This window comes from Salmo salar, chromosome ssa09, assembly GCF_905237065.1.
Source record: "Salmo salar chromosome ssa09, Ssal_v3.1, whole genome shotgun sequence".
In the NCBI taxonomy this organism is placed as follows: Eukaryota; Metazoa; Chordata; class Actinopteri; order Salmoniformes; family Salmonidae; genus Salmo; species Salmo salar.
This window is the reverse complement of record NC_059450.1, coordinates 69,371,934-69,444,022: the sequence shown is the minus strand read 5'-3', so window position 1 is coordinate 69,444,022 and position 72,089 is coordinate 69,371,934. Positions and strand designations below refer to the sequence as shown.

At 40.6% G+C, this 72,089-nt stretch overlaps 1 long non-coding RNA gene and 21 other non-coding genes across 22 annotated transcripts; 21 read left to right on the top strand and 1 right to left on the bottom strand.

Moving 5' to 3' along the window:
• Window positions 1–1,265: 1,265 nt before the first annotated feature.
• Window positions 1,266–1,338, top strand: trnaa-agc (transfer RNA alanine (anticodon AGC)). Its single transcript has one exon. It is a non-coding gene; the product is annotated as a tRNA-Ala (tRNA).
• A 10,271-nt stretch (window positions 1,339–11,609) lies between these two features.
• On the top strand, window positions 11,610–11,682 carry trnaa-agc (transfer RNA alanine (anticodon AGC)). The gene has a single exon. It is a non-coding gene; the product is annotated as a tRNA-Ala (tRNA).
• Window positions 11,683–13,671: 1,989 nt separating this feature from the next.
• Window positions 13,672–13,744, top strand: trnaa-agc (transfer RNA alanine (anticodon AGC)). The gene has a single exon. It is a non-coding gene; the product is annotated as a tRNA-Ala (tRNA).
• A 1,988-nt stretch (window positions 13,745–15,732) lies between these two features.
• Window positions 15,733–15,805, top strand: trnaa-agc (transfer RNA alanine (anticodon AGC)). Its single transcript has one exon. It is a non-coding gene; the product is annotated as a tRNA-Ala (tRNA).
• A 1,989-nt stretch (window positions 15,806–17,794) lies between these two features.
• Window positions 17,795–17,867, top strand: trnaa-agc (transfer RNA alanine (anticodon AGC)). The gene has a single exon. It is a non-coding gene; the product is annotated as a tRNA-Ala (tRNA).
• A 1,990-nt stretch (window positions 17,868–19,857) lies between these two features.
• trnaa-agc (transfer RNA alanine (anticodon AGC)) lies at window positions 19,858–19,930 on the top strand. Its single transcript has one exon. It is a non-coding gene; the product is annotated as a tRNA-Ala (tRNA).
• Window positions 19,931–21,921: 1,991 nt separating this feature from the next.
• trnaa-agc (transfer RNA alanine (anticodon AGC)) lies at window positions 21,922–21,994 on the top strand. Its single transcript has one exon. It is a non-coding gene; the product is annotated as a tRNA-Ala (tRNA).
• Window positions 21,995–23,984: 1,990 nt separating this feature from the next.
• On the top strand, window positions 23,985–24,057 carry trnaa-agc (transfer RNA alanine (anticodon AGC)). The gene has a single exon. It is a non-coding gene; the product is annotated as a tRNA-Ala (tRNA).
• Window positions 24,058–26,045: 1,988 nt separating this feature from the next.
• Window positions 26,046–26,118, top strand: trnaa-agc (transfer RNA alanine (anticodon AGC)). The gene has a single exon. It is a non-coding gene; the product is annotated as a tRNA-Ala (tRNA).
• Window positions 26,119–28,108: 1,990 nt separating this feature from the next.
• trnaa-agc (transfer RNA alanine (anticodon AGC)) lies at window positions 28,109–28,181 on the top strand. The gene has a single exon. It is a non-coding gene; the product is annotated as a tRNA-Ala (tRNA).
• Window positions 28,182–32,231: 4,050 nt separating this feature from the next.
• trnaa-agc (transfer RNA alanine (anticodon AGC)) lies at window positions 32,232–32,304 on the top strand. Its single transcript has one exon. It is a non-coding gene; the product is annotated as a tRNA-Ala (tRNA).
• Window positions 32,305–34,290: 1,986 nt separating this feature from the next.
• Window positions 34,291–34,363, top strand: trnaa-agc (transfer RNA alanine (anticodon AGC)). The gene has a single exon. It is a non-coding gene; the product is annotated as a tRNA-Ala (tRNA).
• Window positions 34,364–38,416: 4,053 nt separating this feature from the next.
• trnaa-agc (transfer RNA alanine (anticodon AGC)) lies at window positions 38,417–38,489 on the top strand. Its single transcript has one exon. It is a non-coding gene; the product is annotated as a tRNA-Ala (tRNA).
• A 1,987-nt stretch (window positions 38,490–40,476) lies between these two features.
• trnaa-agc (transfer RNA alanine (anticodon AGC)) lies at window positions 40,477–40,549 on the top strand. Its single transcript has one exon. It is a non-coding gene; the product is annotated as a tRNA-Ala (tRNA).
• A 1,990-nt stretch (window positions 40,550–42,539) lies between these two features.
• On the top strand, window positions 42,540–42,612 carry trnaa-agc (transfer RNA alanine (anticodon AGC)). Its single transcript has one exon. It is a non-coding gene; the product is annotated as a tRNA-Ala (tRNA).
• A 4,053-nt stretch (window positions 42,613–46,665) lies between these two features.
• trnaa-agc (transfer RNA alanine (anticodon AGC)) lies at window positions 46,666–46,739 on the top strand. Its single transcript has one exon. It is a non-coding gene; the product is annotated as a tRNA-Ala (tRNA).
• A 1,991-nt stretch (window positions 46,740–48,730) lies between these two features.
• On the top strand, window positions 48,731–48,803 carry trnaa-agc (transfer RNA alanine (anticodon AGC)). Its single transcript has one exon. It is a non-coding gene; the product is annotated as a tRNA-Ala (tRNA).
• Window positions 48,804–52,856: 4,053 nt separating this feature from the next.
• trnaa-agc (transfer RNA alanine (anticodon AGC)) lies at window positions 52,857–52,929 on the top strand. The gene has a single exon. It is a non-coding gene; the product is annotated as a tRNA-Ala (tRNA).
• A 1,989-nt stretch (window positions 52,930–54,918) lies between these two features.
• Window positions 54,919–54,991, top strand: trnaa-agc (transfer RNA alanine (anticodon AGC)). The gene has a single exon. It is a non-coding gene; the product is annotated as a tRNA-Ala (tRNA).
• Window positions 54,992–56,980: 1,989 nt separating this feature from the next.
• Window positions 56,981–57,053, top strand: trnaa-agc (transfer RNA alanine (anticodon AGC)). Its single transcript has one exon. It is a non-coding gene; the product is annotated as a tRNA-Ala (tRNA).
• A 1,989-nt stretch (window positions 57,054–59,042) lies between these two features.
• trnaa-agc (transfer RNA alanine (anticodon AGC)) lies at window positions 59,043–59,115 on the top strand. Its single transcript has one exon. It is a non-coding gene; the product is annotated as a tRNA-Ala (tRNA).
• A 983-nt stretch (window positions 59,116–60,098) lies between these two features.
• Window positions 60,099–62,017, bottom strand: LOC106596973 (uncharacterized). Its single transcript, XR_001326808.2, has 2 exons — window positions 60,790–62,017; window positions 60,099–60,522 (listed from the first exon to the last, which is right to left on the bottom strand). It is a non-coding gene; the product is annotated as an uncharacterized lncRNA (long non-coding RNA).
• Window positions 62,018–72,089: the final 10,072 nt, after the last annotated feature.

The window sequence follows — 72,089 nt, the reverse complement described above, 5'->3', positions numbered from 1 at the left end:
TATTATGCAAGATAGATGTCAATTCTTCATGGTTACAGTAGCTAGCTAACAATTCGTTGTGGCTATCAGCTAGCCAGTCAGCCCCTATTGACTAATTATGGGCTTGCGATATAAGGTACGTAAGGCAGGTAAACATGCCGAACAATACCAAATTACTCATGAACCATTAAGAGAGATCACAATTTTAGTGCTTTATTAAAAGGTAAAACAAAAATAACAGGAGTTATACATATATTTCTATCTCTATATTGAAAATAATTGGTATGTAGCACAAATCTCTAGCACATACAAGTGCGAGCAAAATATCTGAAGTGAACTGCCTTACTGCCTCAACTCCTCTAACTACAGACTCCATCACTCTCCATCTTATTATTATCATCTGAAGCTGTGGAAGCCATCGGCCAAGTATGTACCAGATCACCTTGAATTTATTTTCGTTTCTAAAGCTACTTTGAGATTCTGTGTGTAATGAAAAGTGCTATATAGAATAAATCATTATTATTATTAGTTATCCTACAGGGGAGGAGGAGCCCTTGTCATAATGGCTTTGCGATATGATGGACAGCCTTCTTTTCGCTACTAAACAGGTCCTAATATCTTAGTCTCTGTGCCAGTTCATTCTCTCTTTTGCCTTTGTTGTGGCAAGCAGAAACACACTGGAATTTAGGAAATCCCACCAAACCACCTAATTATTACTTAAATTAAAGGGACAAATTCTGTGGTCGCTTGGGGTAATGCAACAATCCCCTTTCGTTATCACATGTAGGCACATGTGTAGTTTATGAGACAGATCTTTGATTTAGTAGCTGTTCATTTGTTAGTAAATGTTGGGAGCTGTGCCTCTATTTATTCTACTGGAAGGCTGTCCTCTCCTCTGCTTACAGTAGAAAGGCCTTGGACCGACCCACTGAGACGCAGTGAGCATAAGAACGACAAAAGACAGGAAAACAGTGACCATGTTCGGGCGACCAACATGCATTTATTTCCCCACGATCATCTGATCCTGACGTTATTCCACAGACAGCCAGCAGGGGGAACTCCAGACTCACAAGTTTTTCTGCTAACCCCAAACTCACTAACCATACAATACAACTATTTCCACCACTAGGCTTACTGCAGTCACTGCTTCAACCGTTACTGAACGACCATGAAAAATACTTTTAGACAGCTGAAGCAAGCATACTTTATAAAAAAGTATCCTTTCTTGTTGACGAGGGATTTGGCAGTGCGGTCATTGAGATTTCATACTTCTTACTGGATGCACAGGGGGATTAGCTCAAATGGTAGAGCGCTCGCTTAGCATGCGAGAGGTAGCGGGATCGATGCCCGCATCCTCCAATTATTTAGTTTGGTTCAATCAGCACACATTGTTGTTGTAGCTCTGGACTGATTTAACTAATCGAAGGATTAGTTAACAAATTGAATCAAGTGTGCTTGTCTGGCTCTAAAATGTAAATGTCTATTGTTGGGGGTTCCCGAGGACTACAGTTGGGAAACACGAGTGGAAGGTAGAGCATGGTGACGAGTTGAAATATGAATTCAGAACAGACCTATCGGTAGACGATGCTATCATGGCTTTTAATAACATATTAGGCTAAGTAGTGTTTTATACTATGTACTTTCAATTGTTTTGAGTTGATGACATATTTCTCATGCAGTGTTTTAATAGGATTATTTAGGGACAGTTCAAAAGTTACTGGGTGACTGGGGGCTCGTAACTCTCAAACTCTAGGGGTGTTTCTCCAAACATACTACGATGCTCCACACTCATGCTCCGATTGTATTCTCCACTACATTCTTTTGAGTACGTTCTTTGTGAGGTCAAGAGTGAGGAGAATGCATAAAACAATACATTTAAGAAGCACTCGCACTCCCCCTACTGTATTACCTCACGCTTCACCGCCCCATTCGCTGAACCTCCTTCCAGCCAGGACAATGTCAACAATCGACGAAACAAGATATACACAAAGCAAACGTTTGACTTCATAATTATCAGCTAAATATGTGAATCGTAATAATTTAGCTAGCCAGATAGTTAAACAGGAAAAAATGACCTAAAACTAATATTATGCAAGATAGATGTCAATTCTTCATGGTTACAGTAGCTAGCTAACAATTCGTTGTGGCTATCAGCTAGCCAGTCAGCCCTATTGACTAATTATGGGCTTGCGATATAAGGTACGTAGGCAGGTAAACATGCCGAACAATACCAAATGACTCATGAACCATTAAGAGAGATCACAATTTTAGTGCTTTATTAAAAGGTAAAACAAAAATAACAGGAGTTATACATATATTTCTATCTCTATATTGAAAATAATTGGTATGTAGCACAAATCTCTAGCACATACAAGTGCGAGCAAAATATCTGAAGTGAACTGCCTTACTGCCTCAACTCCTCTAACTACAGACTCCATCACTCTCCATCTTATTATTATCATCTGAAGCTGTGGAAGCCATCGGCCAAGTATGTACCAGATCACCTTGAATTTATTTTCGTTTCTAAAGCTACTTTGAGATTCTGTGTGTAATGAAAAGTGCTATATAGAATAAATCATTATTATTATTAGTTATCCTACAGGGGAGGAGGAGCCCTTGTCATAATGGCTTTGCGATATGATGGACAGCCTTCTTTTCGCTACTAAACAGGTCCTAATATCTTAGTCTCTGTGCCAGTTCATTCTCTCTTTTGCCTTTGTTGTGGCAAGCAGAAACACACTGGAATTTAGGAAATCCCACCAAACCACCTAATTATTACTTCAATTAAAGGGACAAATTCTGTGGTCGCTTGGGGTAATGCAACAATCCCCTTTCGTTATCACATGTAGGCACATGTGTAGTTTATGAGACAGATCTTTGATTTAGTAGCTGTTCATTTGTTAGTAAATGTTGGGAGCTGTGCCTCTATTTATTCTACTGGAAGGCTGTCCTCTCCTCTGCTTACAGTAGAAAGGCCTTGGACCGACCCACTGAGACGCAGTGAGCATAAGAACGACAAAAGACAGGAAAACAGTGACCATGTTCGGGCGACCAACATGCATTTATTTCCCCACGATCATCTGATCCTGACGTTATTCCACAGACAGCCAGCAGGGGGAACTCCAGACTCACAAGTTTTTCTGCTAACCCCAAACTCACTAACCATACAATACAACTATTTCCACCACTAGGCTTACTGCAGTCACTGCTTCAACCGTTACTGAACGACCATGAAAAATACTTTTAGACAGCTGAAGCAAGCATACTTTATAAAAAAGTATCCTTTCTTGTTGACGAGGGATTTGGCAGTGCGGTCATTGAGATTTCATACTTCTTACTGGATGCACAGGGGGATTAGCTCAAATGGTAGAGCGCTCGCTTAGCATGCGAGAGGTAGCGGGATCGATGCCCCCATCCTCCAATTATTTAGTTTGGCTCAATCAGCACACATTGTTGTTGTAGCTCTGGACTGATTTAACTAATCGAAGGATTAGTTAACAAATTGAATCAAGTGTGCTTGTCTGGCTCTAAAATGTAAATGTCTATTGTTGGGGGTTCCCGAGGACTACAGTTGGGAAACACGAGTGGAAGGTAGAGCATGGTGACGAGTTGAAATATGAATTCAGAACAGACCTATCGGTAGACGATGCTATCATGGCTTTTAATAACATATTAGGCTAAGTAGTGTTTTATACTATGTACTTTCAATTGTTTTGAGTTGATGACATATTTCTCATGCAGTGTTTTAATAGGATTATTTAGGGACAGTTCAAAAGTTACTGGGTGACTGGGGGCTCGTAACTCTCAAACTCTAGGGGTGTTTCTCCAAACATACTACGATGCTCCACACTCATGCTCCGATTGTATTCTCCACTACATTCTTTTGAGTACGTTCTTTGTGAGGTCAAGAGTGAGGAGAATGCATAAAACAATACATTTAAGAAGCACTCGCACTCCCCCTACTGTATTACCTCACGCTTCACCGCCCCATTCGCTGAACCTCCTTCCAGCCAGGACAATGTCAACAATCGACGAAACAAGATATACACAAAGCAAACGTTTGACTTCATAATTATCAGCTAAATATGTGAATCGTAATAATTTAGCTAGCCAGATAGTTAAACAGGAAAAAATGACCTAAAACTAATATTATGCAAGATAGATGTCAATTCTTCATGGTTACAGTAGCTAGCTAACAATTCGTTGTGGCTATCAGCTAGCCAGTCAGCCCTATTGACTAATTATGGGCTTGCGATATAAGGTACGTAGGCAGGTAAACATGCCGAACAATACCAAATGACTCATGAACCATTAAGAGAGATCACAATTTTAGTGCTTTATTAAAAGGTAAAACAAAAATAACAGGAGTTATACATATATTTCTATCTCTATATTGAAAATAATTGGTATGTAGCACAAATCTCTAGCACATACAAGTGCGAGCAAAATATCTGAAGTGAACTGCCTTACTGCCTCAACTCCTCTAACTACAGACTCCATCACTCTCCATCTTATTATTATCATCTGAAGCTGTGGAAGCCATCGGCCAAGTATGTACCAGATCACCTTGAATTTATTTTCGTTTCTAAAGCTACTTTGAGATTCTGTGTGTAATGAAAAGTGCTATATAGAATAAATCATTATTATTATTAGTTATCCTACAGGGGAGGAGGAGCCCTTGTCATAATGGCTTTGCGATATGATGGACAGCCTTCTTTTCGCTACTAAACAGGTCCTAATATCTTAGTCTCTGTGCCAGTTCATTCTCTCTTTTGCCTTTGTTGTGGCAAGCAGAAACACACTGGAATTTAGGAAATCCCACCAAACCACCTAATTATTACTTCAATTAAAGGGACAAATTCTGTGGTCGCTTGGGGTAATGCAACAATCCCCTTTCGTTATCACATGTAGGCACATGTGTAGTTTATGAGACAGATCTTTGATTTAGTAGCTGTTCATTTGTTAGTAAATGTTGGGAGCTGTGCCTCTATTTATTCTACTGGAAGGCTGTCCTCTCCTCTGCTTACAGTAGAAAGGCCTTGGACCGACCCACTGAGACGCAGTGAGCATAAGAACGACAAAAGACAGGAAAACAGTGACCATGTTCGGGCGACCAACATGCATTTATTTCCCCACGATCATCTGATCCTGACGTTATTCCACAGACAGCCAGCAGGGGGAACTCCAGACTCACAAGTTTTTCTGCTAACCCCAAACTCACTAACCATACAATACAACTATTTCCACCACTAGGCTTACTGCAGTCACTGCTTCAACCGTTACTGAACGACCATGAAAAATACTTTTAGACAGCTGAAGCAAGCATACTTTATAAAAAAGTATCCTTTCTTGTTGACGAGGGATTTGGCAGTGCGGTCATTGAGATTTCATACTTCTTACTGGATGCACAGGGGGATTAGCTCAAATGGTAGAGCGCTCGCTTAGCATGCGAGAGGTAGCGGGATCGATGCCCCCATCCTCCAATTATTTAGTTTGGCTCAATCAGCACACATTGTTGTTGTAGCTCTGGACTGATTTAACTAATCGAAGGATTAGTTAACAAATTGAATCAAGTGTGCTTGTCTGGCTCTAAAATGTAAATGTCTATTGTTGGGGGTTCCCGAGGACTACAGTTGGGAAACACGAGTGGAAGGTAGAGCATGGTGACGAGTTGAAATATGAATTCAGAACAGACCTATCGGTAGACGATGCTATCATGGCTTTTAATAACATATTAGGCTAAGTAGTGTTTTATACTATGTACTTTCAATTGTTTTGAGTTGATGACATATTTCTCATGCAGTGTTTTAATAGGATTATTTAGGGACAGTTCAAAAGTTACTGGGTGACTGGGGGCTCGTAACTCTCAAACTCTAGGGGTGTTTCTCCAAACATACTACGATGCTCCACACTCATGCTCCGATTGTATTCTCCACTACATTCTTTTGAGTACGTTCTTTGTGAGGTCAAGAGTGAGGAGAATGCATAAAACAATACATTTAAGAAGCACTCGCACTCCCCCTACTGTATTACCTCACGCTTCACCGCCCCATTCGCTGAACCTCCTTCCAGCCAGGACAATGTCAACAATCGACGAAACAAGATATACACAAAGCAAACGTTTGACTTCATAATTATCAGCTAAATATGTGAATCGTAATAATTTAGCTAGCCAGATAGTTAAACAGGAAAAAATGACCTAAAACTAATATTATGCAAGATAGATGTCAATTCTTCATGGTTACAGTAGCTAGCTAACAATTCGTTGTGGCTATCAGCTAGCCAGTCAGCCCTATTGACTAATTATGGGCTTGCGATATAAGGTACGTAGGCAGGTAAACATGCCGAACAATACCAAATGACTCATGAACCATTAAGAGAGATTTGCTTTCTGGCTTTATTCATTTTAAAATTTGTGTCACAATTTTAGTGCTTTATTAAAAGGTAAAACAAAAATAACAGGAGTTATACATATATTTCTATCTCTATATTGAAAATAATTGGTATGTAGCACAAATCTCTAGCACATACAAGTGCGAGCAAAATATCTGAAGTGAACTGCCTTACTGCCTCAACTCCTCTAACTACAGACTCCATCACTCTCCATCTTATTATTATCATCTGAAGCTGTGGAAGCCATCGGCCAAGTATGTACCAGATCACCTTGAATTTATTTTCGTTTCTAAAGCTACTTTGAGATTCTGTGTGTAATGAAAAGTGCTATATAGAATAAATCATTATTATTATTAGTTATCCTACAGGGGAGGAGGAGCCCTTGTCATAATGGCTTTGCGATATGATGGACAGCCTTCTTTTCGCTACTAAACAGGTCCTAATATCTTAGTCTCTGTGCCAGTTCATTCTCTCTTTTGCCTTTGTTGTGGCAAGCAGAAACACACTGGAATTTAGGAAATCCCACCAAACCACCTAATTATTACTTCAATTAAAGGGACAAATTCTGTGGTCGCTTGGGGTAATGCAACAATCCCCTTTCGTTATCACATGTAGGCACATGTGTAGTTTATGAGACAGATCTTTGATTTAGTAGCTGTTCATTTGTTAGTAAATGTTGGGAGCTGTGCCTCTATTTATTCTACTGGAAGGCTGTCCTCTCCTCTGCTTACAGTAGAAAGGCCTTGGACCGACCCACTGAGACGCAGTGAGCATAAGAACGACAAAAGACAGGAAAACAGTGACCATGTTCGGGCGACCAACATGCATTTATTTCCCCACGATCATCTGATCCTGACGTTATTCCACAGACAGCCAGCAGGGGGAACTCCAGACTCACAAGTTTTTCTGCTAACCCCAAACTCACTAACCATACAATACAACTATTTCCACCACTAGGCTTACTGCAGTCACTGCTTCAGCCGTTACTGAACGACCATGAAAAATACTTTTAGACAGCTGAAGCAAGCATACTTTATAAAAAAGTATCCTTTCTTGTTGACGAGGGATTTGGCAGTGCGGTCATTGAGATTTCATACTTCTTACTGGATGCACAGGGGGATTAGCTCAAATTGTAGAGCGCTCGCTTAGCATGCGAGAGGTAGCGGGATCGATGCCCGCATCCTCCAATTATTTAGTTTGGTTCAATCAGCACACATTGTTGTTGTAGCTCTGGACTGATTTAACTAATCGAAGGATTAGTTAACATATTGAATCAAGTGTGCTTGTCTGGCTCTAAAATGTAAATGTCTATTGTTGGGGGTTCCCGAGGACTACAGTTGGGAAACACGAGTGGAAGGTAGAGCATGGTGACGAGTTGAAATATGAATTCAGAACAGACCTATCGGTAGACGATGCTATCATGGCTTTTAATAACATATTAGGCTAAGTAGTGTTTTATACTATGTACTTTCAATTGTTTTGAGTTGATGACATATTTCTCATGCAGTGTTTTAATAGGATTATTTAGGGACAGTTCAAAAGTTACTGGGTGACTGGGGGCTCGTAACTCTCAAACTCTAGGGGTGTTTCTCCAAACATACTACGATGCTCCACACTCATGCTCCGATTGTATTCTCCACTACATTCTTTTGAGTACGTTCTTGTGAGGTCAAGAGTGAGGAGAATGCATAAAACAATACATTTAAGAAGCACTCGCACTCCCCTACTGTATTACCTCACGCTTCACCGCCCCATTCGCTGAACCTCCTTCCAGCCAGGACAATGTCAACAATAGACGAAACAAGATATACACAAAGCAAACGTTTGACTTCATAATTATCAGCTAAATATGTGAATCGTAATAATTTAGCTAGCCAGATAGTTAAACAGGAAAAAATGACCTAAAACTAATATTATGCAAGATAGATGTCAATTCTTCATGGTTACAGTAGCTAGCTAACAATTCGTTGTGGCTATCAGCTAGCCAGTCAGCCCCTATTGACTAATTATGGGCTTGCGATATAAGGTACGTAAGGCCGGTAAACATGCCGAACAATACCAAATGACTCATGAACCATTAAGAGAGATCACAATTTTAGTGCTTTATTAAAAGGTAAAACAAAAATAACAGGAGTTATACATATATTTCTATCTCTATATTGAAAATAATTGGTATGTAGCACAAATCTCTAGCACATACAAGTGCGAGCAAAATATCTGAAGTGAACTGCCTTACTGCCTCAACTCCTCTAACTACAGACCCCATCACTCTCCATCTTATTATTATCATCTGAAGCTGTGGAAGCCATCGGCCAAGTATGTACCAGATCACCTTGAATTTATTTTCGTTTCTAAAGCTACTTTGAGATTCTGTGTGTAATGAAAAGTGCTATATAGAATAAATCATTATTATTATTAGTTATCCTACAGGGGAGGAGGAGCCCTTGTCATAATGGCTTTGCGATATGATGGACAGCATTCTTTTCGCTACTAAACAGGTCCTAATATCTTAGTCTCTGTGCCAGTTCATTCTCTCTTTTGCCTTTGTTGTGGCAAGCAGAAACACACTGGAATTTAGGAAATCCCACCAAACCACCTAATTATTACTTCAATTAAAGGGACAAATTCTGTGGTCGCTTGGGGTAATGCAACAATCCCCTTTCGTTATCACATGTAGGCACATGTGTAGTTTATGAGACAGATCTTTGATTTAGTAGCTGTTCATTTGTTAGTAAATGTTGGGAGCTGTGCCTCTATTTATTCTACTGGAAGGCTGTCCTCTCCTCTGCTTACAGTAGAAAGGCCTTGGACCGACCCACTGAGACGCAGTGAGCATAAGAACGACAAAAGACAGGAAAACAGTGACCATGTTCGGGCGACCAACATGCATTTATTTCCCCACGATCATCTGATCCTGACGTTATTCCACAGACAGCCAGCAGGGGGAACTCCAGACTCACAAGTTTTTCTGCTAACCCCAAACTCACTAACCATACAATACAACTATTTCCACCACTAGGCTTACTGCAGTCACTGCTTCAACCGTTACTGAACGACCATGAAAAATACTTTTAGACAGCTGAAGCAAGCATACTTTATAAAAAAGTATCCTTTCTTGTTGACGAGGGATTTGGCAGTGCGGTCATTGAGATTTCATACTTCTTACTGGATGCACAGGGGGATTAGCTCAAATGGTAGAGCGCTCGCTTAGCATGCGAGAGGTAGCGGGATCGATGCCCCCATCCTCCAATTATTTAGTTTGGTTCAATCAGCACACATTGTTGTTGTAGCTCTGGACTGATTTAACTAATCGAAGGATTAGTTAACAAATTGAATCAAGTGTGCTTGTCTGGCTCTAAAATGTAAATGTCTATTGTTGGGGGTTCCCGAGGACTACAGTTGGGAAACACGAGTGGAAGGTAGAGCATGGTGACGAGTTGAAATATGAATTCAGAACAGACCTATCGGTAGACGATGCTATCATGGCTTTTAATAACATATTAGGCTAAGTAGTGTTTTATACTATGTACTTTCAATTGTTTTGAGTTGATGACATATTTCTCATGCAGTGTTTTAATAGGATTATTTAGGGACAGTTCAAAAGTTACTGGGTGACTGGGGGCTCGTAACTCTCAAACTCTAGGGGTGTTTCTCCAAACATACTACGATGCTCCACACTCATGCTCCGATTGTATTCTCCACTACATTCTTTTGAGTACGTTCTTGTGAGGTCAAGAGTGAGGAGAATGCATAAAACAATACATTTAAGAAGCACTCGCACTCCCCCTACTGTATTACCTCACGCTTCACCGCCCCATTCGCTGAACCTCCTTCCAGCCAGGACAATGTCAACAATAGACGAAACAAGATATACACAAAGCAAACGTTTGACTTCATAATTATCAGCTAAATATGTGAATCGTAATAATTTAGCTAGCCAGATAGTTAAACAGGAAAAAATGACCTAAAACTAATATTATGCAAGATAGATGTCAATTCTTCATGGTTACAGTAGCTAGCTAACAATTCGTTGTGGCTATCAGCTAGCCAGTCAGCCCCTATTGACTAATTATGGGCTTGCGATATAAGGTACGTAGGCAGGTAAACATGCCGAACAATACCAAATGACTCATGAACCATTAAGAGAGATCACAATTTTAGTGCTTTATTAAAAGGTAAAACAAAAATAACAGGAGTTATACATATATTTCTATCTCTATATTGAAAATAATTGGTATGTAGCACAAATCTCTAGCACATACAAGTGCGAGCAAAATATCTGAAGTGAACTGCCTTACTGCCTCAACTCCTCTAACTACAGACTCCATCACTCTCCATCTTATTATTATCATCTGAAGCTGTGGAAGCCATCGGCCAAGTATGTACCAGATCACCTTGAATTTATTTTCGTTTTTAAAGCTACTTTGAGATTCTGTGTGTAATGAAAAGTGCTATATAGAATAAATCATCATTATTATTAGTTATCCTACAGGGGAGGAGGAGCCCTTGTCATAATGGCTTTGCGATATGATGGACAGCCTTCTTTTCGCTACTAAACAGGTCCTAATATCTTAGTCTCTGTGCCAGTTCATTCTCTCTTTTGCCTTTGTTGTGGCAAGCAGAAACACACTGGAATTTAGGAAATCCCACCAAACCACCTAATTATTACTTAAATTAAAGGGACAAATTCTGTGGTCGCTTGGGGTAATGCAACAATCCCCTTTCGTTATCACATGTAGGCACATGTGTAGTTTAGGAGACAGATCTTTGATTTAGTAGCTGTTCATTTGTTAGTAAATGTTGGGAGCTGTGCCTCTATTTATTCTACTGGAAGGCTGTCCTCTCCTCTGCTTACAGTAGAAAGGCCTTGGACCGACCCACTGAGACGCAGTGAGCATAAGAACGACAAAAGACAGGAAAACAGTGACCATGTTCGGGCGACCAACATGCATTTATTTCCCCACGATCATCTGATCCTGACGTTATTCCACAGACAGCCAGCAGGGGGAACTCCAGACTCACAAGTTTTTCTGCTAACCCCAAACTCACTAACCATACAATACAACTATTTCCACCACTAGGCTTACTGCAGTCACTGCTTCAACCGTTACTGAACGACCATGAAAAATACTTTTAGACAGCTGAAGCAAGCATACTTTATAAAAAGTATCCTTTCTTGTTGACGAGGGATTTGGCAGTGCGGTCATTGAGATTTCATACTTCTTACTGGATGCACAGGGGGATTAGCTCAAATGGTAGAGCGCTCGCTTAGCATGCGAGAGGTAGCGGGATCGATGCCCGCATCCTCCAATTATTTAGTTTGGTTCAATCAGCACACATTGTTGTTGTAGCTCTGGACTGATTTAACTAATCGAAGGATTAGTTAACAAATTGAATCAAGTGTGCTTGTCTGGCTCTAAAATGTAAATGTCTATTGTTGGGGGTTCCCGAGGACTACAGTTGGGAAACACGAGTGGAAGGTAGAGCATGGTGACGAGTTGAAATATGAATTCAGAACAGACCTACCGGTAGACGATGCTATCATGGCTTTTAATAACATATTAGGCTAAGTAGTGTTTTATACTATGTACGTTCAATTGTTTTGAGTTGATGACATATTTCTCATGCAGTGTTTTAATAGGATTATTTAGGGACAGTTCAAAAGTTACTGGGTGACTGGGGGCTCGTAACTCTCAAACTCTAGGGGTGTTTCTCCAAACATACTACGATGCTCCACACTCATGCTCCGATTGTATTCTCCACTACATTCTTATGAGTACGTTCTTGTGAGGTCAAGAGTGAGGAGAATGCATAAAACAATACATTTAAGAAGCACTCGCACTCCCCCTACTGTATTACCTCACGCTTCACCGCCCCATTCGCTGAACCTCCTTCCAGCCAGGACAATGTCAACAATAGACGAAACAAGATATACACAAAGCAAACGTTTGACTTCATAATTATCAGCTAAATATGTGAATCGTAATAATTTAGCTAGCCAGATAGTTAAACAGGAAAAAATGACCTAAAACTAATATTATGCAAGATAGATGTCAATTCTTCATGGTTACAGTAGCTAGCTAACAATTCGTTGTGGCTATCAGCTAGCCAGTCAGCCCCTATTGACTAATTATGGGCTTGCGATATAAGGTACGTAAGGCCGGTAAACATGCCGAACAATACCAAATGACTCATGAACCATTAAGAGAGATCACAATTTTAGTGCTTTATTAAAAGGTAAAACAAAAATAACAGGAGTTATACATATATTTCTATCTCTATATTGAAAATAATTGGTATGTAGCACAAATCTCTAGCACATACAAGTGCGAGCAAAATATCTGAAGTGAACTGCCTTACTGCCTCAACTCCTCTAACTACAGACTCCATCACTCTCCATCTTATTATTATCATCTGAAGCTGTGGAAGCCATCGGCCAAGTATGTACCAGATCACCTTGAATTTATTTTCGTTTCTAAAGCTACTTTGAGATTCTGTGTGTAATGAAAAGTGCTATATAGAATAAATCATTATTATTATTAGTTATCCTACAGGGGAGGAGGAGCCCTTGTCATAATGGCTTTGCGATATGATGGACAGCCTTCTTTTCGCTACTAAACAGGTCCTAATATCTTAGTCTCTGTGCCAGTTCATTCTCTCTTTTGCCTTTGTTGTGGCAAGCAGAAACACACTGGAATTTAGGAAATCCCACCAAACCACCTAATTATTACTTAAATTAAAGGGACAAATTCTGTGGTCGCTTGGGGTAATGCAACAATCCCCTTTCGTTATCACATGTAGGCACATGTGTAGTTTATGAGACAGATCTTTGATTTAGTAGCTGTTCATTTGTTAGTAAATGTTGGGAGCTGTGCCTCTATTTATTCTACTGGAAGGCTGTCCTCTCCTCTGCTTACAGTAGAAAGGCCTTGGACCGACCCACTGAGACGCAGTGAGCATAAGAACGACAAAAGACAGGAAAACAGTGACCATGTTCGGGCGACCAACATGCATTTATTTCCCCACGATCATCTGATCCTGACGTTATTCCACAGACAGCCAGCAGGGGGAACTCCAGACTCACAAGTTTTTCTGCTAACCCCAAACTCACTAACCATACAATACAACTATTTCCACCACTAGGCTTACTGCAGTCACTGCTTCAACCGTTACTGAACGACCATGAAAAATACTTTTAGACAGCTGAAGCAAGCATACTTTATAAAAAGTATCCTTTCTTGTTGACGAGGGATTTGGCAGTGCGGTCATTGAGATTTCATACTTCTTACTGGATGCACAGGGGGATTAGCTCAAATGGTAGAGCGCTCGCTTAGCATGCGAGAGGTAGCGGGATCGATGCCCGCATCCTCCAATTATTTAGTTTGGTTCAATCAGCACACATTGTTGTTGTAGCTCTGGACTGATTTAACTAATCGAAGGATTAGTTAACAAATTGAATCAAGTGTGCTTGTCTGGCTCTAAAATGTAAATGTCTATTGTTGGGGGTTCCCGAGGACTACAGTTGGGAAACACGAGTGGAAGGTAGAGCATGGTGACGAGTTGAAATATGAATTCAGAACAGACCTATCGGTAGACGATGCTATCATGGCTTTTAATAACATATTAGGCTAAGTAGTGTTTTATACTATGTACTTTCAATTGTTTTGAGTTGATGACATATTTCTCATGCAGTGTTTTAATAGGATTATTTAGGGACAGTTCAAAAGTTACTGGGTGACTGGGGGCTCGTAACTCTCAAACTCTAGGGGTGTTTCTCCAAACATACTACGATGCTCCACACTCACGCTCCGATTGTATTCTCCACTACATTCTTTTGAGTACGTTCTTGTGAGGTCAAGAGTGAGGAGAATGCATAAAACAATACATTTAAGAAGCACTCGCACTCCCCCTACTGTATTACCTCACGCTTCACCGCCCCATTCGCTGAACCTCCTTCCAGCCAGGACAATGTCAACAATCGACGAAACAAGATATACACAAAGCAAACGTTTGACTTCATAATTATCAGCTAAATATGTGAATCGTAATAATTTAGCTAGCCAGATAGTTAAACAGGAAAAAATGACCTAAAACTAATATTATGCAAGATAGATGTCAATTCTTCATGGTTACAGTAGCTAGCTAACAATTCGTTGTGGCTATCAGCTAGCCAGTCAGCCCTATTGACTAATTATGGGCTTGCGATATAAGGTACGTAGGCAGGTAAACATGCCGAACAATACCAAATTACTCATGAACCATTAAGAGAGATCACAATTTTAGTGCTTTATTAAAAGGTAAAACAAAAATAACAGGAGTTATACATATATTTCTATCTCTATATTGAAAATAATTGGTATGTAGCACAAATCTCTAGCACATACAAGTGCGAGCAAAATATCTGAAGTGAACTGCCTTACTGCCTCAACTCCTCTAACTACAGACTCCATCACTCTCCATCTTATTATTATCATCTGAAGCTGTGGAAGCCATCGGCCAAGTATGTACCAGATCACCTTGAATTTATTTTCGTTTCTAAAGCTACTTTGAGATTCTGTGTGTAATGAAAAGTGCTATATAGAATAAATCATTATTATTATTAGTTATCCTACAGGGGAGGAGGAGCCCTTGTCATAATGGCTTTGCGATATGATGGACATCCTTCTTTTCGCTACTAAACAGGTCCTAATATCTTAGTCTCTGTGCCAGTTCATTCTCTCTTTTGCCTTTGTTGTGGCAAGCAGAAACACACTGGAATTTAGGAAATCCCACCAAACCACCTAATTATTACTTAAATTAAAGGGACAAATTCTGTGGTCGCTTGGGGTAATGCAACAATCCCCTTTCGTTATCACATGTAGGCACATGTGTAGTTTATGAGACAGATCTTTGATTTAGTAGCTGTTCATTTGTTAGTAAATGTTGGGAGCTGTGCCTCTATTTATTCTACTGGAAGGCTGTCCTCTCCTCTGCTTACAGTAGAAAGGCCTTGGACCGACCCACTGAGACGCAGTGAGCATAAGAACGACAAAAGACAGGAAAACAGTGACCATGTTCGGGCGACCAACATGCATTTATTTCCCCACGATCATCTGATCCTGACGTTATTCCACAGACAGCCAGCAGGGGGAACTCCAGACTCACAAGTTTTTCTGCTAACCCCAAACTCACTAACCATACAATACAACTATTTCCACCACTAGGCTTACTGCAGTCACTGCTTCAACCGTTACTGAACGACCATGAAAAATACTTTTAGACAGCTGAAGCAAGCATACTTTATAAAAAAGTATCCTTTCTTGTTGACGAGGGATTTGGCAGTGCGGTCATTGAGATTTCATACTTCTTACTGGATGCACAGGGGGATTAGCTCAAATGGTAGAGCGCTCGCTTAGCATGCGAGAGGTAGCGGGATCGATGCCCGCATCCTCCAATTATTTAGTTTGGTTCAATCAGCACACATTGTTGTTGTAGCTCTGGACTGATTTAACTAATCGAAGGATTAGTTAACAAATTGAATCAAGTGTGCTTGTCTGGCTCTAAAATGTAAATGTCTATTGTTGGGGGTTCCCGAGGACTACAGTTGGGAAACACGAGTGGAAGGTAGAGCATGGTGACGAGTTGAAATATGAATTCAGAACAGACCTATCGGTAGACGATGCTATCATGGCTTTTAATAACATATTAGGCTAAGTAGTGTTTTATACTATGTACTTTCAATTGTTTTGAGTTGATGACATATTTCTCATGCAGTGTTTTAATAGGATTATTTAGGGACAGTTCAAAAGTTACTGGGTGACTGGGGGCTCGTAACTCTCAAACTCTAGGGGTGTTTCTCCAAACATACTACGATGCTCCACACTCACGCTCCGATTGTATTCTCCACTACATTCTTTTGAGTACGTTCTTGTGAGGTCAAGAGTGAGGAGAATGCATAAAACAATACATTTAAGAAGCACTCGCACTCCCCCTACTGTATTACCTCACGCTTCACCGCCCCATTCGCTGAACCTCCTTCCAGCCAGGACAATGTCAACAATAGACGAAACAAGATATACACAAAGCAAACGTTTGACTTCATAATTATCAGCTAAATATGTGAATCGTAATAATTTAGCTAGCCAGATAGTTAAACAGGAAAAAATGACCTAAAACTAATATTATGCAAGATAGATGTCAATTCTTCATGGTTACAGTAGCTAGCTAACAATTCGTTGTGGCTATCAGCTAGCCAGTCAGCCCCTATTGACTAATTATGGGCTTGCGATATAAGGTACGTAGGCCGGTAAACATGCCAAACAATACCAAATTACTCATGAACCATTAAGAGAGATCACAATTTTAGTGCTTTATTAAAAGGTAAAACAAAAATAACAGGAGTTATACATATATTTCTATCTCTATATTGAAAATAATTGGTATGTAGCACAAATCTCTAGCACATACAAGTGCGAGCAAAATATCTGAAGTGAACTGCCTTACTGCCTCAACTCCTCTAACTACAGACTCCATCACTCTCCATCTTATTATTATCATCTGAAGCTGTGGAAGCCATCGGCCAAGTATGTACCAGATCACCTTGAATTTATTTTCGTTTCTAAAGCTACTTTGAGATTCTGTGTGTAATGAAAAGTGCTATATAGAATAAATCATTATTATTATTAGTTATCCTACAGGGGAGGAGGAGCCCTTGTCATAATGGCTTTGCGATATGATGGACAGCCTTCTTTTCGCTACTAAACAGGTCCTAATATCTTAGTCTCTGTGCCAGTTCATTCTCTCTTTTGCCTTTGTTGTGGCAAGCAGAAACACACTGGAATTTAGGAAATCCCACCAAACCACCTAATTATTACTTAAATTAAAGGGACAAATTCTGCGGTCGCTTGGGGTAATGCAACAATCCCCTTTCGTTATCACATGTAGGCACATGTGTAGTTTATGAGACAGATCTTTGATTTAGTAGCTGTTCATTTGTTAGTAAATGTTGGGAGCTGTGCCTCTATTTATTCTACTGGAAGGCTGTCCTCTCCTCTGCTTACAGTAGAAAGGCCTTGGACCGACCCACTGAGACGCAGTGAGCATAAGAACGACAAAAGACAGGAAAACAGTGACCATGTTCGGGCGACCAACATGCATTTATTTCCCCACGATCATCTGATCCTGACGTTATTCCACAGACAGCCAGCAGGGGGAACTCCAGACTCACAAGTTTTTCTGCTAACCCCAAACTCACTAACCATACAATACAACTATTTCCACCACTAGGCTTACTGCAGTCACTGCTTCAACCGTTACTGAACGACCATGAAAAATACTTTTAGACAGCTGAAGCAAGCATACTTTATAAAAAAGTATCCTTTCTTGTTGACGAGGGATTTGGCAGTGCGGTCATTGAGATTTCATACTTCTTACTGGATGCACAGGGGGATTAGCTCAAATGGTAGAGCGCTCGCTTAGCATGCGAGAGGTAGCGGGATCGATGCCCGCATCCTCCAATTATTTAGTTTGGTTCAATCAGCACACATTGTTGTTGTAGCTCTGGACTGATTTAACTAATCGAAGGATTAGTTAACAAATTGAATCAAGTGTGCTTGTCTGGCTCTAAAATGTAAATGTCTATTGTTGGGGGTTCCCGAGGACTACAGTTGGGAAACACGAGTGGAAGGTAGAGCATGGTGACGAGTTGAAATATGAATTCAGAACAGACCTATCGGTAGACGATGCTATCATGGCTTTTAATAACATATTAGGCTAAGTAGTGTTTTATACTATGTACTTTCAATTGTTTTGAGTTGATGACATATTTCTCATGCAGTGTTTTAATAGGATTATTTAGGGACAGTTCAAAAGTTACTGGGTGACTGGGGGCTCGTAACTCTCAAACTCTAGGGGTGTTTCTCCAAACATACTACGATGCTCCACACTCATGCTCCGATTGTATTCTCCACTACATTCTTTTGAGTACGTTCTAGTGAGGTCAAGAGTGAGGAGAATGCATAAAACAATACATTTAAGAAGCACTCGCACTCCCCCTACTGTATTACCTCACGCTTCACCGCCCCATTCGCTGAACCTCCTTCCAGCCAGGACAATGTCAACAATAGACGAAACAAGATATACACAAAGCAAACGTTTGACTTCATAATTATCAGCTAAATATGTGAATCGTAATAATTTAGCTAGCCAGATAGTTAAACAGGAAAAAATGACCTAAAACTAATATTATGCAAGATAGATGTCAATTCTTCATGGTTACAGTAGCTAGCTAACAATTCGTTGTGGCTATCAGCTAGCCAGTCAGCCCCTATTGACTAATTATGGGCTTGCGATATAAGGTACGTAAGGCCGGTAAACATGCCGAACAATACCAAATGACTCATGAACCATTAAGAGAGATCACAATTTTAGTGCTTTATTAAAAGGTAAAACAAAAATAACAGGAGTTATACATATATTTCTATCTCTATATTGAAAATAATTGGTATGTAGCACAAATCTCTAGCACATACAAATGCTATCAAAATATCTGAAGTGAACTGCCTTACTGCCTCAACTCCTCTAACTACAGACTCCATCACTCTCCATCTTATTATTATCATCTGAAGCTGTGGAAGCCATCGGCCAAGTATGTACCAGATCACCTTGAATTTATTTTCGTTTCTAAAGCTACTTTGAGATTCTGTGTGTAATGAAAAGTGCTATATAGAATAAATCATTATTATTATTAGTTATCCTACAGGGGAGGAGGAGCCCTTGTCATAATGGCTTTGCGATATGATGGACAGCCTTCTTTTCGCTACTAAACAGGTCCTAATATCTTAGTCTCTGTGCCAGTTCATTCTCTCTTTTGCCTTTGTTGTGGCAAGCAGAAACACACTGGAATTTAGGAAATCCCACCAAACCACCTAATTATTACTTAAATTAAAGGGACAAATTCTGTGGTCGCTTGGGGTAATGCAACAATCCCCTTTCGTTATCACATGTAGGCACATGTGTAGTTTATGAGACAGATCTTTGATTTAGTAGCTGTTCATTTGTTAGTAAATGTTGGGAGCTGTGCCTCTATTTATTCTACTGGAAGGCTGTCCTCTCCTCTGCTTACAGTAGAAAGGCCTTGGACCGACCCACTGAGACGCAGTGAGCATAAGAACGACAAAAGACAGGAAAACAGTGACCATGTTCGGGCGACCAACATGCATTTATTTCCCCACGATCATCTGATCCTGACGTTATTCCACAGACAGCCAGCAGGGGGAACTCCAGACTCACAAGTTTTTCTGCTAACCCCAAACTCACTAACCATACAATACAACTATTTCCACCACTAGGCTTACTGCAGTCACTGCTTCAACCGTTACTGAACGACCATGAAAAATACTTTTAGACAGCTGAAGCAAGCATACTTTATAAAAAAGTATCCTTTCTTGTTGACGAGGGATTTGGCAGTGCGGTCATTGAGATTTCATACTTCTTACTGGATGCACAGGGGGATTAGCTCAAATGGTAGAGCGCTCGCTTAGCATGCGAGAGGTAGCGGGATCGATGCCCGCATCCTCCAATTATTTAGTTTGGTTCAATCAGCACACATTGTTGTTGTAGCTCTGGACTGATTTAACTAATCGAAGGATTAGTTAACAAATTGAATCAAGTGTGCTTGTCTGGCTCTAAAATGTAAATGTCTATTGTTGGGGGTTCCCGAGGACTACAGTTGGGAAACACGAGTGGAAGGTAGAGCATGGTGACGAGTTGAAATATTAATTCAGAACAGACCTATCGGTAGACGATGCTATCATGGCTTTTAATAACATATTAGGCTAAGTAGTGTTTTATACTATGTACTTTCAATTGTTTTGAGTTGATGACATATTTCTCATGCAGTGTTTTAATAGGATTATTTAGGGACAGTTCAAAAGTTACTGGGTGACTGGGGGCTCGTAACTCTCAAACTCTAGGGGTGTTTCTCCAAACATACTACGATGCTCCACACTCATGCTCCGATTGTATTCTCCACTACATTCTTTTGAGTACGTTCTTGTGAGGTCAAGAGTGAGGAGAATGCATAAAACAATACATTTAAGAAGCACTCGCACTCCCCCTACTGTATTACCTCACGCTTCACCGCCCCATTCGCTGAACCTCCTTCCAGCCAGGACAATGTCAACAATAGACGAAACAAGATATACACAAAGCAAACGTTTGACTTCATAATTATCAGCTAAATATGTGAATCGTAATAATTTAGCTAGCCAGATAGTTAAACAGGAAAAAATGACCTAAAACTAATATTATGCAAGATAGATGTCAATTCTTCATGGTTACAGTAGCTAGCTAACAATTCGTTGTGGCTATCAGCTAGCCAGTCAGCCCCTATTGACTAATTATGGGCTTGCAATATAAGGTACGTAAGGCCGGTAAACATGCCGAACAATACCAAATGACTCATGAACCATTAAGAGAGATCACAATTTTAGTGCTTTATTAAAAGGTAAAACAAAAATAACAGGTGTTATACATATATTTCTATCTCTATATTGAAAATAATTGGTATGTAGCACAAATCTCTAGCACATACAAGTGCGAGCAAAATATCTGAAGTGAACTGCCTTACTGCCTCAACTCCTCTAACTACAGACTCCATCACTCTCCATCTTATTATTATCATCTGAAGCTGTGGAAGCCATCGGCCAAGTATGTACCAGATCACCTTGAATTTATTTTCGTTTCTAAAGCTACTTTGAGATTCTGTGTGTAATGAAAAGTGCTATATAGAATAAATCATTATTGTTATTAGTTATCCTACAGGGGAGGAGGAGCCCTTGTCATAATGGCTTTGCGATATGATGGACAGCCTTCTTTTCGCTACTAAACAGGTCCTAATATCTTAGTCTCTGTGCCAGTTCATTCTCTCTTTTGCCTTTGTTGTGGCAAGCAGAAACACACTGGAATTTAGGAAATCCCACCAAACCACCTAATTATTACTTAAATTAAAGGGACAAATTCTGTGGTCGCTTGGGGTAATGCAACAATCCCCTTTTCGTTATCACATGTAGGCACATGTGTAGTTTATGAGACAGATCTTTGATTTAGTAGCTGTTCATTTGTTAGTAAATGTTGGGAGCTGTGCCTCTATTTATTCTACTGGAAGGCTGTCCTCTCCTCTGCTTACAGTAGAAAGGCCTTGGACCGACCCACTGAGACGCAGTGAGCATAAGAACGACAAAAGACAGGAAAACAGTGACCATGTTCGGGCGACCAACATGCATTTATTTCCCCACGATCATCTGATCCTGACGTTATTCCACAGACAGCCAGCAGGGGGAACTCCAGACTCACAAGTTTTTCTGCTAACCCCAAACTCACTAACCATACAATACAACTATTTCCACCACTAGGCTTACTGCAGTCACTGCTTCAACCGTTACTGAACGACCATGAAAAATACTTTTAGACAGCTGAAGCAAGCATACTTTATAAAAAAGTATCCTTTCTTGTTGACGAGGGATTTGGCAGTGCGGTCATTGAGATTTCATACTTCTTACTGGATGCACAGGGGGATTAGCTCAAATGGTAGAGCGCTCGCTTAGCATGCGAGAGGTAGCGGGATCGATGCCCGCATCCTCCAATTATTTAGTTTGGTTCAATCAGCACACATTGTTGTTGTAGCTCTGGACTGATTTAACTAATCGAAGGATTAGTTAACAAATTGAATCAAGTGTGCTTGTCTGGCTCTAAAATGTAAATGTCTATTGTTGGGGGTTCCCGAGGACTACAGTTGGGAAACACGAGTGGAAGGTAGAGCATGGTGACGAGTTGAAATATTAATTCAGAACCGACCTATCGGTAGACGATGCTATCATGGCTTTTAATAACATATTAGGCTAAGTAGTGTTTTATACTATGTACTTTCAATTGTTTTGAGTTGATGACATATTTCTCATGCAGTGTTTTAATAGGATTATTTAGGGACAGTTCAAAAGTTACTGGGTGACTGGGGGCTCGTAACTCTCAAACTCTAGGGGTGTTTCTCCAAACATACTACGATGCTCCACACTCATGCTCCGATTGTATTCTCCACTACATTCTTTTGAGTACGTTCTTGTGAGGTCAAGAGTGAGGAGAATGCATAAAACAATACATTTAAGAAGCACTCGCACTCCCCCTACTGTATTACCTCACGCTTCACCGCCCCATTCGCTGAACCTCCTTCCAGCCAGGACAATGTCAACAATAGACGAAACAAGATATACACACAGCAAACGTTTGACTTCATAATTATCAGCTAAATATGTGAATCGTAATAATTTAGCTAGCCAGATAGTTAAACAGGAAAAAATGACCTAAAACTAGTATTATGCAAGATAGATGTCAATTCTTCATGGTTACAGTAGCTAGCTAACAATTCGTTGTGGCTATCAGCTAGCCAGTCAGCCCCTATTGACTAATTATGGGCTTGCGATATAAGGTACGTAAGGCCGGTAAACATGCCGAACAATACCAAATGACTCATGAACCATTAAGAGAGATCACAATTTTAGTGCTTTATTAAAAGGTAAAACAAAAATAACAGGTGTTATACATATATTTCTATCTCTATATTGAAAATAATTGGTATGTAGCACAAATCTCTAGCACATACAAGTGCGAGCAAAATATCTGAAGTGAACTGCCTTACTGCCTCAACTCCTCTAACTACAGACTCCATCACTCTCCATCTTATTATTATCATCTGAAGCTGTGGAAGCCATCGGCCAAGTATGTACCAGATCACCTTGAATTTATTTTCGTTTCTAAAGCTACTTTGAGATTCTGTGTATAATGAAAAGTGCTATATAGAATAAATCATTATTGTTATTAGTTATCCTACAGGGGAGGAGGAGCCCTTGTCATAATGGCTTTGCGATATGATGGACAGCCTTCTTTTCGCTACTAAACAGGTCCTAATATCTTAGTCTCTGTGCCAGTTCATTCTCTCTTTTGCCTTTGTTGTGGCAAGCAGAAACACACTGGAATTTAGGAAATCCCACCAAACCACCTAATTATTACTTAAATTAAAGGGACAAATTCTGTGGTCGCTTGGGGTAATGCAACAATCCCCTTTTCGTTATCACATGTAGGCACATGTGTAGTTTATGAGACAGATCTTTGATTTAGTAGCTGTTCATTTGTTAGTAAATGTTGGGAGCTGTGCCTCTATTTATTCTACTGGAAGGCTGTCCTCTCCTCTGCTTACAGTAGAAAGGCCTTGGACCGACCCACTGAGACGCAGTGAGCATAAGAACGACAAAAGACAGGAAAACAGTGACCATGTTCGGGCGACCAACATGCATTTATTTCCCCACGATCATCTGATCCTGACGTTATTCCACAGACAGCCAGCAGGGGGAACTCCAGACTCACAAGTTTTTCTGCTAACCCCAAACTCACTAACCATACAATACAACTATTTCCACCACTAGGCTTACTGCAGTCACTGCTTCAACCGTTACTGAACGACCATGAAAAATACTTTTAGACAGCTGAAGCAAGCATACTTTATAAAAAGTATCCTTTCTTGTTGACGAGGGATTTGGCAGTGCGGTCATTGAGATTTCATACTTCTTACTGGATGCACAGGGGGATTAGCTCAAATGGTAGAGCGCTCGCTTAGCATGCGAGAGGTAGCGGGATCGATGCCCGCATCCTCCAATTATTTAGTTTGGTTCAATCAGCACACATTGTTGTTGTAGCTCTGGACTGATTTAACTAATCGAAGGATTAGTTAACAAATTGAATCAAGTGTGCTTGTCTGGCTCTAAAATGTAAATGTCTATTGTTGGGGGTTCCCGAGGACTACAGTTGGGAAACACGAGTGGAAGGTAGAGCATGGTGACGAGTTGAAATATGAATTCAGAACCGACCTATCGGTAGACGATGCTATCATGGCTTTTAATAACATATTAGGCTAAGTAGTGTTTTATACTATGTACTTTCAATTGTTTTGAGTTGATGACATATTTCTCATGCAGTGTTTTAATAGGATTATTTAGGGACAGTTCAAAAGTTACTGGGTGACTGGGGGCTCGTAACTCTCAAACTCTAGGGGTGTTTCTCCAAACATACTACGATGCTCCACACTCATGCTCCGATTGTATTCTCCACTACATTCTTTTGAGTACGTTCTTGTGAGGTCAAGAGTGAGGAGAATGCATAAAACAATACATTTAAGAAGCACTCGCACTCCCCCTACTGTATTACCTCACGCTTCACCGCCCCATTCGCTGAACCTCCTTCCAGCCAGGACAATGTCAACAATAGACGAAACAAGATATACACACAGCAAACGTTTGACTTCATAATTATCAGCTAAATATGTGAATCGTAATAATTTAGCTAGCCAGATAGTTAAACAGGAAAAAATGACCTAAAACTAGTATTATGCAAGATAGATGTCAATTCTTCATGGTTACAGTAGCTAGCTAACAATTCGTTGTGGCTATCAGCTAGCCAGTCAGCCCTATTGACTAATTATGGGCTTGCGATATAAGGTACGTAGGCAGGTAAACATGCCGAACAATACCAAATGACTCATGAACCATTAAGAGAGATCACAATTTTAGTGCTTTATTAAAAGGTAAAACAAAAATAACAGGAGTTATACATATATTTCTATCTCTATATTGAAAATAATTGGTATGTAGCACAAATCTCTAGCACATACAAGTGCGAGCAAAATATCTGAAGTGAACTGCCTTACTGCCTCAACTCCTCTAACTACAGACTCCATCACTCTCCATCTTATTATTATCATCTGAAGCTGTGGAAGCCATCGGCCAAGTATGTACCAGATCACCTTGAATTTATTTTCGTTTCTAAAGCTACTTTGAGATTCTGTGTGTAATGAAAAGTGCTATATAGAATAAATCATTATTATTATTAGTTATCCTACAGGGGAGGAGGAGCCCTTGTCATAATGGCTTTGCGATATGATGGACAGCCTTCTTTTCGCTACTAAACAGGTCCTAATATCTTAGTCTCTGTGCCAGTTCATTCTCTCTTTTGCCTTTGTTGTGGCAAGCAGAAACACACTGGAATTTAGGAAATCCCACCAAACCACCTAATTATTACTTAAATTAAAGGGACAAATTCTGTGGTCGCTTGGGGTAATGCAACAATCCCCTTTCGTTATCACATGTAGGCACATGTGTAGTTTATGAGACAGATCTTTGATTTAGTAGCTGTTCATTTGTTAGTAAATGTTGGGAGCTGTGCCTCTATTTATTCTACTGGAAGGCTGTCCTCTCCTCTGCTTACAGTAGAAAGGCCTTGGACCGACCCACTGAGACGCAGTGAGCATAAGAACGACAAAAGACAGGAAAACAGTGACCATGTTCGGGCGACCAACATGCATTTATTTCCCCACGATCATCTGATCCTGACGTTATTCCACAGACAGCCAGCAGGGGGAACTCCAGACTCACAAGTTTTTCTGCTAACCCCAAACTCACTAACCATACAATACAACTATTTCCACCACTAGGCTTACTGCAGTCACTGCTTCAACCGTTACTGAACGACCATGAAAAATACTTTTAGACAGCTGAAGCAAGCATACTTTATAAAAAAGTATCCTTTCTTGTTGACGGGGGATTTGGCAGTGCGGTCATTGAGATTTCATACTTCTTACTGGATGCACAGGGGGATTAGCTCAAATGGTAGAGCGCTCGCTTAGCATGCGAGAGGTAGCGGGATCGATGCCCGCATCCTCCAATTATTTAGTTTGGTTCAATCAGCACACATTGTTGTTGTAGCTCTGGACTGATTTAACTAATCGAAGGATTAGTTAACAAATTGAATCAAGTGTGCTTGTCTGGCTCTAAAATGTAAATGTCTATTGTTGGGGGTTCCCGAGGACTACAGTTGGGAAACACGAGTGGAAGGTAGAGCATGGTGACGAGTTGAAATATGAATTCAGAACAGACCTACCGGTAGACGATGCTATCATGGCTTTTAATAACATATTAGGCTAAGTAGTGTTTTATACTATGTACTTTCAATTGTTTTGAGTTGATGACATATTTCTCATGCAGTGTTTTAATAGGATTATTTAGGGACAGTTCAAAAGTTACTGGGTGACTGGGGGCTCGTAACTCTCAAACTCTAGGGGTGTTTCTCCAAACATACTACGATGCTCCACACTCATGCTCCGATTGTATTCTCCACTACATTCTTTTGAGTACGTTCTTTGTGAGGTCAAGAGTGAGGAGAATGCATAAAACAATACATTTAAGAAGCACTCGCACTCCCCCTACTGTATTACCTCACGCTTCACCTCCCCATTCGCTGAACCTCCTTCCAGCCAGGACAATGTCAACAATAGACGAAACAAGATATACACAAAGCAAACGTTTGACTTCATAATTATCAGCTAAATATGTGAATCGTAATAATTTAGCTAGCCAGATAGTTAAACAGGAAAAAATGACCTAAAACTAATATTATGCAAGATAGATGTCAATTCTTCATGGTTACAGTAGCTAGCTAACAATTCGTTGTGGCTATCAGCTAGCCAGTCAGCCCTATTGACTAATTATGGGCTTGCGATATAAGGTACGTAGGCAGGTAAACATGCCGAACAATACCAAATGACTCATGAACCATTAAGAGAGATCACAATTTTAGTGCTTTATTAAAAGGTAAAACAAAAATAACAGGAGTTATACATATATTTCTATCTCTATATTGAAAATAATTGGTATGTAGCACAAATCTCTAGCACATACAAGTGCGAGCAAAATATCTGAAGTGAACTGCCTTACTGCCTCAACTCCTCTAACTACAGACTCCATCACTCTCCATCTTATTATTATCATCTGAAGCTGTGGAAGCCATCGGCCAAGTATGTACCAGATCACCTTGAATTTATTTTCGTTTCTAAAGCTACTTTGAGATTCTGTGTGTAATGAAAAGTGCTATATAGAATAAATCATTATTATTATTAGTTATCCTACAGGGGAGGAGGAGCCCTTGTCATAATGGCTTTGCGATATGATGGACATCCTTCTTTTCGCTACTAAACAGGTCCTAATATCTTAGTCTCTGTGCCAGTTCATTCTCTCTTTTGCCTTTGTTGTGGCAAGCAGAAACACACTGGAATTTAGGAAATCCCACCAAACCACCTAATTATTACTTAAATTAAAGGGACAAATTCTGTGGTCGCTTGGGGTAATGCAACAATCCCCTTTTCGTTATCACATGTAGGCACATGTGTAGTTTATGAGACAGATCTTTGATTTAGTAGCTGTTCATTTGTTAGTAAATGTTGGGAGCTGTGCCTCTATTTATTCTACTGGAAGGCTGTCCTCTCCTCTGCTTACAGTAGAAAGGCCTTGGACCGACCCACTGAGACGCAGTGAGCATAAGAACGACAAAAGACAGGAAAACAGTGACCATGTTCGGGCGACCAACATGCATTTATTTCCCCACGATCATCTGATCCTGACGTTATTCCACAGACAGCCAGCAGGGGGAACTCCAGACTCACAAGTTTTTCTGCTAACCCCAAACTCACTAACCATACAATACAACTATTTCCACCACTAGGCTTACTGCAGTCACTGCTTCAACCGTTACTGAACGACCATGAAAAATACTTTTAGACAGCTGAAGCAAGCATACTTTATAAAAAAGTATCCTTTCTTGTTGACGAGGGATTTGGCAGTGCGGTCATTGAGATTTCATACTTCTTACTGGATGCACAGGGGGATTAGCTCAAATGGTAGAGCGCTCGCTTAGCATGCGAGAGGTAGCGGGATCGATGCCCGCATCCTCCAATTATTTAGTTTGGTTCAATCAGCACACATTGTTGTTGTAGCTCTGGACTGATTTAACTAATCGAAGGATTAGTTAACAAATTGAATCAAGTGTGCTTGTCTGGCTCTAAAATGTAAATGTCTATTGTTGGGGGTTCCCGAGGACTACAGTTGGGAAACACGAGTGGAAGGTAGAGCATGGTGACGAGTTGAAATATGAATTCAGAACAGACCTATCGGTAGACGATGCTATCATGGCTTTTAATAACATATTAGGCTAAGTAGTGTTTTATACTATGTACTTTCAATTGTTTTGAGTTGATGACATATTTCTCATGCAGTGTTTTAATAGGATTATTTAGGGACAGTTCAAAAGTTACTGGGTGACTGGGGGCTCGTAACTCTCAAACTCTAGGGGTGTTTCTCCAAACATACTACGATGCTCCACACTCACGCTCCGATTGTATTCTCCACTACATTCTTTTGAGTACGTTCTTGTGAGGTCAAGAGTGAGGAGAATGCATAAAACAATACATTTAAGAAGCACTCGCACTCCCCCTACTGTATTACCTCACGCTTCACCGCCCCATTCGCTGAACCTCCTTCCAGCCAGGACAATGTCAACAATCGACGAAACAAGATATACACAAAGCAAACGTTTGACTTCATAATTATCAGCTAAATATGTGAATCGTAATAATTTAGCTAGCCAGATAGTTAAACAGGAAAAAATGACCTAAAACTAATATTATGCAAGATAGATGTCAATTCTTCATGGTTACAGTAGCTAGCTAACAATTCGTTGTGGCTATCAGCTAGCCAGTCAGCCCTATTGACTAATTATGGGCTTGCGATATAAGGTACGTAGGCAGGTAAACATGCCGAACAATACCAAATTACTCATGAACCATTAAGAGAGATCACAATTTTAGTGCTTTATTAAAAGGTAAAACAAAAATAACAGGAGTTATACATATATTTCTATCTCTATATTGAAAATAATTGGTATGTAGCACAAATCTCTAGCACATACAAGTGCGAGCAAAATATCTGAAGTGAACTGCCTTACTGCCTCAACTCCTCTAACTACAGACTCCATCACTCTCCATCTTATTATTATCATCTGAAGCTGTGGAAGCCATCGGCCAAGTATGTACCAGATCACCTTGAATTTATTTTCGTTTCTAAAGCTACTTTGAGATTCTGTGTGTAATGAAAAGTGCTATATAGAATAAATCATTATTATTATTAGTTATCCTACAGGGGAGGAGGAGCCCTTGTCATAATGGCTTTGCGATATGATGGACAGCCTTCTTTTCGCTACTAAACAGGTCCTAATATCTTAGTCTCTGTGCCAGTTCATTCTCTCTTTTGCCTTTGTTGTGGCAAGCAGAAACACACTGGAATTTAGGAAATCCCACCAAACCACCTAATTATTAATTAAATTAAAGGGACAAATTCTGCGGTCGCTTGGGGTAATGCAACAATCCCCTTTCGTTATCACATGTAGGCACATGTGTAGTTTATGAGACAGATCTTTGATTTAGTAGCTGTTCATTTGTTAGTAAATGTTGGGAGCTGTGCCTCTATTTATTCTACTGGAAGGCTGTCCTCTCCTCTGCTTACAGTAGAAAGGCCTTGGACCGACCCACTGAGACGCAGTGAGCATAAGAACGACAAAAGACAGGAAAACAGTGACCATGTTCGGGCGACCAACATGCATTTATTTCCCCACGATCATCTGATCCTGATGTTATTCCACAGACAGCCAGCAGGGGGAACTCCAGACTCACAAGTTTTTCTGCTAACCCCAAACTCACTAACCATACAATACAACTATTTCCACCACTAGGCTTACTGCAGTCACTGCTTCAACCGTTACTGAACGACCATGAAAAATACTTTTAGACAGCTGAAGCAAGCATACTTTATAAAAAAGTATCCTTTCTTGTTGACGAGGGATTTGGCAGTGCGGTCATTGAGATTTCATACTTCTTACTGGATGCACAGGGGGATTAGCTCAAATGGTAGCGCGCTCGCTTAGCATGCGAGAGGTAGCGGGATCGATGCCCCCATCCTCCAATTATTTAGTTTGGTTCAATCAGCACACATTGTTGTTGTAGCTCTGGACTGATTTAACTAATCGAAGGATTAGTTAACAAATTGAATCAAGTGTGCTTGTCTGGCTCTAAAATGTAAATGTCTATTGTTGGGGGTTCCCGAGGACTACAGTTGGGAAACACGAGTGGAAGGTAGAGCATGGTGACGAGTTGAAATATGAATTCAGAACAGACCTATCGGTAGACGATGCTATCATGGCTTTTAATAACATATTAGGCTAAGTAGTGTTTTATACTATGTACTTTCAATTGTTTTGAGTTGATGACATATTTCTCATGCAGTGTTTTAATAGGATTATTTAGGGACAGTTCAAAAGTTACTGGGTGACTGGGGGGCTCGTAACTCTCAAACTCTAGGGGTGTTTCTCCAAACATACTACGATGCTCCACACTCACGCTCCGATTGTATTCTCCACTACATTCTTTTGAGTACGTTCTTGTGAGGTCAAGAGTGAGGAGAATGCATAAAACAATACATTTAAGAAGCACTCGCACTCCCCCTACTGTATTACCTCACGCTTCACCGCCCCATTCGCTGAACCTCCTTCCAGCCAGGACAATGTCAACAATCGACGAAACAAGATATACACAAAGCAAACGTTTGACTTCATAATTATCAGCTAAATATGTGAATCGTAATAATTTAGCTAGCCAGATAGTTAAACAGGAAAAAATGACCTAAAACTAATATTATGCAAGATAGATGTCAATTCTTCATGGTTACAGTAGCTAGCTAACAATTCGTTGTGGCTATCAGCTAGCCAGTCAGCCCTATTGACTAATTATGGGCTTGCGATATAAGGTACGTAGGCAGGTAAACATGCCGAACAATACCAAATTACTCATGAACCATTAAGAGAGATCACAATTTTAGTGCTTTATTAAAAGGTAAAACAAAAATAACAGGAGTTATACATATATTTCTATCTCTATATTGAAAATAATTGGTATGTAGCACAAATCTCTAGCACATACAAGTGCGAGCAAAATATCTGAAGTGAACTGCCTTACTGCCTCAACTCCTCTAACTACAGACTCCATCACTCTCCATCTTATTATTATCATCTGAAGCTGTGGAAGCCATCGGCCAAGTATGTACCAGATCACCTTGAATTTATTTTCGTTTCTAAAGCTACTTTGAGATTCTGTGTGTAATGAAAAGTGCTATATAGAATAAATCATTATTATTATTAGTTATCCTACAGGGGAGGAGGAGCCCTTGTCATAATGGCTTTGCGATATGATGGACAGCCTTCTTTTCGCTACTAAACAGGTCCTAATATCTTAGTCTCTGTGCCAGTTCATTCTCTCTTTTGCCTTTGTTGTGGCAAGCAGAAACACACTGGAATTTAGGAAATCCCACCAAACCACCTAATTATTACTTAAATTAAAGGGACAAATTCTGTGGTCGCTTGGGGTAATGCAACAATCCCCTTTTCGTTATCACATGTAGGCACATGTGTAGTTTATGAGACAGATCTTTGATTTAGTAGCTGTTCATTTGTTAGTAAATGTTGGGAGCTGTGCCTCTATTTATTCTACTGGAAGGCTGTCCTCTCCTCTGCTTACAGTAGAAAGGCCTTGGACCGACCCACTGAGACGCAGTGAGCATAAGAACGACAAAAGACAGGAAAACAGTGACCATGTTCGGGCGACCAACATGCATTTATTTCCCCACGATCATCTGATCCTGACGTTATTCCACAGACAGCCAGCAGGGGGAACTCCAGACTCACAAGTTTTTCTGCTAACCCCAAACTCACTAACCATACAATACAACTATTTCCACCACTAGGCTTACTGCAGTCACTGCTTCAACCGTTACTGAACGACCATGAAAAATACTTTTAGACAGCTGAAGCAAGCATACTTTATAAAAAAGTATCCTTTCTTGTTGACGGGGATTTGGCAGTGCGGTCATTGAGATTTCATACTTCTTACTGGATGCACAGGGGGATTAGCTCAAATGGTAGAGCGCTCGCTTAGCATGCGAGAGGTAGCGGGATCGATGCCCGCATCCTCCAATTATTTAGTTTGGTTCAATCAGCACACATTGTTGTTGTAGCTCTGGACTGATTTAACTAATCGAAGGATTAGTTAACAAATTGAATCAAGTGTGCTTGTCTGGCTCTAAAATGTAAATGTCTATTGTTGGGGGTTCCCGAGGACTACAGTTGGGAAACACGAGTGGAAGGTAGAGCATGGTGACGAGTTGAAATATGAATTCAGAACAGACCTATCGGTAGACGATGCTATCATGGCTTTTAATAACATATTAGGCTAAGTAGTGTTTTATACTATGTACTTTCAATTGTTTTGAGTTGATGACATATTTCTCATGCAGTGTTTTAATAGGATTATTTAGGGACAGTTCAAAAGTTACTGGGTGACTGGGGGCTCGTAACTCTCAAACTCTAGGGGTGTTTCTCCAAACATACTACGATGCTCCACACTCACGCTCCGATTGTATTCTCCACTACATTATTTTGAGTACGTTCTTGTGAGGTCAAGAGTGAGGAGAATGCATAAAACAATACATTTAAGAAGCACTCGCACTCCCCCTACTGTATTACCTCACGCTTCACCGCCCCATTCGCTGAACCTCCTTCCAGCCAGGACAATGTCAACAATCGACGAAACAAGATATACACAAAGCAAACGTTTGACTTCATAATTATCAGCTAAATATGTGAATCGTAATAATTTAGCTAGCCAGATAGTTAAACAGGAAAAAATGACCTAAAACTAATATTATGCAAGATAGATGTCAATTCTTCATGGTTACAGTAGCTAGCTAACAATTCGTTGTGGCTATCAGCTAGCCAGTCAGCCCTATTGACTAATTATGGGCTTGCGATATAAGGTACGTAGGCAGGTAAACATGCCGAACAATACCAAATGACTCATGAACCATTAAGAGAGATCACAATTTTAGTGCTTTATTAAAAGGTAAAACAAAAATAACAGGAGTTATACATATATTTCTATCTCTATATTGAAAATAATTGGTATGTAGCACAAATCTCTAGCACATACAAGTGCGAGCAAAATATCTGAAGTGAACTGCCTTACTGCCTCAACTCCTCTAACTACAGACTCCATCACTCTCCATCTTATTATTATCATCTGAAGCTGTGGAAGCCATCGGCCAAGTATGTACCAGATCACCTTGAATTTATTTTCGTTTCTAAAGCTACTTTGAGATTCTGTGTGTAATGAAAAGTGCTATATAGAATAAATCATTATTATTATTAGTTATCCTACAGGGGAGGAGGAGCCCTTGTCATAATGGCTTTGCGATATGATGGACAGCCTTCTTTTCGCTACTAAACAGGTCCTAATATCTTAGTCTCTGTGCCAGTTCATTCTCTCTTTTGCCTTTGTTGTGGCAAGCAGAAACACACTGGAATTTAGGAAATCCCACCAAACCACCTAATTATTACTTAAATTAAAGGGACAAATTCTGTGGTCGCTTGGGGTAATGCAACAATCCCCTTTCGTTATCACATGTAGGCACGTGTAGTTTATGAGACAGATCTTTGATTTAGTAGCTGTTCATTTGTTAGTAAATGTTGGGAGCTGTGCCTCTATTTATTCTACTGGAAGGCTGTCCTCTCCTCTGCTTACAGTAGAAAGGCCTTGGACCGACCCACTGAGACGCAGTGAGCATAAGAACGACAAAAGACAGGAAAACAGTGACCATGTTCGGGCGACCAACATGCATTTATTTCCCCACGATCATCTGATCCTGACGTTATTCCACAGACAGCCAGCAGGGGGAACTCCAGACTCACAAGTTTTTCTGCTAACCCCAAACTCACTAACCATACAATACAACTATTTCCACCACTAGGCTTACTGCAGTCACTGCTTCAACCGTTACTGAACGACCATGAAAAATACTTTTAGACAGCTGAAGCAAGCATACTTTATAAAAAAGTATCCTTTCTTGTTGACGGGGGATTTGGCAGTGCGGTCATTGAGATTTCATACTTCTTACTGGATGCACAGGGGGATTAGCTCAAATGGTAGAGCGCTCGCTTAGCATGCGAGAGGTAGCGGGATCGATGCCCGCATCCTCCAATTATTTAGTTTGGTTCAATCAGCACACATTGTTGTTGTAGCTCTGGACTGATTTAACTAATCGAAGGATTAGTTAACAAATTGAATCAAGTGTGCTTGTCTGGCTCTAAAATGTAAATGTCTATTGTTGGGGGTTCCCGAGGACTACAGTTGGGAAACACGAGTGGAAGGTAGAGCATGGTGACGAGTTGAAATATGAATTCAGAACAGACCTATCGGTAGACGATGCTATCATGGCTTTTAATAACATATTAGGCTAAGTAGTGTTTTATACTATGTACTTTCAATTGTTTTGAGTTGATGACATATTTCTCATGCAGTGTTTTAATAGGATTATTTAGGGACAGTTCAAAAGTTACTGGGTGACTGGGGGCTTGTAACTTTCAAACTCTAGGGGTGTTTCTCCAAACATACTACGATGCTCCACACTCATGCTCCGATTGTATTCTCCACTACATTCTTTTGAGTACGTTCTTGTGAGGTCAAGAGTGAGGAGAATGCATAAAACAATACATTTAAGAAGCACTCGCACTCCCCCTACTGTATTACCTCACGCTTCACCGCCCCATTCGCTGAACCTCCTTCCAGCCAGGACAATGTCAACAATAGACGAAACAAGATATACACAAAGCAAACGTTTGACTTCATAATTATCAGCTAAATATGTGAATCGTAATAATTTAGCTAGCCAGATAGTTAAACAGGAAAAAATGACCTAAAACTAATATTATGCAAGATAGATGTCAATTCTTCATGGTTACAGTAGCTAGCTAACAATTCGTTGTGGCTATCAGCTAGCCAGTCAGCCCCTATTGACTAATTATGGGCTTGCGATATAAGGTACGTAAGGCAGGTAAACATGCCGAACAATACCAAATTACTCATGAACCATTAAGAGAGATCACAATTTTAGTGCTTTATTAAAAGGTAAAACAAAAATAACAGGAGTTATACATATATTTCTATCTCTATATTGAAAATAATTGGTATGTAGCACAAATCTCTAGCACATACAAGTGCGAGCAAAATATCTGAAGTGAACTGCCTTACTGCCTCAACTCCTCTAACTACAGACTCCATCACTCTCCATCTTATTATTATCATCTGAAGCTGTGGAAGCCATCGGCCAAGTATGTACCAGATCACCTTGAATTTATTTTCGTTTCTAAAGCTACTTTGAGATTCTGTGTGTAATGAAAAGTGCTATATAGAATAAATCATTATTATTATTAGTTATCCTACAGGGGAGGAGGAGCCCTTGTCATAATGGCTTTGCGATATGATGGACAGCCTTCTTTTCGCTACTAAACAGGTCCTAATATCTTAGTCTCTGTGCCAGTTCATTCTCTCTTTTGCCTTTGTTGTGGCAAGCAGAAACACACTGGAATTTAGGAAATCCCACCAAACCACCTAATTATTACTTAAATTAAAGGGACAAATTCTGTGGTCGCTTGGGGTAATGCAACAATCCCCTTTTCGTTATCACATGTAGGCACATGTGTAGTTTATGAGACAGATCTTTGATTTAGTAGCTGTTCATTTGTTAGTAAATGTTGGGAGCTGTGCCTCTATCTATTCTACTGGAAGGCTGTCCTCTCCTCTGCTTACAGTAGAAAGGCCTTGGACCGACCCACTGAGACGCAGTGAGCATAAGAACGACAAAAGACAGGAAAACAGTGACCATGTTCGGGCGACCAACATGCATTTATTTCCCCCACGATCATCTGATCCTGACGTTATTCCACAGACAGCCAGCAGGGGGAACTCCAGACTCACAAGTTTTTCTGCTAACCCCAAACTCACTAACCATACAATACAACTATTTCCACCACTAGGCTTACTGCAGTCACTGCTTCAACCGTTACTGAACGACCATGAAAAATACTTTTAGACAGCTGAAGCAAGCATACTTTATAAAAAAGTATCCTTTCTTGTTGACGGGGGATTTGGCAGTGCGGTCATTGAGATTTCATACTTCTTACTGGATGCACAGGGGATTAGCTCAAATGGTAGAGCGCTCGCTTAGCATGCGAGAGGTAGCGGGATCGATGCCCGCATCCTCCAATTATTTAGTTTGGTTCAATCAGCACACATTGTTGTTGTAGCTCTGGACTGATTTAACTAATCGAAGGATTAGTTAACAAATTGAATCAAGTGTGCTTGTCTGGCTCTAAAATGTAAATGTCTATTGTTGGGGGTTCCCGAGGACTACAGTTGGGAAACACGAGTGGAAGGTAGAGCATGGTGACGAGTTGAAATATGAATTCAGAACAGACCTATCGGTAGACGATGCTATCATGGCTTTTAATAACATATTAGGCTAAGTAGTGTTTTATACTATGTACTTTCAATTGTTTTGAGTTGATGACATATTTCTCATGCAGTGTTTTAATAGGATTATTTAGGGACAGTTCAAAAGTTACTGGGTGACTGGGGGCTTGTAACTCTCAAACTCTAGGGGTGTTTCTCCAAACATACTACGATGCTCCACACTCATGCTCCGATTGTATTCTCCACTACATTCTTTTGAGTACGTTCTTGTGAGGTCAAGAGTGAGGAGAATGCATAAAACAATACATTTAAGAAGCACTCGCACTCCCCCTACTGTATTACCTCACGCTTCACCGCCCCATTCGCTGAACCTCCTTCCAGCCAGGACAATGTCAACAATAGACGAAACAAGATATACACAAAGCAAACGTTTGACTTCATAATTATCAGCTAAATATGTGAATCGTAATAATTTAGCTAGCCAGATAGTTAAACAGGAAAAAATGACCTAAAACTAATATTATGCAAGATAGATGTCAATTCTTCATGGTTACAGTAGCTAGCTAACAATTCGTTGTGGCTATCAGCTAGCCAGTCAGCCCTATTGACTAATTATGGGCTTGCGATATAAGGTACGTAGGCAGGTAAACATGCCGAACAATACCAAATGATTCATGAACCATTAAGAGAGATCACAATTTTAGTGCTTTATTAAAAGGTCAAACAAAAATAACAGGAGTTATACATATATTTCTATCTCTATATTGAAAATAATTGGTATGTAGCACAAATCTGTAGCACATACAAGTGCGAGCAAAATATCTGAAGTGAACTGCCTTACTGCCTCAACTCCTCTAACTACAGACTCCATCACTCTCCATCTTATTATTATCATCTGAAGCTGTGGAAGCCATCGACCAAGTATGTACCAGATCACCTTGAATTTATTTTCGTTTCTAAAGCTACTCTGAGATTCTGTGTGTAATGAAAAGTGCTATATAGAATAAATCATTATTATTATTAGTTATCCTACAGGGGAGGAGGAGCCCTTGTCATAATGGCTTTGCGATATGATGGACAGCCTTCTTTTCGCTACTAAACAGGTCCTAATATCTTAGTCTCTGTGCCAGTTCATTCTCTCTTTTGCCTTTGTTGTGGCAAGCAGAAACACACTGGAATTTAGGAAATCCCACCAAACCACCTAATTATTACTTAAATTAAAGGGACAAATTCTGTGGTCGCTTGGGGTAATGCAACAATCCCCTTTTCGTTATCACATGTAGGCACATGTGTAGTTTATGAGACAGATCTTTGATTTAGTAGCTGTTCATTTGTTAGTAAATGTTGGGAGCTGTGCCTCTATTTATTCTACTGGAAGGCTGTCCTCTCCTCTGCTTACAGTAGAAAGGCCTTGGACCGACCCACTGAGACGCAGTGAGCATAAGAACGACAAAAGACAGGAAAACAGTGACCATGTTCGGGCGACCAACATGCATTTATTTCCCCACGATCATCTGATCCTGACGTTATTCCACAGACAGCCAGCAGGGGGAACTCCAGACTCACAAGTTTTTCTGCTAACCCCAAACTCACTAACCATACAATACAACTATTTCCACCACTAGGCTTACTGCAGTCACTGCTTCAACCGTTACTGAACGACCATGAAAAATACTTTTAGACAGCTGAAGCAAGCATACTTTATAAAAAAGTATCCTTTCTTGTTGACGAGGGATTTGGCAGTGCGGTCATTGAGATTTCATACTTCTTACTGGATGCACAGGGGGATTAGCTCAAATGGTAGAGCGCTCGCTTAGCATGCGAGAGGTAGCGGGATCGATGCCCGCATCCTCCAATTATTTAGTTTGGTTCAATCAGCACACATTGTTGTTGTAGCTCTGGACTGATTTAACTAATCGAAGGATTAGTTAACAAATTGAATCAAGTGTGCTTGTCTGGCTCTAAAAGGTAAATGTCTGTTGTTGGGGGTTCCCGAGGACTACAGTTGGGAAACACGAGTGGAAGGTAGAGCATGGTGACGAGTTGAAATATGAATTCAGAACAGACCTATCGGTAGACGATGCTATCATGGCTTTTAATAACATATTAGGCTAAGTAGTGTTTTATACTATGTACTTTCAATTGTTTTGAGTTGATGACATATTTCTCATGCAGTGTTTTAATAGGATTATTTAGGGACAGTTCAAAAGTTACTGGGTGACTGGGGGCTTGTAACTCTCAAACTCTAGGGGTGTTTCTCCAAACATACTACGATGCTCCACACTCATGCTCCGATTGTATTCTCCACTACATTCTTTTGAGTACGTTCTTTGTGAGGTCAAGAGTGAGGAGAATGCATAAAACAATACATTTAAGAAGCACTCGCACTCCCCCTACTGTATTACCTCACGCTTCACCGCCCCATTCGCTGAACCTCCTTCCAGCCAGGACAATGTCAACAATAGACGAAACAAGATATACACAAAGCAAACGTTTGACTTCATAATTATCAGCTAAATATGTGAATCGTAATAATTTAGCTAGCCAGATAGTTAAACAGGAAAAAATGACCTAAAACTAATATTATGCAAGATAGATGTCAATTCTTCATGGTTACAGTAGCTAGCTAACAATTTCGTTGTGGCTATCAGCTAGCCAGTCAGCCCTATTGACTAATTATGGGCTTGCGATATAAGGTACGTAGGCAGGTAAACATGCCGAACAATACCAAATGACTCATGAACCATTAAGAGAGATCACAATTTTAGTGCTTTATTAAAAGGTAAAACAAAAATAACAGGAGTTATACATATATTTCTATCTCTATATTGAAAATAATTGGTATGTAGCACAAATCTCTAGCACATACAAGTGCGAGCAAAATATCTGAAGTGAACTGCCTTACTGCCTCAACTCCTCTAACTACAGACTCCATCACTCTCCATCTTATTATTATCATCTGAAGCTGTGGAAGCCATCGACCAAGTATGTACCAGATCACCTTGAATTTATTTTCGTTTCTAAAGCTACTCTGAGATTCTGTGTGTAATGAAAAGTGCTATATAGAATAAATCATTATTATTATTAGTTATCCTACAGGGGAGGAGCCCTTGTCATAATGGCTTTGCGATATGATGGACAGCCTTCTTTTCGCTACTAAACAGGTCCTAATATCTTAGTCTCTGTGCCAGTTCATTCTCTCTTTTGCCTTTGTTGTGGCAAGCAGAAACACACTGGAATTTAGGAAATCCCACCAAACCACCTAATTATTACTTAAATTAAAGGGACAAATTCTGTGGTCGCTTGGGGTAATGCAACAATCCCCTTTCGTTATCACATGTAGGCACATGTGTAGTTTATGAGACAGATCTTTGATTTAGTAGCTGTTCATTTGTTAGTAAATGTTGGGAGCTGTGCCTCTATTTATTCTACTGGAAGGCTGTCCTCTCCTCTGCTTACAGTAGAAAGGCCTTGGACCGACCCACTGAGACGCAGTGAGCATAAGAACGACAAAAGACAGGAAAACAGTGACCATGTTCGGGCGACCAACATGCATTTATTTCCCCACGATCATCTGATCCTGACGTTATTCCACAGACAGCCAGCAGGGGGAACTCCAGACTCACAAGTTTTTCTGCTAACCCCAAACTCACTAACCATACAATACAACTATTTCCACCACTAGGCTTACTGCAGTCACTGCTTCAACCGTTACTGAACGACCATGAAAAATACTTTTAGACAGCTGAAGCAAGCATACTTTATAAAAAAGTATCCTTTCTTGTTGACGGGGGATTTGGCAGTGCGGTCATTGAGATTTCATACTTCTTACTGGATCCACAGGGGGATTAGCTCAAATGGTAGAGCGCTCGCTTAGCATGCGAGAGGTAGCGGGATCGATGCCCGCATCCTCCAATTATTTAGTTTGGTTCAATCAGCACACATTGTTGTTGTAGCTCTGGACTGATTTAACTAATCGAAGGATTAGTTAACAAATTGAATCAAGTGTGCTTGTCTGGCTCTAAAATGTAAATGTCTGTTGTTGGGGGTTCCCGAGGACTACAGTTGGGAAACACGAGTGGAAGGTAGAGCATGGTGACGAGTTGAAATATGAATTCAGAACAGACCTATCGGTAGACGATGCTATCATCGCTTTTAATAACATATTAGGCTAAGTAGTGTTTTATACTATGTACTTTCAATTGTTTTGAGTTGATGACATATTTCTCATGCAGTGTTTTAATAGGATTATTTAGGGACAGTTCAAAAGTTACTGGGTGACTGGGGGCTTGTAACTCTCAAACTCTAGGGGTGTTTCTCCAAACATACTACGATGCTCCACACTCATGCTCCGATTGTATTCTCCACTACATTCTTTTGAGTACGTTCTTTGTGAGGTCAAGAGTGAGGAGAATGCATAAAACAATACATTTAAGAAGCACTCGCACTCCCCCTACTGTATTACCTCACGCTTCACCGCCCCATTCGCTGAACCTCCTTCCAGCCAGGACAATGTCAACAATAGACGAAACAAGATATACACAAAGCAAACGTTTGACTTCATAATTATCAGCTAAATATGTGAATCGTAATAATTTAGCTAGCCAGATAGTTAAACAGGAAAAAATGACCTAAAACTAATATTATGCAAGATAGATGTCAATTCTTCATGGTTACAGTAGCTAGCTAACAATTCGTTGCGGCTATCAGCTAGCCAGTCAGCCCTATTGACTAATTATGGGCTTGTGATATAAGGTACGTAGGCAGGTAAACATGCCGAACAATACCAAATGACTCATGAACCATTAAGAGAGATCACAATTTTAGTGCTTTATTAAAAGGTAAAACAAAAATAACAGGAGTTATACATATATTTCTATCTCTATATTGAAAATAATTGGTATGTAGCACAAATCTCTAGCACATACAAGTGCGAGCAAAATATCTGAAGTGAACTGCCTTACTGCCTCAACTCCTCTAACTACAGACTCCATCACTCTCCATCTTATTATTATCATCTGAAGCTGTGGAAGCCATCGGCCAAGTATGTACCAGATCACCTTGAATTTATTTTCGTTTCTAAAGCTACTTTGAGATTCTGTGTGTAATGAAAAGTGCTATATAGAATAAATCATTATTATTATTAGTTATCCTACAGGGGAGGAGGAGCCCTTGTCATAATGGCTTTGCGATATGATGGACAGCCTTCTTTTCGCTACTAAACGGGTCCTAATATCTTAGTCTCTGTGCCAGTTCATTCTCTCTTTTGCCTTTGTTGTGGCAAGCAGAAACACACTGGAATTTAGGAAATCCCACCAAACCACCTAATTATTACTTCAATTAAAGGGACAAATTCTGTGGTCGCTTGGGGTAATGCAACAATCCCCTTTTCGTTATCACATGTAGGCACATGTGTAGTTTATGAGACAGATCTTTGATTTAGTAGCTGTTCATTTGTTAGTAAATGTTGGGAGCTGTGCCTCTATTTATTCTACTGGAAGGCTGTCCTCTCCTCTGCTTACAGTAGAAAGGCCTTGGACCGACCCACTGAGACGCAGTGAGCATAAGAACGACAAAAGACAGGAAAACAGTGACCATGTTCGGGCGACCAACATGCATTTATTTCCCCACGATCATCTGATCCTGACGTTATTCCACAGACAGCCAGCAGGGGGAACTCCAGACTCACAAGTTTTTCTGCTAACCCCAAACTCACTAACCATACAATACAACTATTTCCACCACTAGGCTTACTGCAGTCACTGCTTCAACCGTTACTGAACAACCATGAAAAATACTTTTAGACAGCTGAAGCAAGCATACTTTATAAAAAAGTATCCTTTCTTGTTGACGGGGGATTTGGCAGTGCGGTCATTGAGATTTCATACTTCTTACTGGATGCACAGGGGGATTAGCTCAAATGGTAGAGCGCTCGCTTAGCATGCGAGAGGTAGCGGGATCGATGCCCGCATCCTCCAATTATTTAGTTTGGTTCAATCAGCACACACTGTTGTTGTAGCTCTGGACTGATTTAACTAATCGAAGGATTAGTTAACAAATTGAATCAAGTGTGCTTGTCTGGCTCTAAAATGTAAATGTCTATTGTTGGGGGTTCCCGAGGACTACAGTTGGGAAACACGAGTGGAAGGTAGAGCATGGTGACGAGTTGAAATATGAATTCAGAACAGACCTATCGGTAGACGATGCTATCATGGCTTTTAATAACATATTAGGCTAAGTAGTGTTTTATACTATGTACTTTCAATTGTTTTGAGTTGATGACATATTTCTCATGCAGTGTTTTAATAGGATTATTTAGGGACAGTTCAAAAGTTACTGGGTGACTGGGGGCTTGTAACTCTCAAACTCTAGGGGTGTTTCTCCAAACATACTACGATGCTCCACACTCATGCTCCGATTGTATTCTCCACTACATTCTTTTGAGTACTTTCTTTGTGAGGTCAAGAGTGAGGAGAATGCATAAAACAATACATTTAAGAAGCACTCGCACTCCCCCTACTGTATTACCTCACGCTTCACCGCCCCATTCGCTGAACCTCCTTCCAGCCAGGACAATGTCAACAATAGACGAAACAAGATATACACAAAGCAAACGTTTGACTTCATAATTATCAGCTAAATATGTGAATCGTAATAATTTAGCTAGCCAGATAGTTAAACAGGAAAAAATGACCTAAAACTAATATTATGCAAGATAGATGTCAATTCTTCATGGTCACAGTAGCTAGCTAACAATTCGTTGTGGCTATCAGCTAGCCAGTCAGCCCTATTGACTAATTATGGGCTTGCGATATAAGGTACGTAGGCAGGTAAACATGCCGAACAATACCAAATGACTCATGAACCATTAAGAGAGATCACAATTTTAGTGCTTTATTAAAAGGTAAAACAAAAATAACAGGAGTTATACATATATTTCTATCTCTATATTGAAAATAATTGGTATGTAGCACATATCTCTAGCACATACAAGTGCGAGCAAAATATCTGAAGTGAACTGCCTTACTGCCTCAACTCCTCTAACTACAGACTCCATCACTCTCCATCTTATTATTATCATCTGAAGCTGTGGAAGCCATCGGCCAAGTATGTACCAGATCACCTTGAATTTATTTTCGTTTCTAAAGCTACTTTGAGATTCTGTGTGTAATGAAAAGTGCTATATAGAATAAATCATTATTATTATTAGTTATCCTACAGGGGAGGAGGAGCCCTTGTCATAATGGCTTTGCGATATGATGGACAGCCTTCTTTTCGCTACTAAACAGGTCCTAATATCTTAGTCTCTGTGCCAGTTCATTCTCTCTTTTGCCTTTGTTGTGGCAAGCAGAAACACACTGGAATTTAGGAAATCCCACCAAACCACCTAATTATTACTTAAATTAAAGGGACAAATTCTGTGGTCGCTTGGGGTAATGCAACAATCCCCTTTCGTTATCACATGTAGCCACATGTGTAGTTTATGAGACAGATCTTTGATTTAGTAGCTGTTCATTTGTTAGTAAATGTTGGGAGCTGTGCCTCTATTTATTCTACTGGAAGGCTGTCCTCTCCTCTGCTTACAGTAGAAAGGCCTTGGACCGACCCACTGAGACGCAGTGAGCATAAGAACGACAAAAGACAGTAAAACAGTGACCATGTTCGGGCGACCAACATGCATTTATTTCCCCACGATCATCTGATCCTGACGTTATTCCACAGACAGCCAGCAGGGGGAACTCCAGACTCACAAGTTTTTCTGCTAACCCCAAACTCACTAACCATACAATACAACTATTTCCACCACTAGGCTTACTGCAGTCACTGCTTCAACCGTTACTGAACGACCATGAAAAATACTTTTAGACAGCTGAAGCAAGCATACTTTATAAAAAAGTATCCTTTCTTGTTGACGAGGGATTTGGCAGTGCGGTCATTGAGATTTCATACTTCTTACTGGGTGCACAGGGGGATTAGCTCAAATGTTAGAGCGCTCGCTTAGCATGCGAGAGGTAGCGGGATCGATGCCCGCATCCTCCAATTATTTAGTTTGGTTCAATCAGCACACATTGTTGTTGTAGCTCTGGACTGATTTAACTAATCGAAGGATTAGTTAACAAATTGAATCAAGTGTGCTTGTCTGGCTCTAAAATGTAAATGTCTATTGTTGGGGGTTCCCGAGGACTACAGTTGGGAAACACGAGTGGAAGGTAGAGCATGGTGACGAGTTGAAATATGAATTCAGAACAGACCTATCGGTAGACGATGCTATCATGGCTTTTAATAACATATTAGGCTAAGTAGTGTTTTATACTATGTACTTTCAATTGTTTTGAGTTGATGACATATTTCTCATGCAGTGTTTTAATAGGATTATTTAGGGACAGTTCAAAAGTTACTGGGTGACTGGGGGCTTGTAACTCTCAAACTCTAGGGGTGTTTCTCCAAACATACTACGATGCTCCACACTCATGCTCCGATTGTATTCTCCACAACATTCTTTTGAGTACTTTCTTTGTGAGGTCAAGAGTGAGGAGAATGCATAAAACAATACATTTAAGAAGCACTCGCACTCCCCCTACTGTATTACCTCACGCTTCACCGCCCCATTCGCTGAACCTCCTTCCAGCCAGGACAATGTCAACAATAGACGAAACAAGATATACACAAAGCAAACGTTTGACTTCATAATTATCAGCTAAATATGTGAATCGTAATAATTTAGCTAGCCAGATAGTTAAACAGGAAAAAATGACCTAAAACTAATATTATGCAAGATAGATGTCAATTCTTCATGGTCACAGTAGCTAGCTAACAATTCGTTGTGGCTATCAGCTAGCCAGTCAGCCCTATTGACTAATTATGGGCTTGCGATATAAGGTACGTAGGCAGGTAAACATGCCGAACAATACCAAATGACTCATGAACCATTAAGAGAGATCACAATTTTAGTGCTTTATTAAAAGGTAAAACAAAAATAACAGGAGTTATACATATATTTCTATCTCTATATTGAAAATAATTGGTATGTAGCACAAATCTCTAGCACATACAAGTGCGAGCAAAATATCTGAAGTGAACTGCCTTACTGCCTCAACTCCTCTAACTACAGACTCCATCACTCTCCATCTTATTATTATCATCTGAAGCTGTGGAAGCCATCGGCCAAGTATGTACCAGATCACCTTGAATTTATTTTCGTTTCTAAAGCTACTTTGAGATTCTGTGTGTAATGAAAAGTGCTATATAGAATAAATCATTATTATTATTAGTTATCCTACAGGGGAGGAGGAGCCCTTGTCATAATGGCTTTGCGATATGATGGACAGCCTTCTTTTCGCTACTAAACGGGTCCTAATATCTTAGTCTCTGTGCCAGTTCATTCTCTCTTTTGCCTTTGTTGTGGCAAGCAGAAACACACTGGAATTTAGGAAATCCCACCAAACCACCTAATTATTACTTCAATTAAAGGGACAAATTCTGTGGTCGCTTGGGGTAATGCAACAATCCCCTTTTCGTTATCACATGTAGCCACATGTGTAGTTTATGAGACAGATCTTTGATTTAGTAGCTGTTCATTTGTTAGTAAATGTTGGGAGCTGTGCCTCTATTTATTCTACTGGAAGGCTGTCCTCTCCTCTGCTTACAGTAGAAAGGCCTTGGACCGACCCACTGAGACGCAGTGAGCATAAGAACGACAAAAGACAGGAAAACAGTGACCATGTTCGGGCGACCAACATGCATTTATTTCCCCACGATCATCTGATCCTGATGTTATTCCACAGACAGCCAGCAGGGGGAACTCCAGACTCACAAGTTTTTCTGCTAACCCCAAACTCACTAACCATACAATACAACTATTTCCACCACTAGGCTTACTGCAGTCACTGCTTCAACCGTTACTGAACGACCATGAAAAATACTTTTAGACAGCTGAAGCAAGCATACTTTATAAAAAAAGTATCCTTTCTTGTTGACGAGGGATTTGCCAGTGCGGTCATTGAGATTTCATACTTCTTACTGGGTGCACAGGGGGATTAGCTCAAATGGTAGAGCGCTCGCTTAGCATGCGAGAGGTAGCGGGATCGATGCCCCGCATCCTCCAATTATTTAGTTTGGCTCAATCAGCACACATTGTTGTTGTAGCTCTGGACTGATTTAACTAATCGAAGGATTAGTTAACAAATTGAATCAAGTGTGCTTGTCTGGCTCTAAAATGTAAATGTCTATTGTTGGGGGTTCCCGAGGACTACAGTTGGGAAACACGAGTGGAAGGTAGAGCATGGTGACGAGTTGAAATATGAATTCAGAACAGACCTATCGGTAGACGATGCTATCATGGCTTTTAATAACATATTAGGCTAAGTAGTGTTTTATACTATGTACTTTCAATTGTTTTGAGTTGATGACATATTTCTCATGCAGTGTTTTAATAGGATTATTTAGGGACAGTTCAAAAGTTACTGGGTGACTGGGGGCTTGTAACTCTCAAACTCTAGGGGTGTTTCTCCAAACATACTACGATGCTCCACACTCATGCTCCGATTGTATTCTCCACTACATTCTTTTGAGTACTTTCTTTGTGAGGTCAAGAGTGAGGAGAATGCATAAAACAATACATTTAAGAAGCACTCGCACTCCCCCTACTGTATTACCTCACGCTTCACCGCCCCATTCGCTGAACCTCCTTCCAGCCAGGACAATGTCAACAATCGACGAAACAAGATATACACAAAGCAAACGTTTGACTTCATAATTATCAGCTAAATATGTGAATCGTAATAATTTAGCTAGCCAGATAGTTAAACAGGAAAAAATGACCTAAAACTAATATTATGCAAGATAGATGTCAATTCTTCATGGTCACAGTAGCTAGCTAACAATTCGTTGTGGCTATCAGCTAGCCAGTCAGCCCTATTGACTAATTATGGGCTTGCGATATAAGGTACGTAGGCAGGTAAACATGCCGAACAATACCAAATGACTCATGAACCATTAAGAGAGATCACAATTTTAGTGCTTTATTAAAAGGTAAAACAAAAATAACAGGAGTTATACATATATTTCTATCTCTATATTGAAAATAATTGGTATGTAGCACAAATCTCTAGCACATACAAGTGCGAGCAAAATATCTGAAGTGAACTGCCTTACTGCCTCAACTCCTCTAACTACAGACTCCATCACTCTCCATCTTATTATTATCATCTGAAGCTGTGGAAGCCATCGGCCAAGTATGTACCAGATCACCTTGAATTTATTTTCGTTTCTAAAGCTACTTTGAGATTCTGTGTGTAATGAAAAGTGCTATATAGAATAAATCATTATTATTATTAGTTATCCTACAGGGGAGGAGGAGCCCTTGTCATAATGGCTTTGCGATATGATGGACAGCCTTCTTTTCGCTACTAAACGGGTCCTAATATCTTAGTCTCTGTGCCAGTTCATTCTCTCTTTTGCCTTTGTTGTGGCAAGCAGAAACACACTGGAATTTAGGAAATCCCACCAAACCACCTAATTATTACTTAAATTAAAGGGACAAATTCTGTGGTCGCTTGGGGTAATGCAACAATCCCCTTTCGTTATCACATGTAGCCACATGTGTAGTTTATGAGACAGATCTTTGATTTAGTAGCTGTTCATTTGTTAGTAAATGTTGGGAGCTGTGCCTCTATTTATTCTACTGGAAGGCTGTCCTCTCCTCTGCTTACAGTAGAAAGGCCTTGGACCGACCCACTGAGACGCAGTGAGCATAAGAACGACAAAAGACAGGAAAACAGTGACCATGTTCGGGCGACCAACATGCATTTATTTCCCCACGATCATCTGATCCTGATGTTATTCCACAGACAGCCAGCAGGGGGAACTCCAGACTCACAAGTTTTTCTGCTAACCCCAAACTCACTAACCATACAATACAACTATTTCCACCACTAGGCTTACTGCAGTCACTGCTTCAACCGTTACTGAACGACCATGAAAAATACTTTTAGACAGCTGAAGCAAGCATACTTTATAAAAAAAAGTATCCTTTCTTGTTGACGAGGGATTTGCCAGTGCGGTCATTGAGATTTCATACTTCTTACTGGGTGCACAGGGGGATTAGCTCAAATGGTAGAGCGCTCGCTTAGCATGCGAGAGGTAGCGGGATCGATGCCCGCATCCTCCAATTATTTAGTTTGGTTCAATCAGCACACATTGTTGTTGTAGCTCTGGACTGATTTAACTAATCGAAGGATTAGTTAACAAATTGAATCAAATGTGCTTGTCTGGCTCTAAAATGTAAATGTCTATTGTTGGGGGTTCCCGAGGACTACAGTTGGGAAACACGAGTGGAAGGTAGAGCATGGTGACGAGTTGAAATATGAATTCAGAACAGACCTATCGGTAGACGATGCTATCATGGCTTTTAATAACATATTAGGCTAAGTAGTGTTTTATACTATGTACTTTCAATTGTTTTGAGTTGATGACATATTTCTCATGCAGTGTTTTAATAGGATTATTTAGGGACAGTTCAAAAGTTACTGGGTGACTGGGGGCTTGTAACTCTCAAACTCTAGGGGTGTTTCTCCAAACATACTACGATGCTCCACACTCATGCTCCGATTGTATTCTCCACTACATTCTTTTGAGTACTTTCTTTGTGAGGTCAAGAGTGAGGAGAATGCATAAAACAATACATTTAAGAAGCACTCGCACTCCCCCTACTGTATTACCTCACGCTTCACCGCCCCATTCGCTGAACCTCCTTCCAGCCAGGACAATGTCAACAATAGACGAAACAAGATATACACAAAGCAAACGTTTGACTTCATAATTATCAGCTAAATATGTGAATCGTAATAATTTAGCTAGCCAGATAGTTAAACAGGAAAAAATGACCTAAAACTAATATTATGCAAGATAGATGCCAATTCTTCATGGTCACAGTAGCTAGCTAACAATTCGTTGTGGCTATCAGCTAGCCAGTCAGCCCTATTGACTAATTATGGGCTTGCGATATAAGGTACGTAGGCAGGTAAACATGCCGAACAATACCAAATGACTCATGAACCATTAAGAGAGATCACAATTTTAGTGCTTTATTAAAAGGTAAAACAAAAATAACAGGAGTTATACATATATTTCTATCTCTATATTGAAAATAATTGGTATGTAGCACATATCTCTAGCACATACAAGTGCGAGCAAAATATCTGAAGTGAACTGCCTTACTGCCTCAACTCCTCTAACTACAGACTCCATCACTCTCCATCTTATTATTATCATCTGAAGCTGTGGAAGCCATCGGCCAAGTATGTACCAGATCACCTTGAATTTATTTTCGTTTCTAAAGCTACTTTGAGATTCTGTGTGTAATGAAAAGTGCTATATAGAATAAATCATTATTATTATTAGTTATCCTACAGGGGAGGAGGAGCCCTTGTCATAATGGCTTTGCGATATGATGGACAGCCTTCTTTTCGCTACTAAACAGGTCCTAATATCTTAGTCTCTGTGCCAGTTCATTCTCTCTTTTGCCTTTGTTGTGGCAAGCAGAAACACACTGGAATTTAGGAAATCCCACCAAACCACCTAATTATTACTTAAATTAAAGGGACAAATTCTGTGGTCGCTTGGGGTAATGCAACAATCCCCTTTTCGTTATCACATGTAGCCACATGTGTAGTTTATGAGACAGATCTTTGATTTAGTAGCTGTTCATTTGTTAGTAAATGTTGGGAGCTGTTCCTCTATTTATTCTACTGGAAGGCTGTCCTCTCCTCTGCTTACAGTAGAAAGGCCTTGGACCGACCCACTGAGACGCAGTGAGCATAAGAACGACAAAAGACAGTAAAACAGTGACCATGTTCGGGCGACCAACATGCATTTATTTCCCCACGATCATCTGATCCTGACGTTATTCCACAGACAGCCAGCAGGGGGAACTCCAGACTCACAAGTTTTTCTGCTAACCCCAAACTCACTAACCATACAATACAACTATTTCCACCACTAGGCTTACTGCAGTCACTGCTTCAACCGTTACTGAACGACCATGAAAAATACTTTTAGACAGCTGAAGCAAGCATACTTTATAAAAAAGTATCCTTTCTTGTTGACGAGGGATTTGGCAGTGCGGTCATTGAGATTTCATACTTCTTACTGGATGCACAGGGGGATTAGCTCAAATGTTAGCCCGCTCGCTTAGCATGCGAGAGGTAGCGGGATCGATGCCCGCATCCTCCAATTATTTAGTTTGGTTCAATCAGCACACATTGTTGTTGTAGCTCTGGACTGATTTAACTAATCGAAGGATTAGTTAACAAATTGAATCAAGTGTGCTTGTCTGGCTCTAAAATGTAAATGTCTATTGTTGGGGGTTCCCGAGGACTACAGTTGGGAAACACGAGTGGAAGGTAGAGCATGGTGACGAGTTGAAATATGAATTCAGAACAGACCTATCGGTAGACGATGCTATCATGGCTTTTAATAACATATTAGGCTAAGTAGTGTTTTATACTATGTACTTTCAATTGTTTTGAGTTGATGACATATTTCTCATGCAGTGTTTTAATAGGATTATTTAGGGACAGTTCAAAAGTTACTGGGTGACTGGGGGCTTGTAACTCTCAAACTCTAGGGGTGTTTCTCCAAACATACTACGATGCTCCACACTCATGCTCCGATTGTATTCTCCACTACATTCTTTTGAGTACTTTCTTTGTGAGGTCAAGAGTGAGGAGAATGCATAAAACAATACATTTAAGAAGCACTCGCACTCCCCCTACTGTATTACCTCACGCTTCACCGCCCCATTCGCTGAACCTCCTTCCAGCCAGGACAATGTCAACAATAGACGAAACAAGATATACACAAAGCAAACGTTTGACTTCATAATTATCAGCTAAATATGTGAATCGTAATAATTTAGCTAGCCAGATAGTTAAACAGGAAAAAATGACCTAAAACTAATATTATGCAAGATAGATGTCAATTCTTCATGGTCACAGTAGCTAGCTAACAATTCGTTGTGGCTATCAGCTAGCCAGTCAGCCCTATTGACTAATTATGGGCTTGCGATATAAGGTACGTAGGCAGGTAAACATGCCGAACAATACCAAATGACTCATGAACCATTAAGAGAGATCACAATTTTAGTGCTTTATTAAAAGGTAAAACAAAAATAACAGGAGTTATACATATATTTCTATCTCTATATTGAAAATAATTGGTATGTAGCACAAATCTCTAGCACATACAAGTGCGAGCAAAATATCTGAAGTGAACTGCCTTACTGCCTCAACTCCTCTAACTACAGACTCCATCACTCTCCATCTTATTATTATCATCTGAAGCTGTGGAAGCCATCGGCCAAGTATGTACCAGATCACCTTGAATTTATTTTCGTTTCTAAAGCTACTTTGAGATTCTGTGTGTAATGAAAAGTGCTATATAGAATAAATCATTATTATTATTAGTTATCCTACAGGGGAGGAGGAGCCCTTGTCATAATGGCTTTGCGATATGATGGACAGCCTTCTTTTCGCTACTAAACGGGTCCTAATATCTTAGTCTCTGTGCCAGTTCATTCTCTCTTTTGCCTTTGTTGTGGCAAGCAGAAACACACTGGAATTTAGGAAATCCCACCAAACCACCTAATTATTACTTAAATTAAAGGGACAAATTCTGTGGTCGCTTGGGGTAATGCAACAATCCCCTTTCGTTATCACATGTAGCCACATGTGTAGTTTATGAGACAGATCTTTGATTTAGTAGCTGTTCATTTGTTAGTAAATGTTGGGAGCTGTGCCTCTATTTATTCTACTGGAAGGCTGTCCTCTCCTCTGCTTACAGTAGAAAGGCCTTGGACCGACCCACTGAGACGCAGTGAGCATAAGAACGACAAAAGACAGGAAAACAGTGACCATGTTCGGGCGACCAACATGCATTTATTTCCCCACGATCATCTGATCCTGATGTTATTCCACAGACAGCCAGCAGGGGGAACTCCAGACTCACAAGTTTTTCTGCTAACCCCAAACTCACTAACCATACAATACAACTATTTCCACCACTAGGCTTACTGCAGTCACTGCTTCAACCGTTACTGAACGACCATGAAAAATACTTTTAGACAGCTGAAGCAAGCATACTTTATAAAAAAAGTATCCTTTCTTGTTGACGAGGGATTTGCCAGTGCGGTCATTGAGATTTCATACTTCTTACTGGGTGCACAGGGGGATTAGCTCAAATGGTAGAGCGCTCGCTTAGCATGCGAGAGGTAGCGGGATCGATGCCCGCATCCTCCAATTATTTAGTTTGGTTCAATCAGCACACATTGTTGTTGTAGCTCTGGACTGATTTAACTAATCGAAGGATTAGTTAACAAATTGAATCAAGTGTGCTTGTCTGGCTCTAAAATGTAAATGTCTATTGTTGGGGGTTCCCGAGGACTACAGTTGGGAAACACGAGTGGAAGGTAGAGCATGGTGACGAGTTGAAATATGAATTCAGAACAGACCTATCGGTAGACGATGCTATCATGGCTTTTAATAACATATTAGGCTAAGTAGTGTTTTATACTATGTACTTTCAATTGTTTTGAGTTGATGACATATTTCTCATGCAGTGTTTTAATAGGATTATTTAGGGACAGTTCAAAAGTTACTGGGTGACTGGGGGCTTGTAACTCTCAAACTCTAGGGGTGTTTCTCCAAACATACTACGATGCTCCACACTCATGCTCCGATTGTATTCTCCACTACATTCTTTTGAGTACTTTCTTTGTGAGGTCAAGAGTGAGGAGAATGCATAAAACAATACATTTAAGAAGCACTCGCACTCCCCCTACTGTATTACCTCACGCTTCACCGCCCCATTCGCTGAACCTCCTTCCAGCCAGGACAATGTCAACAATAGACGAAACAAGATATACACAAAGCAAACGTTTGACTTCATAATTATCAGCTAAATATGTGAATCGTAATAATTTAGCTAGCCAGATAGTTAAACAGGAAAAAATGACCTAAAACTAATATTATGCAAGATAGATGTCAATTCTTCATGGTTACAGTAGCTAGCTAACAATTCGTTGTGGCTATCAGCTAGCCAGTCAGCCCTATTGACTAATTATGGGCTTGCGATATAAGGTACGTAGGCAGGTAAACATGCCGAACAATACCAAATGACTCATGAACCATTAAGAGAGATCACAATTTTAGTGCTTTATTAAAAGGTAAAACAAAAATAACAGGAGTTATACATATATTTCTATCTCTATATTGAAAATAATTGGTATGTAGCACATATCTCTAGCACATACAAGTGCGAGCAAAATATCTGAAGTGAACTGCCTTACTGCCTCAACTCCTCTAACTACAGACTCCATCACTCTCCATCTTATTATTATCATCTGAAGCTGTGGAAGCCATCGGCCAAGTATGTACCAGATCACCTTGAATTTATTTTCGTTTCTAAAGCTACTTTGAGATTCTGTGTGTAATGAAAAGTGCTATATAGAATAAATCATTATTATTATTAGTTATCCTACAGGGGAGGAGGAGCCCTTGTCATAATGGCTTTGCGATATGATGGACAGCCTTCTTTTCGCTACTAAACGGGTCCTAATATCTTAGTCTCTGTGCCAGTTCATTCTCTCTTTTGCCTTTGTTGTGGCAAGCAGAAACACACTGGAATTTAGGAAATCCCACCAAACCACCTAATTATTACTTAAATTAAAGGGACAAATTCTGTGGTCGCTTGGGGTAATGCAACAATCCCCTTTCGTTATCACATGTAGCCACATGTGTAGTTTATGAGACAGATCTTTGATTTAGTAGCTGTTCATTTGTTAGTAAATGTTGGGAGCTGTGCCTCTATTTATTCTACTGGAAGGCTGTCCTCTCCTCTGCTTACAGTAGAAAGGCCTTGGACCGACCCACTGAGACGCAGTGAGCATAAGAACGACAAAAGACAGGAAAACAGTGACCATGTTCGGGCGACCAACATGCATTTATTTCCCCACGATCATCTGATCCTGACGTTATTCCACAGACAGCCAGCAGGGGGAACTCCAGACTCACAAGTTTTTCTGCTAACCCCAAACTCACTAACCATACAATACAACTATTTCCACCACTAGGCTTACTGCAGTCACTGCTTCAACCGTTACTGAACGACCATGAAAAATACTTTTAGACAGCTGAAGCAAGCATACTTTATAAAAAAGTATCCTTTCTTGTTGACGAGGGATTTGCCAGTGCGGTCATTGAGATTTCATACTTCTTACTGGGTGCACAGGGGGATTAGCTCAAATGGTAGAGCGCTCGCTTAGCATGCGAGAGGTAGCGGGATCGATGCCCGCATCCTCCAATTATTTAGTTTGGTTCAATCAGCACACATTGTTGTTGTAGCTCTGGACTGATTTAACTAATCGAAGGATTAGTTAACAAATTGAATCAAGTGTGCTTGTCTGGCTCTAAAATGTAAATGTCTATTGTTGGGGGTTCCCGAGGACTACAGTTGGGAAACACGAGTGGAAGGTAGAGCATGGTGACGAGTTGAAATATGAATTCAGAACAGACCTATCGGTAGACGATGCTATCATGGCTTTTAATAACATATTAGGCTAAGTAGTGTTTTATACTATGTACTTTCAATTGTTTTGAGTTGATGACATATTTCTCATGCAGTGTTTTAATAGGATTATTTAGGGACAGTTCAAAAGTTACTGGGTGACTGGGGGCTTGTAACTCTCAAACTCTAGGGGTGTTTCTCCAAACATACTACGATGCTCCACACTCATGCTCCGATTGTATTCTCCACTACATTCTTTTGAGTACTTTCTTTGTGAGGTCAAGAGTGAGGAGAATGCATAAAACAATACATTTAAGAAGCACTCGCACTCCCCCTACTGTATTACCTCACGCTTCACCGCCCCATTCGCTGAACCTCCTTCCAGCCAGGACAATGTCAACAATAGACGAAACAAGATATACACAAAGCAAACGTTTGACTTCATAATTATCAGCTAAATATGTGAATCGTAATAATTTAGCTAGCCAGATAGTTAAACAGGAAAAAATGACCTAAAACTAATATTATGCAAGATAGATGTCAATTCTTCATGGTCACAGTAGCTAGCTAACAATTCGTTGTGGCTATCAGCTAGCCAGTCAGCCCTATTGACTAATTATGGGCTTGCGATATAAGGTACGTAGGCAGGTAAACATGCCGAACAATACCAAATGACTCATGAACCATTAAGAGAGATCACAATTTTAGTGCTTTATTAAAAGGTAAAACAAAAATAACAGGAGTTATACATATATTTCTATCTCTATATTGAAAATAATTGGTATGTAGCACAAATCTCTAGCACATACAAGTGCGAGCAAAATATCTGAAGTGAACTGCCTTACTGCCTCAACTCCTCTAACTACAGACTCCATCACTCTCCATCTTATTATTATCATCTGAAGCTGTGGAAGCCATCGGCCAAGTATGTACCAGATCACCTTGAATTTATTTTCGTTTCTAAAGCTACTTTGAGATTCTGTGTGTAATGAAAAGTGCTATATAGAATAAATCATTATTATTATTAGTTATCCTACAGGGGAGGAGGAGCCCTTGTCATAATGGCTTTGCGATATGATGGACAGCCTTCTTTTCGCTACTAAACAGGTCCTAATATCTTAGTCTCTGTGCCAGTTCATTCTCTCTTTTGCCTTTGTTGTGGCAAGCAGAAACACACTGGAATTTAGGAAATCCCACCAAACCACCTAATTATTACTTAAATTAAAGGGACAAATTCTGTGGTCGCTTGGGGTAATGCAACAATCCCCTTTCGTTATCACATGTAGCCACATGTGTAGTTTATGAGACAGATCTTTGATTTAGTAGCTGTTCATTTGTTAGTAAATGTTGGGAGCTGTGCCTCTATTTATTCTACTGGAAGGCTGTCCTCTCCTCTGCTTACAGTAGAAAGGCCTTGGACCGACCCACTGAGACGCAGTGAGCATAAGAACGACAAAAGACAGGAAAACAGTGACCATGTTCGGGCGACCAACATGCATTTATTTCCCCACGATCATCTGATCCTGATGTTATTCCACAGACAGCCAGCAGGGGGAACTCCAGACTCACAAGTTTTTCTGCTAACCCCAAACTCACTAACCATACAATACAACTATTTCCACCACTAGGCTTACTGCAGTCACTGCTTCAACCGTTACTGAACGACCATGAAAAATACTTTTAGACAGCTGAAGCAAGCATACTTTATAAAAAAGTATCCTTTCTTGTTGACGAGGGATTTTCCAGTGCGGTCATTGAGATTTCATACTTCTTACTGGATGCACAGGGGGATTAGCTCAAATGGTAGAGCGCTCGCTTAGCATGCGAGAGGTAGCGGGATCGATGCCCGCATCCTCCAATTATTTAGTTTGGTTCAATCAGCACACATTGTTGTTGTAGCTCTGGACTGATTTAACTAATCGAAGGATTAGTTAACAAATTGAATCAAGTGTGCTTGTCTGGCTCTAAAATGTAAATGTCTATTGTTGGGGCTTCCCGAGGACTACAGTTGGGAAACACGAGTGGAAGGTAGAGCATGGTGACGAGTTGAAATATGAATTCAGAACAGACCTATCGGTAGACGATGCTATCATGGCTTTTAATAACATATTAGGCTAAGTAGTGTTTTATACTATGTACTTTCAATTGTTTTGAGTTGATGACATATTTCTCATGCAGTGTTTTAATAGGATTATTTAGGGACAGTTCAAAAGTTACTGGGTGACTGGGGGCTTGTAACTCTCAAACTCTAGGGGTGTTTCTCCAAACATACTACGATGCTCCACACTCATGCTCCGATTGTATTCTCCACTACATTCTTTTGAGTACGTTCTTGTGAGGTCAAGAGTGAGGAGAATGCATAAAACAATACATTTAAGAAGCACTCGCACTCCCCCTACTGTATTACCTCACGCTTCACCGCCCCATTCGCTGAACCTCCTTCCAGCCAGGACAATGTCAACAATAGACGAAACAAGATATACACAAAGCAAACGTTTGACTTCATAATTATCAGCTAAATATGTGAATCGTAATAATTTAGCTAGCCAGATAGTTAAACAGGAAAAAATGACCTAAAACGAATATTATGCAAGATAGATGTCAATTCTTCATCGTTACAGTAGCTAGCTAACAATTCGTTGTGGCTATCAGCTAGCCAGTCAGCCCTATTGACTAATTATGGGCTTGCGATATAAGGTACGTAGGCAGGTAAACATGCCGAACAATACCAAATGACTCATGAACCATTAAGAGAGATCACAATTTTAGTGCTTTATTAAAAGGTAAAACAAAAATAACAGGAGTTATACATATATTTCTATCTCTATATTGAAAATAATTGGTATGTAGCACATATCTCTAGCACATACAAGTGCGAGCAAAATATCTGAAGTGAACTGCCTTACTGCCTCAACTCCTCTAACTACAGACTCCATCACTCTCCATCTTATTATTATCATCTGAAGCTGTGGAAGCCATCGGCCAAGTATGTACCAGATCACCTTGAATTTATTTTCGTTTCTAAAGCTACTTTGAGATTCTGTGTGTAATGAAAAGTGCTATATAGAATAAATCATTATTATTATTAGTTATCCTACAGGGGAGGAGGAGCCCTTGTCATAATGGCTTTGCGATATGATGGACAGCCTTCTTTTCGCTACTAAACAGGTCCTAATATCTTAGTCTCTGTGCCAGTTCATTCTCTCTTTTGCCTTTGTTGTGGCAAGCAGAAACACACTGGAATTTAGGAAATCCCACCAAACCACCTAATTATTACTTAAATTAAAGGGACAAATTCTGTGGTCGCTTGGGGTAATGCAACAATCCCCTTTTCGTTATCACATGTAGGCACATGTGTAGTTTATGAGACAGATCTTTGATTTAGTAGCTGTTCATTTGTTAGTAAATGTTGGGAGCTGTGCCTCTATTTATTCTACTGGAAGGCTGTCCTCTCCTCTGCTTACAGTAGAAAGGCCTTGGACCGACCCACTGAGACGCAGTGAGCATAAGAACGACAAAAGACAGGAAAACAGTGACCATGTTCGGGCGACCAACATGCATTTATTTCCCCACGATCATCTGATCCTGACGTTATTCCACAGACAGCCAGCAGGGGGAACTCCAGACTCACACGTTTTTCTGCTAACCCCAAACTCACTAACCATACAATACAACTATTTCCACCACTAGGCTTACTGCAGTCACTGCTTCAACCGTTACTGAACGACCATGAAAAATACTTTTAGACAGCTGAAGCAAGCATACTTTATAAAAAAGTATCCTTTCTTGTTGACGAGGGATTTTCCAGTGCGGTCATTGAGATTTCATACTTCTTACTGGATGCACAGGGGGATTAGCTCAAATGGTAGAGCGCTCGCTTAGCATGCGAGAGGTAGCGGGATCGATGCCCGCATCCTCCAATTATTTAGTTTGGTTCAATCAGCACACATTGTTGTTGTAGCTCTGGACTGATTTAACTAATCGAAGGATTAGTTAACAAATTGAATCAAGTGTGCTTGTCTGGCTCTAAAATGTAAATGTCTATTGTTGGGGCTTCCCGAGGACTACAGTTGGGAAACACGAGTGGAAGGTAGAGCATGGTGACGAGTTGAAATATGAATTCAGAACAGACCTATCGGTAGACGATGCTATCATGGCTTTTAATAACATATTAGGCTAAGTAGTGTTTTATACTATGTACTTTCAATTGTTTTGAGTTGATGACATATTTCTCATGCAGTGTTTTAATAGGATTATTTAGGGACAGTTCAAAGGTTACTGGGTGACTGGGGGCTTGTAACTCTCAAACTCTAGGGGTGTTTCTCCAAACATACTACGATGCTCCACACTCATGCTCCGATTGTATTCTCCACTACATTCGCTTGAGAACGTTCTTGTGAGGACGAGAGTGAGGAGAATGTGCGAGCTAATAGCGTTTCAATCGGGGACATCACTCGCTCTGCTACCTAAGCAGTTGTTCGCTGCAAGGGTAGTGGCTTTTGTGGCGCGATGGGTAATGATGCTTCGTGGGGTGTCAGTTGTTGATGTGCGCAGAGAGTTCCTGGTTTGGGGCGAGGAGAGGGACGGAAGCTATACTGTTACATACATATACACAAAGCAAACGTTTGACTTAACAATTATCAGCTAGATATGTGAATCGTAATAATTTAGCTGCCATTGTTTTCAATAAATGTTGTGTCATATTTGCATACTTTCCGTTGCAGCTTGCATCGACGCATGCTTCAAAATAAGTACAAATGGCGTACGCTTTCGAGAAGTTTCCTACTGTACGCGCTACGTTACGCAAACTTTTATTTGGACTCATTCTTATTATCTATCATAGTGCTCAATTTCATAAAAATGTAGACGTACTCAAGAGATTATAATAATTTCACAATTTCAATAGCATTAATGAACATTTATTTTCACAATATAATTTCAAGTAAATGTGATCGTGAATGCGTCCTAAAAATATTTACACAAAGTGTGATGTTTAATTTTTTACTCAGAATGAAATATCAAGTAGGATCAGGTAAGTGGTACAACAGTCAAACAATGAATATCGAAATTTCACTATTAATCATGTTACTAGTATGCAAATCAGACATTTCAGCATGGAATACAAGTATTCTGGTAAGAATCATGTATGTAATAAATAATCAAACAGTGCAGATATGAATTGCCAAAGTCAACTCAAACCATCTTTTCCCTGCCAAAGTAGGATAAACCCTACATCCTTCTCTTCCGAATCTCTACTTTCCACTTGGAAGGCTATTTTGTTTTCTTGGCAGGCCCATTCTCCTCCCTCTCGGTTGTGCTGCTACAAGCTGTAAATATAAAGAAACAAACAAAAACACAAATATTTATAGTAGCTACAGTAACTTAGCCAACACGCAGAGATCATATGGGGAGCTAAAAACATGAGATTAAACATCCTGTCAGTTTCTCTGTTAGCCAAAGCTAACTAGTTGTCTAGTTAGCTACCTAGCCCTCAAAACACAATTTCAAAAGCAGCGTTATATCCGAGAAATACCTATCTTACTCCAGAAATACATCATATTACAAAGTCAGAAGGTAATTAAAGTGCTACTTACCTCTGATCGCGTCTGGCTAAGAACCCACAAATAAAAATATCCTCAGGAGTGAAGACGTGCACTTCACCATAGAAGAAGGGGGAAAGGATAGCTGGGTCAATTCTTCATCATGTGACATCGATGAGTTTTTGTATGGAGGTCATTGAGAGTGTCGAATTTGCTACATTATGTTTATTTGATTGAATATAAGTTTCGTAATGCTTAGGCTGTTAAGAGTGTACTGATATAAGTAGAAGATGTGACTTCCCAGCAACGTTGAGAAAAAAATATCACTTTATTTAGGAGTTGTCTCGAGATGGCTATGCATATTCATGACATGAGGCTAGTTACGTAACATCTCTTACCATTGAATATATGCGGTTGACGTCAACACCCCTCATTGAATTCTCCAAAAAGTATTAAATAACGGCATGGATCCACCACTCCAAAGAGAGGAATAGGTGGGAGCTTGACAGCTAATTGGTAACCAATAGTATCGATTCATGTAAAATAATTTAATTTAAATAAATTATTTGGAGTGACAAACTTTTCATCTGACACTGACAATATAATAATATAATGCTGTGTAACTGAAGTGATTTGGTAAAATGTAATGGAGTAAAAGTAAGTTATTTCCTTCAGAAATTACTTGATTAAGATTACAAGTACAGCCCACAGAGAGTAACTAGAAAAGTACTGGTTCCTCAAAAAATGTACTTAACTACGTGTAACGTGTTACTACCCACCTCTTCTGCCTTCTCCCTAGTTTTCAGCCATTAGCTTCGCCCACGACTACCTCACGTGAACTACAATCCTGACATTGTTTTAATGTTTAGAAACGTCAATAATCATCGCTTGCAATACGGTTTTTGAAACACATGGCCCTTATCTTTTATAAGCAAGAAAGGATCCTTCAAATAAAAAAGATACACTTACTGTAGCAGTTTTGCACAGATCCATACAGCTATGGGTTCCTCCATCAGACAACTACACTTCCACTACACTTCCCAAGTTACACTTACACAACGGTGTTTGGAGCATGCTAGATAGCTAATTAGCAAAGGTGGTAGCCTCTGTCTTCCGTAAACAAGTGCTGCAACATGTAGATATGGACATGTGGGAACACTAACTGATCATTTCTTTGTAAGTGGGCAAACGTACAAAATCAGCAGGGGATCAAATCCTTTCCCCCCCACTGTACCTACCACTATTGTCACTATGAATGGTGCATAGAAAGCAGGATAGAGAGTTATACTGGTAGACTATATTGACCTGTGGTATAGTAAGCACATGAAAAAGCATAGGTCAAAAGGGAAGTACCAAAACACCTAGATATAGGGGAGGTTCATCCAAGCAGATGAGGAAATTTGTCTAGGATGGAAGAAATTATATAGTAAAACCTACAAAAGGGCAAATGTAAACCAGGAAAAAAACACACTACCCTCTCCTGTGCCCAATACAATAACCCACAACCCTCCCCAAAGCAAAAATAACAAAATTTGACAACCCTCCCTATTTTGCACCACCCTCCCACCGGAGTTATTTTCAAACTGTCCCTTATGATTGATTTGCCATTGACTTGTTTTGGCATTGCATTCTTTTGCAATGATTACATCGTTGTGTACGGAGTTAGTTTTATATTTCAGCACTAGATGGCAAGACCTGCCTATGATAAGATAAATTGCTAGACTGACAAGTAGTGGCAAGTAGTTTAAGGACTAAGGAGTGGAGGACACATCTCATTCAATAAAATCTGTGTATGTTTCTCGTTTAAACAGTGACATTTTCATTTAAATTCTCAGATATTATTTTAGGTAATTAAAATCATTTCAGTACATTTTCGATGAAAAACTTTCAGTTTACAAATTTAATTTCAGTAGCCTAAACTCTCTGAATGGACTTGAAATGGATGGAATTGACCTCGGTCCTTTTAAGAGATAAATATTTGAACGCCTATCCAGCGAAGCTTGTCCTTGGGGAGTACAGGGGCCACTTGACAGCAGCTGGATCACACACAGGGTTGTGTAGGTTATTGCCTAAATGTAATCAGTTACATTTACTAGTTACCTGTCAAAAATTGTAATCAGTAACGTAACTTTTGGATTACCCAAACTCAGTAACGGAATCTGATTACCTTCAGTTATTTTTATATTTCTTTCCCCTTAAGAGGCATTAGAAGAAGACCAAAATGTATGTTACCAATTGAACAACATCTATTGCAGGATAAATCAATGTTGAAGTTTACATAGCTGGCTATATATGGATGTTAATTTTTACTTTATAGGTTGGTTATGTAGGCCGTTGGACATAAACATCACACAACAATTGTGAAATCGCAAATTCAACAATAAGTGGTGAGTCCAAAAATGTCTTGTATGCTGATGCATAAATGATGTAATATGCCAGGGAGATATGTATACAGTAGCTAAGAAAGTACCCTAACCCGGTAGGCTGTCATTGTAAATAAGAATTTGTTCTTAACTGACTTACCTAGTTAAATAAAGGTTAAATAAAATAAAGTAAATAAATGTTGTGTAGTAAGCTGTTAGTAGCCCATGTGCCTCACCTTAATAATTTGGTCTATTTTTACCTCTTAATTTCTCCTACTGTTCTGACTTGGTGGTGCACATGTAGCCTATAACCTGTTTTTGAGAAATGTAATCATCGAATATTGTAAGAGCTTTCATTGTCTGTTTATATGCCCCCTTTATTTATCCTACTTCTGACTTGGCGTACAGGGTGAACACTGTAAGAACGGCCCATGTTCTGAATTCTGTCGCTGTACATTTCAAAAGTGCCGAACAAATAGTTATATTGACTACGTCCGTCCTAGCTCGCTCGTCAATCCAAGATGGCGTAGCAGTCGGACGTGTGTTTGTCTTGTCCCGTGTAAATAGTCTGTTTTTCATTTTTTTCGTATATATTTTAATCTCACTTTCCATCTACAAACTAAATATACTTTCGTGCAACCAGCCTCACCCATTCTTATTGTCAGACTCAATAGCCTTGGTTTCTCAGATGACTGCCTCGCCTGGTTCACCAACTACTTCTCAGAGTTCAGTGTGTCAAATTGGAGGGCCTGTAGTCCGGACCTCTGGAAGTCTCCATCGGGGTGAATCAGGGTTCAATTCTCTGGCCGACTCTTTTCTCTGTATATATCAATGATGTCGCTTTTGCTGCTGGTGATTATCTGATCCACCTTAACACAGACAACACCATTCTGTATACATCTGGTCCTTCTTTGGACACTGTGTTAACAAACCTCCAAACGAGCTTCAATGCCATACAACACTTCTCCGTGACCTCCAACTGCTCTTAAATGCTAGTAAAACTAAATGCATGCTCTTCAACCGATCACTGCCCGCGCCCGCCCGACTAGCATCACTACTCTGGACGGTTCTGACTTAGAATATGTGGGCATCTACAAATACCTAGGTGTCTGGTTAGACTGTAAACTCTCCTTCCAGACTCACATTAAGCATCTCCAAACCCAAATTAAATCTAGAATTGGCTTCCTATTTCGCAAACAAAGCCTCCTTCACTCATGCTGCCAAACATACCCTCATAAAACTGACTATCCTACCGATCCTTGACTTCGGCGATGTCATTTACAAAATAGCCTCCAACACTCTACTCAGCAAATTGGAAGTAGTCTATCACAGTGCCCTCCGTTTTGTCACCAAAGCCCCATATACTAACCACCACTGCGACCTGTATGCTCTCATTGGCAGGCCCTCGCAACATATTCGTCGCCCAACCCACTAGCACCATGTGATCTCTAAGTCTTTGCTAGGTAAAGCCCCACCTTATCTCAGCTCACTGGTCACCATAGCAACACCCACCCGTAGCACGCGCTCCAGCAGGTATATTTCACTGGTCATCCCCAAAGCCAACACCTCCTTTGGCCGCCTTTCCTTCCAATTCTCTGCTGCCAATGACTGGAACGAATTGCAAAAATCACTGAAGCTGGAGACTTATATCTCCCTCACTAGCTTTAAGCATCAGCTGTCAGAGCAGCTTACCGATCACTGCACCTGTACATAGCCCATCTGTAAATAGCCCATCCAACCAACTACCTCATCTCCATATTGTTTTTTGTTGTTGTTGCTCTTTTACACCCCAGTATTTATATTTGCACATCATCATCTGCACATCTATCACTCCAGTGTTAATGCTAAATTGTAATTATTTCGCCACTATGGCCTATTTATTGCCTTACCTCCCTTATCTTACTACATTTGCACACACTGTATATAGATTTTTCTATTGTGTTATTGACTGTACGTCTGTTTGTCCCATGTGTAACGGCTGTCTGTGGAAGTAGACCAAGGTGCAGCAGAGGATGTGTTCATCATTAGAATTTTAATAGAACAACGTGAACACTATACAAAAAAACAAGAAAACTGACAGCCAAAACAGTCCTGTCAGGTGCAAACACTAACAGAAACAATTACCGACAAAACCCAAAGGAAAAACATGCTCCTTATGTGTGACTCCCAATCACCAACAACGAGCTTCAGCTGTGCCTGATTGGAAGCCACACACGGCCCAAAACAAAGAAATACAAAAACATAGAAAAAGGAACATAGAACGCCCACCCAATGTAACACCCTGGCCTAACCAAAATAAAGAACAAAAACCCCTCTCTATGGCCAGGGCGTTACATGTTGTTGTTTTTGTCGCACTGCTTTGCTTTATCTTGGCCAGGTCGCAGTTGTAAATGAGAACTTGTTCTCAACTGGCCTACCAGGTTAAATACAGGTGAAATAAAAAATAAATACAAATTTCATCGAAATTACGGATTGCCTGTTATATGCCATAGTTTGTACATCTCATTTGTCAGTAGAAACCACATTTGTTAAAGCAAGTCAGCCATATCAGTTAGGTTTTTTTAAAAGGCAGTAAATGAGGCAGAATTAACTGTTTCACTGCCAGACAAGGCTCCGCTGATAGACAGGTGTAGCAGTGTTATAGTGCAATTCATGTATTGTTTAGTGTTGTGTTGTGTAGTTGCTTTGCTGGCAATCATCCCACAATCATTTTTTTTTGCCGCACCAAGAGTTACATGCTAAAATTGCCACTGTATAGGCCTATTGTTTACCTTTTTGTTGGTGACACTTTGATATCTTGATAGTATGCAGCTGTTTAAAGGGCAATAACAAGAACAAAATGGCCGCCTCTGTTTTGTTAAAAAGCTGAGGGATGGGCCTGGAGAAACGTAAGTCCAAAAATGGATTCCCATCAATGCGCTATGTAGAGATCAATAATATGTGACTACACCACTGCTGCCATCTTTACCTCCAAGCGTTTATTCAAGTTGGATAACTTTGGATGCCGACAGCAGTCACACCATTAGAAAACATAGCTTAGACTGTAGCCTACAAAAGCCTATTCCTGCTCTTTTCCTGCGATCCATCAAACACATTTGGAGTGTCATCATAGTGGTCTTTGAATTAAGTTCAGACTTGCTCACGTTGAACAAATTTAAACTTACGCCTTTTTCCAATGCTGATTTGAATATAATTGAGAAAACAGAGAAGTGTCAAAGATTTAAAGGTAATTCTTGAAGTAATCATCTACTTTTTCAATTTTCAAAAGTATCTGTAATCTGATTACAATATTTTTGCTGGTAACCAGGGGCGAAAATCTGATATCCACTTTGGAGGGGACAATTACATGAAATTTTCTCAAGAGCAATTCCTGAGGGGGACACCAAAAGTAGTGCTGTAACACATAGCCTACATTGTAATATGGTAAATGTATATTGAGGAACCAAAGAAATAAGGTGTTTGCCGTACTCCTAACTACCGGTACCCAAAACTACACAACTAATCACAACAGCAATACCATTGCCTTTAACAAATCTTAGTTCAGTCACCAGTTTAAGTTGAGAGTGGGGGTATCCATGGCATTTTCCAATTATGTTCCTATTTTACAAGTCAAAAAATGGAGAACCTTTCATAATGTTGCCAAACAAAGACTCAACAAACTTACCTGAGACTCCCTGTCTCTGCCAGTCTGTCCCTGCATATCTGTCCCCAACTCTGCTGTCTGTGTGCCATCTGTTGCCTGCTCTGCCTAATGACATCATTGTGAAATATTTCCATTAGAATTTAATTTCTTTCTTATGAACATTTTATCAACTAGTCTTTGAGATATTAGGCTACTAGGGTTCTTACTATGCGTTTTGGTGTATTGAAAAATACTCTGATGTCCGTCTTTTATTTTTCTGCCATTTTTCTACCTGGCTGGCTGGCTGGCTACACACACAGTGTGTAGGTTATTTACAGTAGGAGATGGGCTTCTATCATCTTCAATCATTCTATTTGGGCTTCGATCTAAAAGGTAGCTAGCAAATGTGAAACGGATTAAAATGATAAGAGTTGACAGCTGTATGAGTTCACCATTTACACAACATATGCTGCAACCTTTTGTAATTTTAATAGTTTGTTTCATATTGGCTGGCTTCCAACAATAGCTGAATTTGCAAAGCTAGCGAGCACCAATTCAGTTTCAGTGGTGTTTGCTATAATCTTTGCTACCCGGGTGAAATAAAGGAGAAATAAAATAAATAAATAAAAGTTCCCTTGCGACAATTTAGCTTTTGCAACGAGACCATTAAATATATTTAAGACAATGGTAGAAGAGAGTGTAGTTCTGTTCAGTTTGGACTTCAGTTTATCGCTAACCTTATCACAGGGACTTTGAAGCACTAACTTACATCATCTGCATGCTGATTCCATCTTTGACGACGCCACATAAATGGAATAGGTACTAGCTAGCTTAATAGTTAATATTTGCGCGCTAGCTCTGCATATTCAGCTAGTGTGTGTGTGCGCGATTGACTGGATGAACCTCACGGCAGTTACGTGCAAACTAAGGAACTGGCAGTGGATCAAACCATTGTGAGGCAAAGGGTCGCAATCTTTTGAAACTTAAAAACGCGCTATTAAGTGTCTATAATCAGCACAATTGCTTTCATTGCGTATTATTAATATTATTTAAATTACATAGTTATGTTTCAGTGATATATTGGGGGGGGACAAATCATATTTTTCCCAGGATGGGGGGGTCGTGTCCCCCCCGTCCCCCCGGGATTTCCGCCCCTGCTGGTAACGTAACGGAATTCAGTTCCTGGATTTTTGTAATCCCTTATATTTAACTGATTACATATAATTAAATGTAATCTGTTATGCACGCACGCATGCACTCACACACACACACACACACACACAACTCCCCTATGCTTGAAAAGTTGTGTTTCTCCATCTCTGACTGAGCTTCCATAGTCAGTTAGTCTGCACTGCAGGTGTATTTAAGAAGGCAAGCAAGGTTTCTCTCGCTCTCCCTCGTATGAGTATGGCTGGCTCCATTTGCTGAGTGGCCCATACTTACAGTTAATAGCAATGCAGTAACAGCTCCTAAAAAAAAACATTTTACTCCTTGCTAAAATCCGACCCGCACACACACACACCCCGCTGCCCCTCTCTCTCTTTCTCCCTCGCTCCCTTGTTCCCTCTCTCTCTCACAGAAGACATTAACCACAGAGACCCTAAGCTGTGCACTGTAGGAGATAGCCTCCTCAGCCTCTGGGCCCTCTCTCCACCTCATCACCCTTACACTCCTCCTTTCACTTTCCTTTCTCTCTCTTCTCTTTCCACAGCTCCACCACTTCATATTCCTCGATGTGTGTGCGTGTGTGTGTGTGTGTGTGTGCGTGCATGTGCATCTATGTGAGTGTGTGGTCACTATGGTCTTGTTTCAGTAAGCGTATTAGTGTAGAACCCACCTGAGCCCCGCACTCACACACACATTTTGTGAAAATCTCTCTTTCTCTATCTGCCATTCTCTATCTGCCATTCTCTCTCTCTCTCTCTCTCTCTCTCTCTCTCTCTCTCTGGGACTGTATGATGTCATGTCTCTCCCCCTGTCCCAAGGGACAATAACCAATTACCCAAAGTGCTCTGTCCCCCATCTTACCTCTCCCTGCCCCCTCCCAAACATTTGACCTATCATCTTGCCATAATCTGTGGAGCGACACCTCCCTCCGACACTTTAGATGATGTGTGTGTGTACTTGTGAGTGTGTGTAGGTTCATATATAACAGTAATAAGAATAATACATTTAATTTATATAACGCTTTTCATTACAGATTTATCTCAAAGCTCTACTGATTTATTTAAAAATATACACTGAGTGTACAAAACATTAGGAACACCTGCTATTTCCATGACGTAGACTGACCGGGTGAATCCAGGGGAAAGCTATGATCCCTTATTGATGTCACTTGTTAGATCCACTTCAATCGGTGTAGATGAAGTGGAGGAGACAGGTTGAAAATGGATTTTTAAGCCTTGAGACAATTGAGACATGGATTGTGTATGTATGCCATTCAGAGGGTGAATGGGCAAGAAAAAGATTATGTGCCTTTGAACGGGAGTATAGTAATAGTTGCCAGGCGTACTGGTTTGTGTCAAGAACTGCAACGCTGCTTGGTTTTTCACTCGCAACAGTTTCCTGTGTGTATCAAGAATGATCCACCACCCAAGAGACATCGAGCCAACTTGACACAACTCTGGGAACATTGGAGTCAACATGGGCCAGCATCCCTGTGGAACGCTTTCGATCCTGTCGATCCTGTAGTTGACCGGTAGCCAGTGGAGTTGGGCCAGGATCGGGTTGATGTGATCTGACTTCTTGGTCCTGGTCAGGACCCTGGCAGCACTGTTCTGATTAGTTGAAGCCTGTTGTAAATTGGCTAGGAGGCCCCAAACAGTGCATTGCTGATCCAAGAGAATATGAAGTGGTGGATGAGTTTCTCTGCATCTGCTCGGGTGAGGGATAGTATGGCCCAGGCAATGTTTTTAATACAGAAAGTTATGTTTTACAAACTTGATTCCTAGGTTGGTGACTCCTACTGGTGTGTGTGTGTTTGCGTATGAGTCACCTGGCGAGGTCACACACCCACATTCACATAAGCGAGTGACAGCCTTGCTCCAGCTGGATGTTGTTATGTGAGAATGTCAGGGGCCACAGGACAATAAATCACCATGCCCAGTGGTTTAGAGGCAACACCCAGAGAGAGAGAGAGAGAGTACAACATAAAACACCAAATAATGCATACAACCACCTAAAAATAAGCAATTCCCAAACATTCCTTAACAAAGCCAGAGTCACACCCAAGTCTGTTTCACCTGTCTTTGTGCTTGTCTCCACCCCCCACCAAGTGTCTCCCATCTCCCCTCATTATCCACTGTGTATTTATACCTGTGTTCTCTGTTTGTCTGTTGCCAGTTTGTTTTGTTCGTCAAGCCTATCAGCGTTTTTCCCCTTCCTCCTGTCTTTTCTATAGTTCCTGTTTTCTAGTTTTCCCGGTTTTGACCATTCTGCTTGCCCAGACCCTGAGACTGCCTGCCATTCTGTACCTTTCGGACTCTGACATGTTCCTTCACGGACTATCGAAGGTGGTCAAAGATGAACTTGCAGCCCGGGAGCCGCCCATGGACCTTGACTCCCTCATAGCCTTGACCATCTGGATCGATGGGCGGCTTCGAGAATGTAGGAGGGTGAGGGAATCTGTACCCTGTCGCCCTCGTTCGCCCTCAATTCTCACCTCGCCTCCAAAGAATCCCGGAGACCCCTGAAGTCTACATGTCCGAGTGAAACCGACGCCACCCGAGTTCTCTCGGGAATCACAGAGGGCTGCCAACTCACCTCCTTCGGAGTCCAGGCACCTGGGCAGGACTAGATTGACTCCGGCTGAGTGCTAACGCCGACTCCACACCCAGAGCTGTCTATATTGTGGAGCTACGGCACATTTCGTAGCTACCTTTCATTAAAAAACCAGGCTCATCAAGAAGGGGCGAGTACTCTGGTGGGCCTTACGGAGAACTTTTCCTCTCCCCTTACTCGCACCCCTTTCCATGCCATCCTGCTGTGGGGGAACCAGTCAAAATCTCTCCGGGTGCTCATCGACTCTGGGGCCGATGAGAGTTTTTTGGACACTACCTTGGCATCCAAGCTGGGCATCTCCACTCAGCCCCTCTCCATTCCCATGGACGTTAGAGTGCTGGACGGTTGCTCTATAGGCTGAGTCACTCACAATACCACTCCCATCAACCTACGAGTGTCAGGGAACCACAGGGAGGCAATCCAATTTATACTGATTAAGTCTCCTCAGGTTCCTGTGGTATTGGGATTATATCGGCCCCAGACTACGTCCAGGGTGCAGCTGCAACGTTTCCTGGAATTCTCCAACTTTTACCACCGCTTTATCTGGGGTTACAGAACCCTGGCTTCCCCCCTGTCTGCACACACCTCTCCCAAGGTTCCATTTACGTGGGCCCCAGCTGCTGACTGGTTGTTCCGGGATCTCAAACACCGTTTCACCACAGCTCCCATCTTGGTTCATCCTGACCCGTCCCGCCAGTTCATGGTGGAGGCCGATGCTTCGGATGTCGGAGTGGGGGCTGTCCTGTCCCAGCGTTCTGCCCTGGACCTCAAGTTACATCCCTGCACCTTCTTCTCCCATCGCCTCAATGCCACGGAGAGGAACTACGATGTGGGGAATCGTGAGCTTCTCGCGGTGAAGATGGCGTTGGAGGAGTGGAGGTACTGGCTGGAGGGGGCGGAACAGCCGTTCATTGTGTGGACTGACCTTAAGAACCTGGAATATCTCCGCACCGCCTAGCGTCTCAATTCCAGGCAAGCTAGGTGGGCCCTGTGTAACCGATGTGAAATGGCTAGTTAGTTCGCGGTGGTGCGCGCTAATAGCATTTCAATCAGTGACGTCACTCGCTCTGAGACATGAAGTAGGGTTTCCCCTTGCGTTGCAAGGGCCGTGGCTTTTGTGGCGTGATAGGTAACGATGCTTCGTGGGGTGTCAGTTGTTGATGTGTGCAAGGGTCCTTGGTTCGAGCCCGGGTTGGGGCAAAGAGAGGGACGGAACCTTCACTGTTACATTGATGCTGTTGACCCGGATCATTGGTTGCTGCGGAAAAGGAGGAGGTCAAAGGGGGGGTGAGTGTAACCGATGTGAAATGGCTAGTTAGTTAGTGGTGGTGCGCGCTAATAGCATTTCAATTAGTGACGTCACTCGCTCTGAGACTTGAAGTAGGGTTTCCCCTTGCGTTGTAAGGGCCGCGGCTTTTGTGGCGCGATGGGTAACGATGCTTCGTGGGGTGTCAGTTGTTGATGTGTGCAAGGGTCCCTGGTTCGAGCCCAGGTTGGGGCGAAGAGAGGGAGGGAACCTACACTGTTACACCTGCTCTTCAGCCGGTTCAACTCTTCCTTCTCCTACTGACCAGGATACAAGAACATCA